The sequence below is a fragment of the Bombus impatiens genome, unplaced genomic scaffold (genome assembly GCF_000188095.3).
Source record: "Bombus impatiens unplaced genomic scaffold, BIMP_2.2 scf_0899, whole genome shotgun sequence".
In the NCBI taxonomy this organism is placed as follows: domain Eukaryota; kingdom Metazoa; phylum Arthropoda; class Insecta; order Hymenoptera; family Apidae; genus Bombus; species Bombus impatiens.
The window spans coordinates 1,494,997-1,567,085 of NT_177318.1; the positions used below are offsets into that span (position 1 = coordinate 1,494,997).

General features: G+C 37.1%; 3 long non-coding RNA genes and 1 other non-coding gene across 4 annotated transcripts in view; 2 read left to right on the forward strand and 2 right to left on the reverse strand.

Moving 5' to 3' along the window:
- Positions 1-25,556: 25,556 nt before the first annotated feature.
- On the forward strand, positions 25,557-30,890 carry LOC117152262. The gene is made up of 2 exons (XR_004462583.1): positions 25,557-26,750; positions 30,620-30,890. It is a non-coding gene; the product is annotated as an uncharacterized LOC117152262 (long non-coding RNA).
- A 1,156-nt stretch (positions 30,891-32,046) lies between these two features.
- On the forward strand, positions 32,047-38,723 carry LOC117152259. Its single transcript, XR_004462581.1, has 3 exons — positions 32,047-33,472; positions 33,548-34,257; positions 35,169-38,723. It is a non-coding gene; the product is annotated as an uncharacterized LOC117152259 (long non-coding RNA).
- Positions 38,724-52,063: 13,340 nt separating this feature from the next.
- On the reverse strand, positions 52,064-52,182 carry LOC112213659. The gene has a single exon (XR_002947545.1). It is a non-coding gene; the product is annotated as a 5S ribosomal RNA (ribosomal RNA).
- A 13,112-nt stretch (positions 52,183-65,294) lies between these two features.
- The window catches only part of LOC117152258, a 102,891-nt gene continuing 96,096 nt past the window's right edge, over positions 65,295-72,089 (reverse strand). The window contains exon 3 of the long non-coding RNA XR_004462579.1: positions 65,295-67,381. This is a non-coding gene — a long non-coding RNA (uncharacterized LOC117152258). The remainder of the gene's footprint in view (positions 67,382-72,089) is intronic.

The following is a 72,089-nucleotide window of genomic DNA, read 5'->3' on the forward strand; positions in this document are numbered from 1 at the left end:
CGCAGCGCGAAAGCGAAAGGGTGAACGTTCTTCCCTCAGTTCGTTCCCGATATTCTCGGTGATACCGTTGCTCTCGTTCAGACGTTCTATTGACGTGCCAATGGAATTGACGATTTTCTTTTCGATATTTTGTTTTGTTGTAAATAAAAATATTAAATATCGAAGGAATGTAGATAATCGATAGTGAATTCGAATATCGATATTCTGTGAATAAAGAGAATTAGCCATTTTCAATTGATATTATTGGATCATAAGTTTGGATTAGATTTGTGTTAAATTACGTAATTTTAGAGAGTTTCGGAGAGAGTTTTAATTTGTGTATTGCATATTTTATATGTGGTAAATACTATTTTGATGGACATATATTATCATAGCATTACGTATATTGATACACATGTATCAATATATTATCATTGTAGTACAAAATAAAAAAAATTGTGGATTATAAAATTTAGTACGGTATTCTAAAGTTTACTCTGAAATTCAGTAAATTAATCCCCGAACTATTGCGAGTGATATACGATTCAGTGATAACAACTGAAAATTAAGAAATGATTGAATTCGAATATTTCTATTTATAAAGCAAGAAGAAATTATATCTTCGTTGGCTAAATCTTTTTCGCATATGTTATAAGCTACTGTCGAAAGTCCTTCTAAAAAAATCCTGAAAAATCCTTGATATCTTCTCCCTGTGTTTTCTACTCATAAATAAGGATGGGTGGACTGCTTACAAGATATCCAAAATCCTGTCCAAAAATATTCTCCTGCGAGCAATGACTTTTTACGTCGAGAAAAGGAATATCTTGCAGCATCCGTAAGATTCTCCCACCCCAATGAATCAAATGTGCAAGCAATAATACCATCGAAACTGTTCCCAGAATTGTCCCCTAATACGTTCAAGCTCCTCGAACTTGAGTTGAACCGGTGCAATGGAATCGCGTGTTCGCGAGGACAGTAAGTATTAAGATCAACGAAAGAGAACAGGCTATCGCGAGGGGGGAGACAAAAATGACGGTGGCGTTCGAGGGGACCGCGAGACTCGAACTTCTTTCTCGAGTTCCCGCCGCTATTTACGATCAGGGCAACGAGGAGGTCGGCACTGGGAGGAACAACGAGCGAAAACGGCCAAGCTGGAAGGTAAAAAAGGGAAGGTATAGAAGGTGACGAGGCGCGGGTTCGGATATCGAGGAGAGACACAGCGGAGAAGCGCGAACATCGAACCTTAGACTTTGTGAAAAGAGACGAAAGCCGGAGGCACAGAAAGGGAGAGAAGGAAGAAACTCGATAGGGTGAGAGAAGAGGTGTCGTTAAGAGGCAGAGACCGATGAAAGAGGAGGAGTAGGAAGAGAAGAAGGTAGAGAAGGATGAAGAAGGAGGAGCAAGGAGAACATCGGAGAAGAAGAAAAGAACAAAAAGGTGAAGATGGACGCAAGATGAATCGACGATCGATCGAGAAGCAATCGATGAACGGGGTTGCCTCGCTTCACGAAAATCCTCGATCCTGACCGCGAGATCGAATTCCATCGGGGACAGCTTCGGTGAGATCCAGCGGCCGATCATCGACCACAGGCCCCGGTTGTTTCTTGTCAGTTGCGCTGCCTCTGATCGGATTTCGAGCTTCTTAGAAACTTCGCACGAGTATTTTCGCCCTCGCCATCGTCCCTTATACCGAACATCCAAAGGGGCGATGCAAACTTAACATTCTCCCTTGTATACCTTCGCTAATGCAACAATAATTACGCGGTTTTCATCGTGTAATTAATGGGCTTCCGCGTTGAATACCGGATTCTTCCCATTGTTAAGTCCATCGTGTCGGTAAGTTGAATCGACCCACGGCTGCCCGGCCGCTTTCATTAATTCGCTTTTGTCGACGACGCGCCGACTGGACGCGCTCCGTGAAATAGACGCTTTACTGACTCATTTAGTAGGCGAAATGGAAAGAATTCGCGTCGTGGAATGTTAGTTTTGCGATTGTAAGATGTGTTACACTGGTGTTGAAGTTTGGCGTTGCAGCACCATACGTGGTGTAAGTTTGTTTAGATATGTGGACCATGAGCCGTTTTGATCTTTCTCTTTTCTTTTTCAAATTCTTTGGTTAATGTATCTTGTACGTTATGCAAATTTCTGACGACTTGATGTTCGAGCTGACTCGTTTCTGGGTGAAGAGGAAGAAAGAGTTTACGTTATGGAATGTTAGATTTGCGATTGTAGGATGTGCGTAATGGAAATGGAAATTGGAGATCTATACGTGATGCAGATTTCGTTTGCTCGGATACTGAGGTGGATCCCGAGGTATTTGGTTTTTGATATTAATGAGCGTCTTAGTTACAAAATTCCTTGGATTCCGTATCTTGTGTATTATGCAGATTTTTCACGGAAGTCTTGCTGGATGATTCATCGTAAAACGTTTTAGAACTGTCATTTCTGTAAATTTTCTTATGCGATGCTTCTTAAACTTCGTTTTAAAAGTCTTGATAAATCTTGTTAGAGAATTTAATTTGTTTGTTACAAGGTTCTCATTATTTTTATTATAAAACTACTTCTTATGTTACTTTGTTTACAATTATGCAATTTTTTAGTATGAATTGGAATGTTAAATGTAAATAGTTCATGCGTACAAGAACACTAGAGATCAAAACAGAAAGGGTATTATTTTTTCTATATTTTTATCTCAAAAGCAGAAGAAGTTTTCATAACCATAAATAATTCTATAGCACTGTTTTATAGTTTTTCAATAGTTCAGTCATCGCTTCGAGGATTAAACGACCTTTATACCGTTCGCTATAAATACAGAACAGGAATTCTATTTTTGATAGAGCAGTGTTTAATTAATACCTTGCAAGAATTAATATCGTGCCCTTATACCACTTTTGCCACGCTCTATCGTTCGATGAGTCTATGTAGTTATCTCCGCTATAAATCATCTTCCTGTAAATGTCGTGCGATGCATAATTCATATACTCGTAACTTCTAGAAAATTATGGTCACCAGTATCCGATATTATCCGATGATTTCAAGCGTATCATGACGATTGTTTCCATCGATTGTAACTAAATTTTCCGAGAAGTCCATCCTTTAAATTTCTACGATTTCTCGCATTGATTTTACCTTAAGAAATCATAACAAGTATTATTACTTTAGCATGACAACATATCTCGATGAATATAGAACGAACATATATTATCAATACCAACACAGCGTATTGCCTCATCTGCAAAGTGCAGCACGATGGAGTATGTTACGCAAAATATGTCGTTTAATTTACTACTCTCACACTACTGTCATTTCTTATTAAATACTTTTTATCCTCTTTATTATCCGTTTGTCGCTATCAACTTACATAAATCTTAATATCACGAGTTCTTCTTGAATGAAACACCATTAGAATTAAAATTAAATGCGAAATATTAATAGGTGCCCTAATACCTATGGTTAACTGTGTATTTTCTATCCAAGAGAAGAGAAGTACGAGAAGTACAGGTTCGCGATCTGCGCTAGCGCTGTTTCGCCAAGATGTCACGTCTTTGCCGGTAATTCATTCGGATGCTTTTCTCGCGTCCCCCGCTTTCTTGTTCCGCTCGGTGTTCCGTCCCGAAGCTGTTCGTCGGCGGCGAGGACACGGCGGACAGGCACACGTGCAAGTTTTGCGCGATCCCACGGATGAACAAGAAAAGCACCGGCGTTATCTTCGAGGTGATCGAGGCGGACGTGCCGACACGTACGGACGACGACATTTTTCGTGGTCGCGCGTTCGCCTGGTCTACGATTGGTCGCGCGATTCGGTGTCATCGTTCGCTGAATCCTCTTCGCGTAATCGAGTTATCAGAAGTAAAAGCAATTATTCTATTTATTTAGTAAAATGTGAAACGAATGTGTGAGTTCTATGTGAGTTTTAAAACTTATTGTTTATGTTTGCACTTTATTTATGATGTTGATGAATTTTATTGTTTATTCTGTTTTTATTGTTTATTTTATTGTAATCGTCAACCAGAGTTACATTTAGATTTTTTATAATAACAACTGTAGTTATAAATAGACGAACGTGTGCTCTCTATAGCGGATCGTTATAGCGAGTCATACAGTCGAATAGCGAGCGTAGAGGTGAACGGTAGCATTGGGCGAGGGACGATTACGACCGACATACACTATCTCTGTACTTGTATGTAAAGTAATTTTAATATACACTGACTATTACAATTTTATCATTCGTCTGTTTAATAGACCAACACGTTTAATATCCACCTCATATATATTATTGTCTTTACAAAGAATAAATCTGAAACGTTCTTTAAATTGTGAAATAAATTAATGCATAAATAAGAACGAAATTTCTGGTGGATCATAAACGTATTAAGAAAGCATTGCTTCACAAAAATGGAAAATAGAAAGCAACTTAAATAAGGTAATTTAGTCAAGAAAGTACTTTAAGACTCTGACAACCCCAAAATTGCCCCGAATCGACTAAAATCGGCCATGAAACAGCCATTAAGAAGAATCTCGTCAAATTTGTACGGATTACCTCAAAATAATGCGAGGACAATTTTCGAAGCAACAACCTTCGATCGATGTATTTTTTACCAAAATTGCCTTGGTATTCCTATGATCGGCACCCGATCGATGAATTACGCTTAACGAAAGGCAATTTCAGAACGCTTAACAGGATGCAACGGCGTTAGTTTTTTTTTTAAACATCACTGGTACGCGAAACCGATGCCAATACGCCACCGGTAATTGACTTTTAATCGGTTCTAATAACTAGCCATCAAAATAAGTTCGCCGAAATGAAGCGGTAGAATGAACTGACGTTTATTTGCGATCGACATCTTCGTCACATCACCGACACCATCGACGTTATTACGATCACCATTGCCATCATCATCGTCATAAACATCATTATGATCGTGATCGTTATTCCTACGATATATATAAATATCGATTAAATATAGTGAAATTTTTAGACCTAAAAGTTTCCGAGAATTGTGTAACGAATAATCTTCCATTCTTTATAACCAAACAAAATCAAAAGAAAAATTAGATTTGAAAAAGATATACTATTGTTCAACGATCCACGAAGGAATCAATCATACGAAGATTAACGTCGACAAAGTAGATAATCCAAGGAAAGAAATCCTATCTACCTTTGCCATCACTATCTCGCTCCTTTGATGTACCAAAAATGATTGACACCTTTTATACGAACAACGAACCCAACATCTAAATGAATTTTAGTTTCCCTTTCGCAATCGAACGATCTCATAGACATCAATAGCGCCGCCAAGGTATCTATTCCAACGAAATCGAAACATAGATCGCTTCTCATCTCGCATCGCTTGATTAACAAGTTCATTAACAGAAAAAAAAAGAAAAGAAAAGAAAGAAAGACAGTAAGAAGAAATTTTTAATTAGGATCGAAACACGAAAAGTATGTCCCTTTTGGTTGTAATAATTTAACAGAAGCTACCAACATCCAACCAAAATCCCTTCCGTGTTTGCATCACCAATATTAATAACTTCATTAACAGGGGCGAGAAAAATAAAGGGAAACGACTTCAAACGAGAACTGAAACACGTATGTACATATATATAGAATATGTTCCGTTGGCTTTTAATAATCTAACGGAAGCCACCGACATCTCTTAAAGCGGAGAATCGATAAAATCGACAAGCTCTTCAAACACGAAGGCAGTTTCATCCTCACGGGTTGGCGATCGTTTTCATGCGGATTGTAAATCGATTGAACCGTAACACTTCGTCAAATCGACAAGGAACAACGAACAGAGACGAGCAGGTAAGTAGTAATACTCGAAGAGTAGCCAGCTCTTCGCGATCGTGTTCCGGGAGCGGAGAAACCGAGGATGCTGGCTTCTCTGAACAATCAGAAACCTGTTTCCAGAGTGGTACCTCCGGCTGGATCCTCTTTCTCTCCTCTATACCCTTTCGTTTCGTTACGTTCGTTCGTTCTTTTCAACCATCTCCCTTCCTCTCTCTTCCTCCGTTACTCTTCTGGGGAGGAGGTTAGATGAGGATCGCCGGGCGTTCATCAATCATCCATTGAAACGTAACCCATGGCGTTCCATAATTAACGACCCCGCCACGAACCACGAAGAGGTCCCACGCCCATACGAAACACACTATGTTCTGTCTGCGAGGCTACATTCTCTGGATAACGGCGCTGGGAAAAAGGTCACCGAATTTTCTTCCAACCGACTGGTAGCGTGAGACGTAGCAGAGGAATTTTCAGTGATAGCCACGAGAATCGAAGATTATGCTACTCGCTGTGGTTCAGTGTTGCTTAGGACGTGTTATCGGGTGTTTGGTTGGAAATTTGGAATCGAGCGGTGAGTGAGAATTTTGTGGTTCTGGTGATCGAACGTAACTTCAGATTTTTCATCTAAATCCTTCGTCCATGTTAATAATAAATTCGTCGAATAGTATCGTTTAGAAGGAATCAACGTTATGATTTACATAAAATTAAATGCCGATTCACCACCTTTCGTTTGATTTATCCTTCGTATTAGATAGCGTTGCAAGTTTTCTAGTATTTTCTTTATACGTAACAGTGTAATGGAATCACGTTCGACAATTTGAATCATGTCTGTGTGTGAGTCGAAATTCGCTGATTCTGTCACCAAAGTCGTATACAAAGAAGGCGATACTAATAGACGTATCATTTTTTTATTTTAAGTTTCCTGTTAGTGATACTTGTTTCCAAAATCAGAAGATAGACAATAAACAATGTTATGAAATTTACTATAAGAAGAATTTTGTTAATGTACGATTTATATTTTGAAACAGAAATAAAATTTATTTAGCAAGTTTTGATAACCGTTGTACGTGATAAGCCTCATTATGATAGTAATAAAACTGTACGATAAAACTATAAAACTATGTATATCAACGTTTAAATATATATTCTTAATATAAAACATCGGTTAAATAGTGTTTAATGCAAAATTGTGTTGAAAGATAAAACTTGCAACTTGAACGTTATACTAACGAAATAGTAGTATTAGTAATAGTAGTAATAGTAATAGTGTATTTTTAACTAAGCATTATTAAGCTGTCTTATCACACCTTATTTAGCGGAAAAGAAATACTCTGTCCGTATTCTATCAACATAAAATGGTGTCTAAAACGTAAAAGGAATTTTCAATTATTAAATATAAAAAATTAAATATAAACTCAAATGAAAATCTAAATTAACCGATCACACTGCAGCTAAAAAGTGTCGTGACAAGAACCGATAGTAAAAAACCAAACTTCTCCGCCTGTTAACTAAAACTTCGTGTTTTTGAATATACGTTTCGCAGGACAGTGGCACGAAAAATCGGACTTTCAATTTATCCGATGAAAAATCGAATGGTCGAAGTATAGTGTAATCGAAGTGAATCAGGCAAGAAGAACTAGAATGGCCGGTGGTTAAAAACAGCTAAATGGATTCGAGACGCAGTTTCCTCTTTCGAAGGAAATTGCTGTCACGCAAACAGAAACGTTACAAGAAATCTTTCCCTCTTAATCAGCCGTACGAGCTGTTTACAAGGCACCTTAAGCCGCTCCCATCGTGATTCCGTCGAAAATAAAGCACATCGATAATCCATGCGATTGCGCGCTCGCGCACGCGGTTATTTAAAGCGGAACACGTAGACAGGAAAACGGAGGTTGTGGAACGGGGGCATGTTGCATTTGCGTCGAAACTAGATTTACAACGATCAAGAAACCAGTTGGAACCCCTTTTGCCAGCTGCAATCACGGTCACGTGATCAATTTAATTATCACCGGGTTCCGATGCATAGCTTTCGGCTGATTGCAGCCGTGAACGACTCGATATCGACTTCCGGTTGCTGGGTGATCGGCGCGAGCCGATGAAACGAAAGCGGTCAAACGGCAGTTTGCAACTCTGTCTTGGTAATTGCGCCGATTGATAATCAGTACAATCCGCACGTTTATGCATATTTATTTTTTATAAACGCGATTGAATAACGCTTAGTAAATATTATAATGAGCTCTATACTTATTTTAATTAATTTTAATTAAATATTAAGTATTAATATCGAATATTCTTTATATTGAATATTAATAAATAATCTCAAATATTATATTCATAGTATATGTAATAGTATTAATGTCGGCATATTACAGTCGTCATAAACGCACAGTACAGTGATCAGATTGTACGTCTGGTTTAATCGTGACTGTGCTGAAATCTACTTATCATTATCCGCGGAAACTTTTAAGTAGTATATACATTTATGGTCAGACAAAAGAGTTAACGTTGATTGCATACAGATGTTATGTGACAAAACGATCAGCTATGGACCTAAATGCATGTAACCGTTGTTTGAGAATGCCTCTTCAATGTATTGAAAATTTCAAATAATATTGCAATATTCGAGTACAAATAATTTAATAGTACAAATTATAAGCACATTATATAAATCTGCCTCAAATGGGTTGTAGATTAGATCAAGATATACGTACATAGTAATTGAAAACGATGTGATGTTTCTCTGTTAGCCTTCCAAATATTTTCTCCAAATTTTTGCGATATGACTTTTCGAGATACACGATCGATCAATGATTCCTTGTCTTTGATTTATTATTACGTTTCGCATGACAGCGGCAGGTGATCTAACGCATACGTATTGTACTTCATTCGAGAAACGATAGTCTTCAATCGTTGAAAACAACGTTTACTATAGGTAGAAATTGTACGGTAAATTAATTGGTTTAACGAAATGGTAACAAGAAAGCCAGAAAACAAGGCGGAGTTTAGATATTAGAGGGCTGCAAACGATCTAAAGTTGGCTGAGAAACTAGCGTGCGAATGGGGGGACAACGTGAAGCGATAAAAGCCGGATAAATCGTGTTGTTGAATCGCGATGACGGTGAAATAACGAGGGCAATATCGTGCGCGATAAACGAACCGAAAGACGCAACCACGACGAAATTAAAGAGGCTCTTCCGTTTCGGTGCCCGATTCCGGTGGAATCTCTTAATTAAGCACGATTCGATCGGGACCGAGTAATTAGATCGGCCGATTCGACGTATAAAAAGAATTTTAATGGAATCCACCGGCCGTGTCTTTCGGCACTGGTACAATTAACGCGTGTGACTTGTTGCCTCAGTGATTAATCTTCCTCGGCTGGATGAATTAACAAGCCTCATCAGTGAGAGACGTGTTCGTTAAGTATTGGTACCATTGACGGGGGAATTATTAAGAGAGCTGAAATGACTGGTCTGTAATCATTCACATGAATTATCAAATGCAATCTTTTAATCACTTTGTATGTTTTCAATGTGCATACGTTGCTATTTTTTAAAACTCGCAATGTAAAAGTATATTATTGTAGAGAAGGATATATTTTTCAGTTACGTAAGAAAAATTATATAATGATATTAGTAATTAATTTATTTGCGTATTTGGTCGAGTTGAAATAATTAATTTGCGATGATTTTTCTCTCCTTCGACAAAATTAGAATCACATCATGTCACAGTAATTTAAATTTATGTTGCTATAGACAGAGATATATTTTGTTGTAGTATGAAACTAATTACATCACGTGATTAGTTATTAATTTATTCGCATATTTGATTGATTATTAAAAGAAATTGAATTTGATCAATCAATTAGAATGGATGCGATGATTGAGCAAATTGGTTTTTTAATATAATTGCGAAGGCACTATGATCAACAAGTAGAAACAGAATGATTTGAGAGTTCGAAGAGTAAGAATAGCTAGCTAAAATTGTGCGAAGATTAATATTTTAATAACGGTTTGTCATTTTCAGTGCTGTTTATGGCAAACTTCGACGCCATTTTTCTAGCCGATATTAAATTTTCCAAATGGTTGGCACTCATTTCAGTTATTAGGAGATAGAGTACTATAACATATAAGTAATAGATACCTTTTTAAAATTAATTTATTAACTAATATACAAAAGGGCACTCAGATAATACGAAATTCTAATCACTGAAAATTGTTACAGACAATTATGCTAAGGCGTGAGCATTAGCAATTATTAAATATTCTACCAAATAAGAATGCAGTAACAAAGGGTATAATTATCGATGTAAATGAAATTATTGCAAGTAGAAATGAAAGAAAATTAACTACGGAAGTCTGTGAGCAGACTTATGATAATAGATCTACTTTAAGTAAACCTGTTGATGAAAATGGGATTATAGAGATTAGAACGAGTGCACATAGAACAATTACATGTAGGATATATAATTTGTTCCTTTTATGGAACGTTCGCGGATAAGAAACCGAATCGAAAATGACATTATAAAAAAACGAATAATCTAAGAAGAAGTTATCGCAAATAAAGTGATTAGAAATCGCATAACAATTAATCGATGATCTGAAGTACAATAATTAGGGATAAGAATGAATTGGGATCGTCGTGACATGACTATTAACGTGTACCAGTAGAATTACTGTAAACGGAATGGCCGTAAGTAGAATGGCCGGATATAGAACGACCTGAAACGTAAATGGAACGACTCTATAAACGATTTAACTATAAACTAATCAACTGTAATTGAACTATTTTAAATGAATTGATCATAAGTGAAATGACCACAGTTAGCAATCTTAAAATAGTTTATTATCCATGAATTTCTGTAAGTTGTGTGACAAGTTCTATGTATTTGTCGAACAACTGTACTTATTTGTATATAAGCATTGTAATATTGTAATATAAATAAATCTATTATAATTCCAATAATTAAGAATATAGTTGCAGTCAGAATTACGTACAAATATCGTAATCCTTAACCCAGTGGCTACAAATGTGATTATATCGCGTGAAAGAATTCTAAATGCAATTATCACAAAAGAGTTGAAACTTTAAACGAAACTTTTGTAAACGACTTCGAATGACTGTGACTGATCAATCAAGTACGAGGAAACAACAGCCAGAGGATAGTCATCATCGTGAAGCAAAATTATTACAAAGAAAAGTACAGCGAGGAGAGAAATCTCAAATGGAATCTCAGCGAATGGAACTGTAAACGAACGATACTGTAGGAACGGAACCATCGCAAATGGAAATTTCGTTTCAAACGAAGGAAATCTCGAATGAAATATGACGTACTAAGAATAGTCACAGGATCGAAGGTACCGTATATTCAAATAGATCCCTCTAGTCAAAGTTATCAGTGAAGAGATCGAAGATAGTCCAACGACATCGTGTACTTTCTCCGATGTAAAATGCTCTCTGTCGGCTTTTCCTCTCTTACTCCATTTTTTTCTCTCTTCTGTTCTCTCCTTTCTCTTTTTTTTCTCCGTAGCCGTGATCTGTTAAACATTATCATCGTATACGGAACTCAGTGGGAAGGAGCGGCATATATTACGAAACCGGTAACAGACTAATGTCATGAAAACTGGCCAAACGGGTTAAAAACCGGCCGGCTGACCATCCCGGACTAAACCGGCGCCAAACTGGGCCCCGAACTCGTTGTTCTTGGAAAGCGAAGTCTCATCGGTATCGAATTAAAAATTCCTTTAACGCCGGTGAACGATGAACGCCTCTTGCCGATCTTTCTTCGTCTCTCTTCCGTGACCGAAAGAATTCTTCCCGAAGAAGGGTTGCAATAACTGTTTGAGATATTTTGCGCGATTTCAGCTAATTAAATAAAAATTAATTTGCAGTACATTTGAGTCTTGTGGATGATCAAGAATTTGAGACATTTTTGGAATTATGAAATCGACAGCTGGTTTGGCGCTGTATTTTTAGGTTAAGGTTCTCCGGTTGAGAGGCAATGATTAAGATTAAGATTAACTATTAATATTTGCTTTTCCACAGATTTTTGACAGTGGAATTATTAGTTTATAATTAAATGTTATTGCCTATTATCACTAATGCATAAACTGGAGAGCAAAAAAAAAAATTGCTTTAATCAAAAGAAACCGCTCTTTCATAATTTAAGTTGAAAAGCAATTCCGATATTAAAGAGGAACAATGAAATATAGATTAGAGATTACAAGTTCTGCTGAAATAGCTTATTAATTATGCTAAATGATAAATATGAATGTTGTTAAAATTCATATTTTCTCAGATACAATTAAAGAAATAGATAGAAATTTATTTTACCTCCAAAATATTATAATAAATACTTTATGCCTTATATATAGTATATTTTAGCACATTAAATCATCCCATAAACGATTTCTTAACTTACTCATAAATCCTCTCGACTTGAACCACAAAGTAACCACAACAAAACCTCTGAACCATCAAAAAATCACTCACTTCTCAAACTTCTTTATCCTACATAGAACGAAGAATTATCGCTACGTGGTAGGACATTGACGCGGATGATGCATCTCCAAAAGCTAATCCCTACTCGATTCCATCGACTTCTATCAGGAAACACGCGAGGAGGATCGTGTACCTATTAGAATCCTCAAAGCATCGCCACGTGAATGGGAACGCGCGTGGAAGTCGCAGTAAAAGGCACTTGTGTCTTGAAGAGGTTGGAAAAAATCGGTCGTTCGGATAAACGGCATCCATTGTGCACACTCCTGGCCCCCTGTGGAACTGACCGATATCTGGACCCTCTAATAGGGCGGATTAATGGAGCAGGATGTGGGGCAAAAGGCGAAGCTGGGCCGAAATGCAGCGCAGGTGGCCAAAGAGAAATGGATGGAACGAGGGAAAAGAAAAGACGGTTCCACTTGAAGAAAGGATCCTGGATAGCGAAAGGGGGGGGGGCGGATTGAAGAATGGAGAGGTCCTCGAAAGCTTCGTCCATTCCGACTGACAATGCCGTTGCGACTGATATCGAGAACGGTTTCTCTGTGGCTAGATGTGTCTACGCTAATATACTGGGTGTTCTGGTAGGATTTTTTAGTTTCCACAGGAAAATAATTAGATTTTGATTAGGAGCGTTTGCTTTCGTTATCTTCGTGTAAAGGAACGTGAGAGAAATTTACATGTTTTAGAGTTTCGATTCGATTTAAATGCGGAGATATTTTTTGGAAAGTATAGAATTGGCTCTTCATTTCTCTTGCGTTATATTAGGAAGATTTTATGTCTGCATTGAAATTAAAAATATTTCGTTTGTAACACGGATATGAGAATTATTCTGCTTATCAACTGAGGCACAGACTTAGGTATTCTAGCATTTACAAGGTATAGCAATGACATCGTAATAACGATTTTGTTCAGAGTTGATGAACACAGATGGACAGTGGCAATGTAGTAAATAAATTACGCAAGAGTTTCACTAATTTGGCAAATAAATAAATATATATATATACTATAAAAGAACAAGAAGTTCCAGTTTTGTGATATGATAATAGCGATGCATAATGTAACATATCTTTATTTTGACCAGTAGAATTGGAAGTTGTACGACAATGTTAAATATCTATTTTCCCTTATGTTCCATTTGTAACTAATTAAGCTTCATGCGCGTAACTACAAGAAGAAAAGCGTACATTGCAAGATATAAATAATTTCAAGGATAATTATTTAACTACGGTTGAAAAGTAAAGGAACGATTAAATGATAAGAGTTTCATAATCGAACACCCAGTATTGAATGGAGCGGATACAAGTATCAGAGAAGCCAAAGCCCGGCGGGTATTATTCCGCAAATCGGTTGTAAGATGTTTGAAGAAACGATTGTTTCGAATCGATCCTACGCCGGAGGTTCGAGTGTTGAAATGAAACTCTCGACGTCTGATCGAGACTCCATCGAGAAGCACCACCTCATCGGTACTTTCGAGCCCCTCCACAATAGTATAATAGAGCCCATTCAAGTTAAAAAGGTTCTTCACTATTCTTACGCGATTCCGCTTTAAGTCTTACCTGACTTCGGTTTGAATACTTATACTCGACGTGCCTTTTTTCCCTGTCAATTTCAACGAACGAAAAGAAAAGACACCATCCGCTTTTTGCTTTTCGCTTTCCATTACATCCGACGGTAAAACATTTTTGACGTTTATGCTGAATAAATAAATAAATAACAGAAAGGAAACTAAATTTTATATGACAGGAAATTTTACATTTTACAAGAGATCAAGAAATTGACGATTTTCAGAATGAGCTATAGAATTAATTTTAACTTTCGGAATTAAGTTGACGTATATGAAATATTATTCTGAAAAACAATGCTTCAACTAATCGTAGTTTTTTTATAAAACATTATATCTATTTAATTAAAGCAATTTCCATACGAATTAATGTATTTCTCCAATTAGTTTCTAATTAGTTTCATTATCATTTATAATAACAATCGACTCTGGGATTTTTTAGAATGGACCTGTTGCAATTCTAAAATTGACAAAAAGATAATTTATGCATCAAAAATTATCTGAACGGAGCGCATGGTATCATTAGCCTTCCTCTTAAATGCTTCTGTTTTCAGCCGCTTCCATGCCACTTTTTACAAATTTAAACCGTCACAAAATAATCAATATTTTGATTATTCATGATGCTCAAAATGAAGGTTCTGATATTTTCATTATGCATCCTTACGTGATACATAAGAAGTTTCTTCTTTTTTAGCGTCTTTGACCATTCCCATTAGAGCAAAGCTTAATGCGTGCTATCAAACTTCAAAGGAGCGACATATTATATGCATCACAGCTTAATTGAAATCCATTTTACATGATTTTTGAAAACATAATTGAAACAATAACTGTTCCTTTATTAATTCGGATAGCACATCGCGTACCTGTATCTTCAAGTAATACTACCAAGTATCGCAGTTCCAAGAAGGAAGTATAATATACAACAAACTATCAAGCGCGATATTATGTTAATTAGGAATCATTATTTCACTAACACGAGTCGAAGGGAGCCACTTAATCGTATGTAAAATGCAGCCGAATAACGGTTTGCAAGGCTATCAAATTGGCGGTATAAGCTCGTGTGCAAACTTGGAGAAGGAGAGACCGTCATTTTCTGAAGTTTATGTCTATAACTTTGCCGGTATGACAAAACGACCGTGATTCTGCTCGCGTTAAAGGCGGATGTGCATGTCAACCTGCCAGAATGTGTTACAAAATAGCAAACTAATTTCCCCCTTTCTTTCTCTCCGTCCCTGTTATCGTGCATTATATGTGACATCAATGTTAGCGTATCGACTGACGTAATTCACGGTTCGATAGAAAGCACCAGATACGCCTGGTCATTAAGATAATAATACAGAAAGAAAGAAAAAGGAAAGAGGAAAGAAAGGATGAATAAGTTAACGAAATGATATTTATTTTCAAACGGAGCAAAGCGTGTTTGCGATAAGGTTACGAGCACGGTACTCGCGATGAAGATAAAATGAAAAAGAAAAAGGAAGCTAGTTGAGACGTTCTCTTTTCTTTCTTCCTTTTTTTCCTTTCAAATAATTCCTAGCAGATTCTTGAAATGTATTCTATAAGACATTCGGCTGTTTGTTTTAGCTGTTAAAGGTAACGTTTAATTGACTGCTAATATCATTGGATCATATCTTCATTGAATGTTACAAAAATGTATTTATATTTGATCTTGCGTCGCTGAGTCCTGTGACTTCTTCTCTTTCAATTTTCTAACGGATACTATCGACGTATAATGAATAGGCTGGTGCGTTTGGATGGTTTATTGTTCTTGTTTTTTATCCATCGAATATTCGCTGGATCTTCTCACTTACAGCGGGGATTTGACAATTTTTACGTAGCTTTTCATTTCGTACGTATCAAGATGCGTCTACTGTGGTACGAAGTATGATTGGTGGCATAGCGTCTATTTTGACGATGTAACTTTTAGCCGCTATACTCCGCAATTAGATGCTAATACGTGATTATTGGTTTTATTATGACTTTATAGATTAATAGCCTGCTTTCTGTACCTGGTATATATCTTTCCTTTTGGTTCTTACTTATTGTACTGTTTTGTGTATGTGCTGTTTCGAAGTTAGTTTGGAATCTAACGTGGAGTCCCGGGTATTTGATCATTTTTATCTGCGGTATTTCGTTGTTGCGAAGTGTGATTTTTAGAGCGTCTCTTTTACGGAGGATGAAAAAAACAATTACGTTTGTTATAGTTGACCTTCTATTCTATGCTCTACCAACCATCTTCCCAGCGAACTTATGTGGCTTTGTAAGATCTTAACTGCTTCCTGTGGATCTTTATGTATTGCTATTATTCCGGTGTCATCTGCGAATGTGCATGTTGTAGTGTTTGGCGTTGCTGGGATGTCTGCTGTGGATAAAGTGCAAAGTACTGGACTCAGTATGCTTTCTTGCAGTATTCCAGCGTTTATTACTTGTATATCCGAGTACGAATCTTTTACTTTTACGTAGAATGTTCTGCTATTTAGGTAAGATTTCAGTAGTTGGCAAATTGCATCTGAGAAATGCTGTTTCATGGTTTTCAGTTAACCTTCGTGCTAAACTTTGTCGAACATGTTCTCTATGTCTAAAAACAGATGTATGTAGTATTTCTGACTTTCCAGAGTAATCATAATTTTGTCAATTAATCTGTGAGCCTGTTCTGTCGTGGACTACTTTTCTCTAAATTCAAACTGGCAATCTAATATTAATTTCACAAAGATAAAGATAATATTGGTAGGATAGAAACGAGTCTGTACGAGGAGAATTCGTAAATGTTTCTATTTGATTTCGACAGTATTGTTATTTTAGGGAGTTTCTATGTGCTTGGGAAGTAATATACTTTGAGTATGGCGTATAAACATTATTGTGATCATTCTGATAGCCTTGTCTGGAAGTTCTTTAATTATTTCCCCGCTGGTTAAGTCAGAGCCCGGGTTTTTATTAGTTTTGATTGTTGAAATTAGTCGTTTTATTTTTCTTTTCGTAGTGCTGCGTATTTTACTGCCCGCTCCCTTGTTGTCGATGATGTCACTTGTTGTTATTATTGCTCCTGTTGTCATAACGTTTGATTGAGAGATCTGATGTAGATATTCTGCAAATGTCGTGGCTTGTTCCAGAGAAGTCGTTGCTCAACAACTTGTCTCCTTTTCTTATTGATGGTGTCAGCACTATTGGCCTTTTTAATCTTTTCGATACTTCGCCTAATGAATAATTTGTGATCTTCCGTCTGGTGTCAAGTTGGAGACAGATCTGCTAAATTCTTTATTGCAATATTCTTGTATGGCTTTTTTCAACTTCTTTCGTAAGTGCATTCAGCTATATTTCATTCTCTCTTGTTCTATACCGTTGTCATTGTGATATTGCTTTTCTTTTTTGTTTTATTTTTTGTAAAATACAATCTGGGTATGATAGACCGGTTTGATTTTTAACGATGGCGGAGATGGATGACCAAGCTGATTCTTGGATTATTCGTGTTAGAGAGTCCGTTGCATTTCCAATGTGTTCAGGTTTTCTTTTTTCGATAGGATTTTACAATTTAGTTTTTTACTAATCAGTGATCTAAACCTGTCCCCGTCTGTTTTTCTGTGTTATATATATATATGTGTCTTTATTGATATTATTTGCTTCAATGGTAAACAGAGATAACGGTTGCTTGATGTCGCGTTTGACTATGTCATTTCTTGCCTTGTCAGAGTGATTGCACTGATTTCATTCTTCAGTGATTTTATTTCTCGGAGTATTATCTTGTAACTTCGATCTGTTTTAAATTGATACATGTGAAAATTTGCATTTCTGACGGGTTCGCTATTTTTCTGTAATATTCTCACGATTTTAGCTGTATTTTTACTTGGCTGTTTTTTAATTATCTTAGAATTTCACTAATTACTTGTTGCTCCATTAATCCTATCAGTGGTACAATAATTTGTGCCTGCACGGAGAGAAGAAATGGTTTTGCTATTTCGATAGTACTAGCGGTGACAGTTTGACTGTCGTCTGGTACTGACAAGACATTGTCTATGTTACTTATGGGTACATCTTTTGTTCCTGTTTCTGATTATATGTATGTGCATCTGTGATGGTATCTATTGCGTTTGCGTGTGAGTAAACGTTCCTTCTTTTCTTTATAGCTGGGTTTTGCGCAGAGTTCGTTGGCTTGTTTCTGATCATTTCGTCGTTGTGATCGTTTATAGTTTTATAGCGTTTGACAGATTCTGCCACGTGTAAGTTGTTCCCAGTTTTCAGACGTTTAGCTGTATCGGTGGAATTTCTGGTTCGGTTTCCATGCTGTTGTAGATACACAAACATGAGACTCGCATCACGACAACTCTAATGGTCGTTTTGTGTATACTTATGTTTGTATGTTTAACTTCTGTTTGAACTACACTGGCGATATCTGTATATACGTATATAACTGACTGGTGGTATTAAAGAACGTCTTATCTATTCGGCGACTTGACGAAGACTGGTTGAAACGCGGTTTTAAAATTTGCGTTGGCGGATCGGTTCACGGAGAGTCCATTTTCTTATCGTACCGAGTTTACCGCGGATGCCTTCACGTAATTGCAGATTAAACATAATTTGTGGAGATGCGCGTAGTAAAAAGTAGGAAGCAATTTTCTTTCACGCCGGTAAATTAGACGAAATTGGGCCCATATGCCAGACGATGAATCTTTATCTGTTTTTTTCGTAATTTTAAATGAATTGCGATTCGAGCCCAGCTGTGATAGGAAATTGTATACGTGTACCGTTTTTGTAGCTAAGAGGCTATTGTAGGTAGCGTAAGAAAGAATCGTGAATGTTGGTTAAAGAAGTATTGAGGCAAAGGAAAAAGTATTTTAGGTTCTTACTTGAGTAGTTCTTCAACGATTTCTCGGATTTAATTGGAAGACGAGCGTCTGTGAGAGCTTGATCGTAAAGAAGTGATTACAATTATATAATTCTTATCTAAAGGTGGAATTCGGAATACTAATGACGTATGCATTGAATCACACATTCGAGGTTGAAGTAACAAAACTAGGTGAAATAATTTGCAAATACTCAACGAAGATACTTATAAATGTTGATAATAATAATGAAACGTTAAAAATGTTTATAACTATTTAGAATAACCTTCATTATTAAATTTGTACATAATCGCTTTTGCTGAAACGATGACATACATAATATGACTATGCAATTACTTTAAGATCGACCAGTCTGAAATAGAGAATTATTAATTATACTACCACTTAGCAATCAACAAATTTTGCCTTTTTCGTGTATCGTGTATATTGTTTATTATTAACACGAAAAGGATTGAAATTTACTTTGGATTATGACATTGCTCTTATTAAATAGTATAATTCTATCTGATAATTTGTAAAAGCGAAGATTTTTTAAACATGTCGCTCTCTTAGTAAACTGACGACGTATGTTTCAAAGACACGACTGTCATTTCTGCAGACGTCATCATTATAAATAAAACACGATTTCAAGAACATGCGAGTATACGTATAAAATATATACTTAATATCGTTTATCTGAAATTAAAAGAAGTAACTTACATTAAAAAATATAAAGGTATGATGCTTAATACTTAATCCATTTGTTCCATGAAATATATAAACTAAGAGTCTCGGATTAATCTATTTCCATGAAGTTACTTACGCATCGAGCATTAATCATTCGCGGTACGTAGGAATTTAATATGCACGTAACGGAAATCTATTTTTAAATCTGGGTGCATTTAAGAATACATTACGCCGAAGGTAGCGTCGAACGTTTTAATGCCTCTGAAATGTATCAGGCTTCCATGTCCTTCAGCTTTTTATGCTTCTTTTATCGTACTTCATTCCGTAGAGTCTCGCTTAATAGTACATCCGCTCGAGAAGCTTTCGAGCTGACAATAAAGATATTGAACCCTTACGTTTCAAGCAGACGATTGCTACGGTATTAATTCACGATAAAAGCGCTCCTCCTTCGTTTCCCAAACGTTTCGATCGTTCCTATTATTATGACGAATGCGGTGTCCGTGAATCGCGTCGCTCTTCTGCGTTATCGCAAAATAATTCATTTAAGTATTAAGCTCAAGTATTAGTCCGTAAAATTACAAATTATACATTTATGAGCGAGCATGAGTTCGAATTAGAAAAATAATAAGGAGTAAGATTGAAATTAATTTAACGACTAGGATCAACATCGTATGTATATTCTTCAAATTTTATGCAACTTATTCTCATACAAAATTAATACGTAACGACATAATTGATGCACTGTCGATGATATTGTCGGTTCTGGTATCATTCCTTGATTCTCTTGAAAAATTTTCAATCCATGTTAACAAATCGATTGAATTGTAAGTTAGATGAAAAAGATCCTTCTAAATATTTGTCATTGTGATTACATGAAAGATCCTATCGTTTACGTGATTTACATGATATTAGAAAACATTAAAGATTTATCCTCGTTACTGTAAAAGTGAAACATTTTGATAAATCATTTAATAAAACGAAGTAAAAGTGTGTGGATTATTTGCGAACAGTGATATAGTATATATGTGCATGTAGCAGGTGGGACATCAGCAAAGTTCTAAAGTCAACTGGAATTTTGAAATATCTATGTTGTACCATTGATCATTCAAGTACAATATTTAATAAATTTACGTATTAAACATATAAAACTAAATTTCTCAAATTTAGTAAATTATATATGTACGTAAACGCACCCTATTGTATCAAACTTAAAATCCATCGATATCGAAATACATCGCTATTTTACAAATTAAATTACAAGCATCAATTACAACTTATGAATATTCCTGCCAGCGAAATTACATTTTACTACCCCTAATCACCCATCTTCATACTATTCCACTTTACCCTTATTCCAAACAGTTATCCTTCCAAAACCCAATCAAGGACACATCGACGCTTCCAACAATCTCCATCAACAACCACAGAGATCCCTATCGAGTAAGAAACTTAGGGTTGAGATTTATATTGCCACTTCGAACAAGAGGAAACACACCAAAAGGGTATGTCGCGTGTTTTCACAGAATAAAGAGGTGTATATTTTTCTGCGCGGGATAGCAAAGCCAATGTATCCCTTGGATATTCATTGACGTTTATTGCATTGATATTAATCGATTAGGAAGGGTCCCATGTATCGATACCACGTCTCTCTCCTCTCTATTCTTCCTCTCTCCTCGACCGAGATGCTACCTGCTCGTACAGCAGGGGATGTTTGCGGGCACTCGTAGTTGTTTGCGCGTGTTCGATGGCGGTATAAACGGGAACGAGCATTGTTTGATACAATGGACCAGCTTTAATGGATGTTTCTCGCAATGGGAAATCGCGCTGCGAGCAGGAAACGCATTTTTTAATGCGGCCAACGAGCGAGACACTTGTACAAGCAGCCGAGTCCGTTTGAAATGTAATCGCGCACAGGGATGAAATATTCATTCGCGCGTTTCGATGTTGGCAAGAGGGAAAGGGTTGATCGATTCTGACGACGCGCAACCGTTCGAAATGTTTTTATAAATTAAAGTAATTTGGGGGTGAGTCTGATAAAATTGTTAAAATTGAATGTTTTTGCGAATATCTCTGTATATCTTGAATGGAAACGGTACATAATGAAATTATGATTAAATTATTGATTATACGAGTGAATTCTGTTTTTAATAATTTCCTGAAACTGTAACATGACGCTGGCGAATAAGCAGAGAAAGAGAGAGAGGCTGTTACGAAAAATGTAACAAAATAATGTAAATTGAATAAAATCGTTAAAATAGATGAAGTATGAATTGTAAAAGAGAGTGGATGCTTAGGGCACAATTACGAAAGCAATAACGATTCATTAATGACAATAATTTTATTCAACTTCATTGTCAAATTGGTTCGTTAAAGTGGAATCACAGATCGTATATTTGAAAGACAAAGTTTTATCTTTGATCCATATACTTAAACTTCATATTGTTATAAAGAATAGTATATCAATTAGGAATTCGAATCATATTTAATTCCTGGACAAATAATTTACTACACTTTTTAAGTTTCCAAGTAATCTCGATTTAATGTTGTACATCTTTTGGTAGAATTTCTTATTGTAGAATTAAAATCGATCATGTAATAACATCTTCTTACCAAGCTACACAGTATATGCAGAAATTTACGTTGTAATTTACAAGTGATCTTTTTTATCGTGATTATCTAAAGATCACATTCATATCAATAGTACATCAATATTGTAGTATCGTGGGCGAGGGGCCTGGGGGGTGTCGGACGAGTTATAAACAAGCGCTTGCGGAACATGTGCGTGGTGGGGCTAAGACAAAAGACAAGGGGTTGTTAAGGGGCAAAAACGAATTAACAGTCATTGTGAGTTGAGAAGTGAGAGTGTTGCTAGCGTTGTCGAGAGAGTGTAGTTCGCGTGAGAAAGAGAGTTGGATCCGTGGTGACGAGAGTTGCAAATTAACTATCTAGTTGTCTTCATTATAATACGTTATCGTGATTAGTTCGTGTTAAATAACCATCGTTTTCTGTTTAACCAACATCTGTTTAATCCATTTATTGTAAATAAAGTAATTGTAGTAATGATCCTACAATATAGTATGTCACATACTAGTACAATAGATATATAATTTTCGATGTAACATTTGCAGGAAAAATATACGAAGATCAATCGCATTTGCCGATCTTTAACCTTCCTATCTGCATCCTCGAAGCCAACCTTCGTCTAAATTGATTTACCATACCACAAGTAAACACATTAATCGCCGAAATATCGCCATTTATACACCGTCCCCTAAAACCTAATACCAAAGGCATTGCTGCACGGTATATGAATAAGCGGTTAACAAGCATCGATGTCAGCCCGTTTCTATTTTCTCGCGGTGGCCCTTTGAGATGCAGACTATCGAGGCACGTAAACGATGCACGAGCACGGGAACGTGAATCGGCGTGCTCCACAGGTATCGATGGCGTATCAATGGGGTCCCATTGTGAATGCCTTTTCCTCTCCCCTCGACGACAATGAGGAGAACGGGCTCGCGTAGAGCAGGTAACACGTCGAGAAACGATTGTGCCACGACAGCGATTGATACGATTCCGAGCGAAATCTCGCGGCGCCATTGTTGCGTTTCGTCGATACGACTTACGCGTGTCTCTCGAGGGCTCGCGAACCAGCTAAAAAAGACCGATTCCCCTCGCAAAGAAGCTGACACAATGCCGCGGCAAAATGATAAAGGTAAGAGCGAGGGAAAACGGTGGAAAAGATACGCGACGAATGGGGAACGGGCAGAAACGTAGGTTCGTTCAGATGCTGAATTGGGGTTTATGCGTTTTGTGTAATCGGACGATGAAAAATATTAGGCTGATCGTGCGTTACAACAAACACGGAATTAATTGAAAAATTGCTTTAGAATGATCAATTATAGAAGAGTTGGTGATTTTAGTTTAATTTTTGGGGTGTGCTTTATGACGTTGTATGACGTTGTATGAGCATTAGAAATAGGATTAAAAAGAAGGGTTGAAACATTGTATTAGAATAATTAGATTTAGATAGTTTGTTGTATTTTTTGTAATTGGAATGTTCCAAATAGGGTTGATATGGTTGAGAAATGACACTTGGATTAGCTATAAAGGGATTAACGATGATAGTTTAGTGCTTTTTAGTGCTTTAAAGTTACTGTTTTATTTTCTTCGGGATATAAAATTCAAACTGTGAATTTCAATATCGTAGAAAACCTTTGGTCCATTGTAACATAATTGAACTCGATGAATTTTGAACAGACGAGAATGTTCGTCGTTAAAATGAACTATAGGTACTGGGCGGTACTGCGCGAGCAAATTGGAACCATGTTTCAACTTTTGTCGTGCTCGTCGATAATTTTATTTCACTCCCGGGAATACTCGCAGGATTTTTATTAACTGACCATCAATAGATGAGTTCGATCTTTTTAATCGACCGTATCAAATTACGTATTTCGCATATAAACCACCGATCTTGCCCTATCCCTAATCTTACTAGCTTTATTTTAATTGCTTTATAGAGTTATATTACAAATTCAAATTAATATCCTAAAATGAAGTGTCCTAACTTAGATTTAAAGTATTATATATTTCTGTACGAGCCAACGATACTTGTTGAAAACTAATAATATCAAGATGTAAAAAGTCGTTCGTCTTTCCAATCCTATATTTTTCTTGTATACAGTCAGTCGCGAAAGTCTACGCAAAAGTTTAAGTAAAAACGTTAGCTCTACGAATTTTGTTGACACACTGAGACCCGTATTGTTAAAATTTTAATACGATTTGTTCGCTTTTATCTTTATAAAAAAAAGGGGGGAAAAGACATAAAACACAATGTTATATTTACATGAAATCATAAAAATAGTAGACTGAATATTATATTCACATCCTGTAGGCTCCCCCCTGTCCGCTACGTAAGCATCGATAACGTCCTTCTACTTCGTCCTGATTTTTGGTGTCGAAACAATTAAAGATCTTACAATTTGTAACATAATTTTACCCCAAAATTGCTATAAATTGGATTTTCTTTAATTCTTCTTAGAGATACGTTAATAACAATTGCATCTATAATATGTAAATATAAATAATCTCTAGTTTTTAGTTTTCTTTGGTAAGTTAGATACATAAAATTCGACGAGTACTATACGTAGACCTTCGTGACTGACAGCAGTTAATCATCATACAGACAATGTTAGATCGTTTCGTATCGAACCGTACTTTCGACGCTGCGTTCGATTCCACCTACAACCTGCTAAACTAAACATTTCGGAAAATAAATTATTGCAACCTACGCAATACACTATTCGGATTTTACGGTCGGATCGTTATTTACGGCATAAATTTAGCGGTGGCCGGATCGGTCGTGGCCGTTCAATTAAGATGGGTACACGGGACTGACAGTTTACAGTCCGGCGTAATTGACAAAGTTTGTTAGGGAATTCGACGGAAGCGAACCGCGCCATGTATCGGTGACAGATCACGCCGAACCTTGCTCTCCCTCGTCCCAGTGATTGAAAAAGCTCTGTATTTGCCGGAGGAAATTTTATATTCGATCAAAGCCCGGCTGACCAGCGAGACAGGCATCCCAGGAATTCGATTAAAGGGTGATCGAATTAACGTGACAACGTCGATTACAAATCTATACAGTGCTTTAAAATTTTTCGGGGGCTTGCGAAACGAAAGTCGAGTGATTCCGGAAAAATTTTCTGTTTGAACACTGTGTGATTATATCGTGATGGTTTGGTTTCTTGTTTGCTCGGTTGGTTTCTGTTTATTCAAAGGTATAAAGTCGTGGAACGTGGTCATGTAATCGTTGAAAATGAGAAAAACGTATATGGGATTGCTTAACGTATTATTAAAACGTGATTACAATTATCTTTATATGAGCTCGTCAGAAACTGAATTGATCACTTTTATTAATTCCTTAATTTCATTAGATAAGTAAATTCTAAAGTAAGCTTACAAATCTCTGTATTCTGGATTAGTTATGAGAAGACACAACGTAAGAAGTCAAGAGCAATAACTAATTTATCTAAAAAGATTTACACACACACAAAAAAAATAGAAAAGAAACGATAAGTTCCCTTAAAGAAAATTATATCAAAGAATATTAAGCTTCTACAAAAGTTGTACTATATAAAATATATCTACGTGCGAAGAAATATTTAATACAAGATCAACAATTTCTCTCTTTCTACGATGCGCGTATTACGTACGAATTTATTGAAACAGCAATTAATATAACTGCTTTTAAATGAAATATCATTAGCCATAAGGCATAATCTGTTTGATCGTGCAGGATCTCAAAACAGGACGCAATATACCAAGACATCTATCTCATCACCTCTCGATGATTTAATTTATTACGCCACTCAACGCAACATCCAAACGATTTACTAGCCAAGATTCGCTATTAATTCCCCCGTATCCAATCTTCCGAGCCGTGTGACAGTTGTTTATCAATTAAAACTCGTTCGCTCGTGAAAATACGATGCTGTGACACGGCTACTTACACGAGCCACCGCTATCGAAGTTATCCCGAAATTTCAATCTCCAACGACGCCGTTCGATCGACGCAATTAATGCGACTGCCTTTAATTATCTTTCTCGTCTCCTTCAAAGGAGAAGAGGAACCACGCTCGGAACAAGGAAGGAAAATATCAAAGGAACACTGAAAGAAACACGAAGATAAATGGAAAGAGAGAGACCAATCTTGGCACAGGCGTGTAAATAAAGAGGTTTATTTATACGCGTGCAATTAACCAGTGAGCAGATCGGCAGTCGCAGATGCAACTCTGCTCGAAGTGCATCAAGTAGCTACTTATCCACAGCGGTAACTGCGCTGGTGATAGCGTTAATAGCGGTGCGTGTGCGCTCGACTAAAGGTCGTTAATGCGACGTTATCCAGGAAATAGGGCGTCCGTTTTATCGGTCCCGTCGTTTCGTCGCATTTTTCGGTGGCCACGCTGTTATCGTCTGGTCGATAAAACGTTGTCCGTGATGGAACATCGAGAAATAATGTCGTCGTTGCTCAGTCGATCGGTTTTGCGGCGAATATTTAAAAGAGGAAGCGTGTTTCGCCATATCGGGCCACTTTTAGTCGATAGATAAGTAACTCGATTTTTAGATCATCGAAGAATACGTGTTGACGTATTGCTGGGAAAATGTTGATGATAGAAAGAGATGGGATGACAGGGTTGGTGAAAATACCAGAGATTTGATAGTTTATTGCAATGGTATCGTCTCATCGGTTTATTTTAGGAGGATGTTTGAAGGGGAATGTCGAACCGGTGATTTTATGAGGATATTTTTGATTTGTGCAGGAGTGGATTGATAAGATCGATGTAAAGTAGCAGAAGTAACATTCCTAAGAGACATTCCTAAATGAAGATATTGTCGTGGTAAACATTAGATCGTGGATATTTAGGTAAATTCGGATTTATAACTATTGATACAAGTGATAAACATAATTATGTATAATGATAAACAGTCAAGATCCACCCAATTTCTTTCAAGCAATTTTTTAATCGTTCAGTCGTATTTACAGTTTTTAAAAATATTGATTGCACAAAATCAAACTTCGAATTACTTTTTTGGGTAGTAGATGATTGCGAAATTATGAATTAAACTACAGATCATACTTTTACAAATATAGTTAAAAAAGTTGAAAATAAGCAATAAGTTCTACTCAGTTGAATATGTTAACGAGTACTATAGAAGTATTAATTGGATATTTTGTATATTCCTGCGTGTTATATTTATTTCATATATTTTAGCACATTTATACTTATAATAAATGGATAAATATTCGATATCTGGTAATTAGATTAATAATTTAAATCGATATAAATAAATTTGTTTCTTTGCAGAATTCCTCGATCTAAAGTTTTCAACGTGTTGATTGTTGGAAATATATATATATATCTTCAACTTGAAGAGCTACTTAATTCAAAGAAAATGACGATATAAAGAATTAATAATTATTTTGTACAATTTACTTGCAATTGGATAGAAAATCTTGAAGAACGATCATTGCGAAAGGCAAGAAAAATACACGCGATTAACATAAAAAGATAGTGAATTTTATAAATACGTCCAAAAAATGTCGAGAACGAGGTCAAATAGCACGAGAATGCCCCGCTGTTGTGAATAATAATGATTAACACCTGTTCGTTAATTGAAACGTGGCAACAACGCCTGTAAAGCTTTCTGCTTCAATCACTGTAATTATGTATTTATAAACGCTATTTAGCATTCGTCGGAGAAGGTCTAAGGCTTTTCCTCGGCTAATGAGTCTTCGTTATACACGCGTTAAACCTGTCGTCTAATCGCATCTGAAATGTTTTCGAAAATGATCAACGCATCCTTGGCAAGTATATTATAAATACGTAGAGGTATTTACATTCATCGTGATTATACGGATGACATGAGAAATTGCTTCTTTGATTTCGAGACTATAGTTTAAAGATAAATTACTTAATTAAACATACTATGAAATAGATAATAATATTAAATTGCTGTACTGTGTTAAACAAAAATTATAAATAATACCAAATTACCATGGCAAGAATATTCCCGACGATAACGTAATTGACGTACCGTACAATTCCATGCAATTATATGCAAGTATGTGCGATTCCGCATACTTTAACAATATGTTGGTGAAAACATAAAATTTGCATAAACGTTTGAAGTGTACTCATTGAAAAGAAAAAAAAATTCAAAAGTGGCTAAAAGGGTGGAAAAATCGAGGAATCTTTAAACGGGCCGACTGGGACGGGTCCCGTAACATCGTACCTTCACGCTTTCATCGGACCGCTGGGTCCGGAGCTTTGATCCGCGAGACAGCTGGTAAAACGGCCGCGTAACAAGAGGAAAATAGTATCCGGTATCGATTAGAGGGGTGCGACGAGATTTTCCGTGGCAGCGAGCGACGCACGATTTCACGGGCGTTAACTCGAATCGAGGCGAACCGTCGATGGCCGGTCGATCGCGACAAGATAAATGACCGTGCGTCCGGCCGACCAGCAAACCGGCACTATTCTCCCAATTATGTGGCCTCTCCATCGACCCCGGTGTCCACCTGTCGCCGGGAACACGCCGTGATTGATGGACCACACGCGAGCAGTACGTGCCTCGCCACCGCCTCGATCTTTCCACCACTCTTCCTTCTCTCCTTTTCTTGCTCCACCTTCGACCGCTCGGCGTCGTTCAAGACTGAAATTTCGCGAACGCGTGACGCTTTAATTGTCCACTTTAATGCCTTTGCGTGGTCTTTGATCACGCGATTCCACGTATTTAAGCGAACCGTGAACCGATTCTTACGAATCGTCAGTTTCAGACGAATTCTTTAAGCTCCAGCCGCGAGCCACTCGGGGCATTCTTTTCACGCGGTATGTAATGACGGTTGTTGACGTTCTTCGCGGCTACTAGGAAGTCTGAGATGCGTCGCGGAACTTTTTAGACGTTACGTAATTTGAGATTTCTGGATATTAGTCGAGTTTAATAGGAATTATATAATTAGTGCTTCGGTGATAACTGGTTTAACAACATTACGATAAGAATAATACTGTATTCGATGTAAAAAAAAAAAAAAAAAAAAAAAAATAGGAGTAGATATAGAAATGGACGATATTTGTATTTAATATCTTCTCATGACATTACAAAAAACGGAAACGTTCAACGTGGATATAATTATAACCCCAGCTTGTGTCTTATAAAATAGGTGTTGTAATTTATTAAACAACAGTAATTCTGAAACGAAAATTCTTCAATCTAATAAATATCTAACAGGGAGTAAGAAATTATCGGAGGATAGAGAAAGTACGATCAATAATGGAAAATATAAACCGCTGCAAACAGTAATAAGAGATACAAAATATCTCTGCAAATTACCAAACTATCCTAATCGGCGCGTTAATTATAAACGCTCGATCCCGTCCCTGATTTCTCTCACAAAGAATCCCAATCCCTATAAAATAAATCCGGACAACCTAACTATATATGTGCAAATAGTAGTCCCAAAAATAAACCGTGGCTACCGTTCGATGATCAAATAATGGCCGTAAAAATATGAAGAAACCGGATCGGAGTAACGAGGACCGCGATAAATCAAAAGCAGCGGGATGAAACGTTATCGGTCCCAGATCAAAGAGCTTAACGATCGGATCGAACGCAGCGACGTAGGCTTGGCCAATTATCAGTGCCACGAAGAAACGGAACGGCGCGGCAGCAGCAACGATGGCGACCTCGGTTGGGGATGTTTAATTAATTAAGCCGGTCGTTAAATATAAGTCGCGTGGTGGTCAGGGTGTCTAATATTTCTTTGACTTTACGATTTTGCGCCGCGTGGACCAGAGGAGTCCTCATAGCCTATTGGACACTCAATGGGCGTCCCATAGGTACCAAAGTGAAAAAGAATATGTGATCGTAAGGTAGTGAATGGAATTAGCTTATTTTATATTTGATTAATATTTTTAATATTTAAAAATCTGGTAATAAGTTATATTTTTCATGTTTCACAAAAAAAACGGACTTAAAATTCGACATACGTTGTTAATGAATTTTACATTAGCAATTTCTCATTTTTTATTTGATTTTAGTTTTAAATATATATATACATCTTTGTATAATATTATGTCGCTGATTTGTCAAAATTTACAAAACATCGTAGATTTATTGGTTATTTTCAGAAGGCTTATATTTTTGGATTTTATAGTCTTCTTAATTAATAAGTATATTGAAATATTCCTTGTTAGTCATAAAGCGATTTTAGTAATAAAAATAAAGTGTTAGTTACTAGAATAAAAAAAAAGCAACAAAGATGTACCGATATTCTGTTCCTGTGATTTTCATTTGTCATGCTTCTTATATTTTTTCAAGCGAATAATAATACGAAACAAGTAGAACAACAAGAAAATAATATTTCAATTACACTATAAGATCGAACTATCAAATTCACTCATTTCTCAGACAACTTTCTAATAATCACAAAGATCGCGTTCTACGAATGTAAATAGACTGTAAATTTTGATTCGTTTACAGGAAATTCGAAAATGCAAAATTTCATAGAATGCAGAATGCACATAATATGAAAAAATATGTAAAACATTCAAAGTATAGTGCTTTCTATAACACTTGATAGGTAAATCAATTTTCTACCAAGGTTCTACTTGCTCTTTTACGTTCTCAAAAATATGAATTTGCATGAAAATCCGCAGTCTAAATATAAATAAGCAAACTGACTAATTAAACAGGTAAAGACGAGTCTGATAAAACGGGGACATTCCGTTGCAGCTAATGCACGTTCCGTGGGTACCAGAGTGAAAAAAATACGCGATCGCAAGGTAGCGGAAGGAAGCAACCTATTTTTGTGGCTGGAGAGCCCGTACGATGGGACTCAGCGTGGGGTTCGTTTCTTTTTGGTCGGTGATACTAGATGCCCCGTCTAGGGGAGGTCTTTGACGAAGACGAAGGCGAACACGACGATGGGTAAAGGAAGATCGAGAAGATGAATAAGAGAAAAGAAGGAAAAAGGATGGATCGAGCGACGAAATAAAGAGAAGGACGTCGTCTGGGTGTTGGATTACTCAAGGCCTACGGGCAGTGGTAAATGGACGATATTTGTATTTAATATCTTCTCATGACATTACAAAAAACGGAAACGTTCAACGTGGATATAATTATAACCCCAGCTTGTGTCTTATAAAATAGGTGTTGTAATTTATTAAACAACAGTAATTCTGAAACGAAAATTCTTCAATCTAATAAATATCTAACAGGGAGTAAGAAATTATCGGAGGATAGAGAAAGTACGATCAATAATGGAAAATATAAACCGCTGCAAACAGTAATAAGAGATACAAAATATCTCTGCAAATTACCAAACTATCCTAATCGGCGCGTTAATTATAAACGCTCGATCCCGTCCCTGATTTCTCTCACAAAGAATCCCAATCCCTATAAAATAAATCCGGACAACCTAACTATATATGTGCAAATAGTAGTCCCAAAAATAAACCGTGGCTACCGTTCGATGATCAAATAATGGCCGTAAAAATATGAAGAAACCGGATCGGAGTAACGAGGACCGCGATAAATCAAAAGCAGCGGGATGAAACGTTATCGGTCCCAGATCAAAGAGCTTAACGATCGGATCGAACGCAGCGACGTAGGCTTGGCCAATTATCAGTGCCACGAAGAAACGGAACGGCGCGGCAGCAGCAACGATGGCGACCTCGGTTGGGGATGTTTAATTAATTAAGCCGGTCGTTAAATATAAGTCGCGTGGTGGTCAGGGTGTCTAATATTTCTTTGACTTTACGATTTTGCGCCGCGTGGACCAGAGGAGTCCTCATAGCCTATTGGACACTCAATGGGCGTCCCATAGGTACCAAAGTGAAAAAGAATATGTGATCGTAAGGTAGTGAATGGAATTAGCTTATTTTATATTTGATTAATATTTTTAATATTTAAAAATCTGGTAATAAGTTATATTTTTCATGTTTCACAAAAAAAACGGACTTAAAATTCGACATACGTTGTTAATGAATTTTACATTAGCAATTTCTCATTTTTTATTTGATTTTAGTTTTAAATATATATATACATCTTTGTATAATATTATGTCGCTGATTTGTCAAAATTTACAAAACATCGTAGATTTATTGGTTATTTTCAGAAGGCTTATATTTTTGGATTTTATAGTCTTCTTAATTAATAAGTATATTGAAATATTCCTTGTTAGTCATAAAGCGATTTTAGTAATAAAAATAAAGTGTTAGTTACTAGAATAAAAAAAAAGCAACAAAGATGTACCGATATTCTGTTCCTGTGATTTTCATTTGTCATGCTTCTTATATTTTTTCAAGCGAATAATAATACGAAACAAGTAGAACAACAAGAAAATAATATTTCAATTACACTATAAGATCGAACTATCAAATTCACTCATTTCTCAGACAACTTTCTAATAATCACAAAGATCGCGTTCTACGAATGTAAATAGACTGTAAATTTTGATTCGTTTACAGGAAATTCGAAAATGCAAAATTTCATAGAATGCAGAATGCACATAATATGAAAAAATATGTAAAACATTCAAAGTATAGTGCTTTCTATAACACTTGATAGGTAAATCAATTTTCTACCAAGGTTCTACTTGCTCTTTTACGTTCTCAAAAATATGAATTTGCATGAAAATCCGCAGTCTAAATATAAATAAGCAAACTGACTAATTAAACAGGTAAAGACGAGTCTGATAAAACGGGGACATTCCGTTGCAGCTAATGCACGTTCCGTGGGTACCAGAGTGAAAAAAATACGCGATCGCAAGGTAGCGGAAGGAAGCAACCTATTTTTGTGGCTGGAGAGCCCGTACGATGGGACTCAGCGTGGGGTTCGTTTCTTTTTGGTCGGTGATACTAGATGCCCCGTCTAGGGGAGGTCTTTGACGAAGACGAAGGCGAACACGACGATGGGTAAAGGAAGATCGAGAAGATGAATAAGAGAAAAGAAGGAAAAAGGATGGATCGAGCGACGAAATAAAGAGAAGGACGTCGTCTGGGTGTTGGATTACTCAAGGCCTACGGGCAGTGGTTCCTTGAAACGTGCAATCGAGGCCCGCGGGTTTCGACAGTCTTCTTCCTGGGAATTTGGTTGCCAATTGCACGACGATGAGTCTTTTTTTAGGATAAGGACTTGGAGAGCTACGAGGAAGGATACTGGTGTGAGTAGATGTTTATACGGTCGATGGCTCGAATTCGTTGTTTTCGTTGTCACGTTATTTCTTATTGCATATATCCATCGCTAAATTATTCTCATCGAATGGCACAACAACTAAAATGCAACAATTACGACAGCAGAATTGCTTAACCTTACTGTGGCTCGATATAACTCAATTTAACCCGAAAACGTAGATATATAATTGAATAAGCATCATTGGAATATAGTTAACGATACCAAAGATAGTGTTTCGATATTTCATTCCGGTATGAAATATATTTATCTGTGTTTTAGTAGCTTTTATGTATTTTACGCTTTTCATAGATAGAATATTTTAAAATTTGCGAAGAGGATATCCGGAAGGTATGCAAACGTCGATAAGAAACGTAAAATAAGAGCAGAATTAAATAATTAAATCTACACAACGTACGTACCACTAACAATGAATGGAATCGTGAACACTAGTCTTTCATGAGTTTAAAATATGAATGATATTCGTAGGTCTCACGACTTGTCTATTCGAAACACTCTGAGAAGACTTACGAGTAAACGGCGTTAAGAGCCTCTGTAACCGCTCGATACCGGTACCGTTTCGAGTCACGAATCGAGAAACGGAGATCGATAGCCGGGATACTCGCCAATATTCCTGGTGCCGATAATCTTCGCGCAATTTCGCGGAGCCGTGAAGCCCGGGGCGATCGGTTCGCGGCGGCGAAAACAGAAAGAGCGAGCGGATCCGCGGTGCAGGATCACGGAATGGTTAAGAAGCGTTCTCGTAGTCTTGGCTCTGAGATCCAGCCACCCTGTCATTTACATATTCATACCCTATCGGTTGATCTCGATCAACGATGCCTGATAAAACAGTTTAAGCGCTAATGCAGCCGCCGCGGTGCCCAGTTCCAGGCTTTTTCTCGTCGCGATAATCTCCGTTTCGTCGGGATTTTCAATCGACTGCCATCGCTTTCCTCTGGCCTGGAACCACGGGAAATTACCAATGAATAGTGGCAGCTTTGGAGAATGGTGAAAGGAAACGCGGCCAAGTGTCGCAGTGTGTTCTTCGATGCTTCGAGGGATAGGATGTTTACCCACGTGCGCCAACGACTACACCGGGCTGGGAGTTAAGATAATGTTTGCTCGAACCAGGAATCGACTATAGGTTACCATCGACTACCGTGCAGACGCTTTTTTTTTAGCTGACGTTACCGTGCAAGGTAAGGAATTGTTTTTTCTAGCGAATTATTTTTATTAGACTTTCCTTTGGTACGCGGAGCAATTTGTTGGAGATTTTAGAAGTTAAGTTAAGGAGCTTTTAATTGAGACCGAGGAGCGAGATTTAGATTTAGGACCGAGGGCGCAATTAGTTACGCATGTGTGTGTTAAGTTAATTTTAGAGACATTTTTCTTCGTGCTTTTGTTCAATATTTACGTAGAATCGAGCGAAGGGAATATTTGGAACGTGTCTTTTGAGTTTATATCTGTCTGTAGTAATTTGTCGTGGCGTGAAACAGATATCGATACATAGAAATAATAGAATTCAGGATTTATCTTCACTTCAACGAATTTTTCTATCTACGTGTATTCGAAAATTTTCTGACAAAAGAGTTAGCAGATTTAGAATATCGCAAGCTAGTTATGGCAGGTGAATTTTGCGAAGCGAAGAAATAACGTGGTTGTATGTTTCAAATTAATTGAAACATCGATAATACCTCGAAAAATTAATACCAAATTAATAAACAACTATCGATGGAACCCAACAAATCCATCGCAAAGGAAACTCAAATCTATTTAAATCTCCTGAAAATATCTTAAATAAACCAATCAACGATATTTGATAGGAAAGTTCCTAAACAAATTAAGAAGCTACGGTAAATCTAACAATCCAAAGCACGATATCAAAATCAATCAATCAATTCAAACAATTTCATACACACACAGCCTCCGATGAAAACAACGAAACAGGCCTAAAATTCCTGAATAAAATTAACAATCAACCATCGATAAAATCCATCAAAGTCGCATCGCGTATCAAAATGAAACACTTCCGTGTAATCATTAATCTGAAATCTGGAAAACGCTGAAACACTCGTCCAATCCGGAACTCATCGTAATTCCTTTCATACAGAATCGTTCGAAGCTGTTCGCTGTAGTTCCGCAAAACTCCATCTACCCGTCCATCGATCTGAATATTTCCATCGGCCAGGATTTTACGCAGGATCGTTTCATCGATCGACGATTCCCTTCCCATTTATACACGTGCTTCCCCGTTTATCGTCCCGATAAGAGTATCCCGAGGAGAGATAGTGTCTACCAGAACAAGAAGCATTCCGTTGGTTCGAGGAGAAGCCTGGAATTCCTGGTCCGTATCCATTTCAAAGGACAATGATCCGGCAGTGCCTTTGTGCGATCCGCAATGGAGTGGTTGGACTGTCGTTGATTACTGGCGAAGGAGCAGCGCTATGGGTGAAAAGCTATGACAAGGGTTGCACGAGTGAAAAGAGAGAAACGAGAGGGGCTGGATGAAAGTTTGGAAGAGAGGAGAGTAGAGGAGGAGGGATGGTTGCTATCAATCACACAGGCTGGATGAAAGCCACGCGGTCGGCTCTGTGTCACGCCATTGTGAAATACCAGCCGAAATTCGAGCGCGAATCGTCCGAAATTTTGGAATTTTAATTCAACGGCTAGAAAATCGCTGGCTATTCGACGGATCGACCGGTATTGTCTGCTGTCCGCGACACGTACGGATGCCTGGAAATGATTATTTGCTGGCTGTATGGTGTTTCGATGAGATATGGCTGAATGGAAATTTCGGGGGCGAGCCATAGGTACGGATTGATTGGTGGTAAATATTCGCGGAAAGATTTGTGGTACTATTCGTATTAAAATCTTGTAAGTTGAACATGGGAATTGTTTCGTTATGTTTTTACGATGCTTGATAGCCGCGTTAAAGGTTTTTCGTTTTTTTTTTTATCGGTAATGTACCAGTATATTTAACAACGTGAACATAGTAAGATTTTGTTCTTACTATGATTTGGTCAAATTCTTATGTCTCTTCTTTTAGAAACATCGAATCCCGTAGTTGGTTTTATTCGTTCAATTGGGGTTTTCCTTTATTAGCGAGATTAGCGTTTGATCAACATTGTTAACATTTTTTGATATTCTTCTATCTCTTTTAATATATTTTACGCTCGTTAAAGTTTATTATATCTTCTATATCTCTTCACGTTTGTTGCGCTTCTTCAATTTTTCAAACCAATGATAAGACGGGACAGATGCAGAAGAAGTAAACAAAATATTTCAATCGCGCAATAAAGTTTGCTTCGATGTTCTTTTGAAAGATCCAGTTCGCTCGTTTGTCAGACAATTTTTCGGCAACTAGAAAACCACATTCCACAGGTACAAATAGAAGAACTGACTAATTAAATCGGGAAAAAGTATAAAACGAAGGCGCTTCGTGGTACCCGGCGTTTAATTTGCGTTACAATCCGGGATTACTGTCAACAGCTTTTATTATACGTTCTGGTCGTAGCATTTCGCGAATCGCCTGGTATTTTCTGCCCTAAACGACAACACGTTTCCTCCTCGAACGACATTCCGTCTTTTTATCGTTCCCTTTATCGCATTCCCTTTATATCGAATTCATGACCAAGAGATGCATCGGATAGGATGTTCCATGGCGTGTCCAGCTTGATGCCTCCAACGGGCATCATCCGTATTTTTATCAGTGTCTCCCGCAGGATGATGACACGACGTCGCCTCGTGAAATGACAGCAATTAAAATTCCATCGTTCGCGGACCTCGAAAATCGTCTTGTAAACGAGTATCGTTCGATCGATGCTTGTCGTCGATGTAATCTTTTCATTAATGTACATTTTTAAGCAAATTGGTCCAATAACGAAGAGACGGAACTCGATGATCTATACTCTGTACCTGTTAAGTAGACGACGCTCGAACTAGTAATAGGATCGTTAAAGAACGATCTAGTAATAAGATCTACGGTAGTTTGGTCCTTTGCAAGACGACCATACACTCTACACCTCCTTCTTTATCCTTTCGTTCACGCTGCATATTTCTTCCTTCTTTTGTTAAGTAATTCTTCCTTTTTCGCGGCTCGTTATAACTTTTTTGAAATTTCATCAGCACCTAGTCACGAAGGAATCTAATACCAGGTCCTAGATTTTCATGAAGGCGTCGTGTTCACGTAACACGTGCAGCCGAATATTATTTTACCTGGACGTAGGAGGGGGGAAACGAATTAGATGTCCTGGGGCGAGCAGCGGTCGGTTTCTGGTTACACATGGACCTCCTAAGGCTGTCCGGGTTAATAAAACATTGGTACCAACGACAGTAGTCCCTTTATTACGAGCGTGTCGCATGATTTTCGACGGTTTCGCCAGTCTGCCAAGAAATACGCTCCGATCAGTATCGTGCTGTGTCAACGGGATATTTTGACTGGTAAAAAAGCAACGTGCTTTCAAAGGGTTAAAAGATTCTTGTTTAACCACCTGGACTAGCCAGGATTCTATTTTCAGATCGGGAGTCTTTGATTATTGTATTTAATTTAGTTGACGAAGTGAATTTTTGAGAGATCGTGGAATTTTGTGTGAATACTGCGCGTATTCTCTTTTATGTAAAATATCAGCGACGACTAAGAGCTCGTAGAATTATATCGTTAAAAACAGAAATATATGAATTGCTGTTAATTTAGAATGTTACAATTTACATTCATGCGTTAAAAAATATATTTTTCGATCTTGTAGTTACGAGAGAATTCTTCCTAACTTTAGATATTTTCGATTAATTTTGTCAATAGAATTAACTTTTTGTAGTATCAGAAGGACTAAATAAAAACTGAGTGTAAAAAAGTTTATTACCGATCGGGACACCACCAAACTACGATCGCTAATAACAGGGTATAAAAGATCCAAGATAAATGGCCCAATCACACCGATTATTTTGGCAAAAAATTTTATCAACAACATCAATTTTGCGCACATCTATGCTACTGCCTCAAAATTGAGTATAAAAGTAATTTATTACAGATTGGAACTTCGCCTTTAATTACATTGTGACCACAGTGTACAGGAAACACAAATGACTTTATAAAACCAATTATTTTTGTAAAAAAATTTCTGAAAACAATATATTTCTCCTCCATTTATATTCATTAATAGCAACAAAATTGATAGGATCGTGATAAAGAAAATCGGGTAACGTTGATCGTGGCCACTGTGATATAATACGATGTTATAAATTTAATACACATTTTTGACCTACCTGCTCATTTACATACGAATAGATCGCGATCAAAGATCATTAAGACGAAACAACCGCTCGATGTTGCTCAGAGCGAAAGATAAGGGAGGCAAGATGGTGCGAAGGTTTCGAGCAAAAATCGAGAACGATTTATACCGACTCACGGTAGTCGATCGATCGATAATCCAGCATCGATCGAACCCTTTTCACGAGCCAGACTTGGAATAATTGAGCTGTATGCCCGAATAACCGAATTAACGATATACCTGTCCCTTTATCTGAAATGAATCAACGAAGAGAAGAAAGAGTATTCTCGTCGCGTCATCGAACGCGTCATCAATTATATCGTCAGCAACGCCCTTCGTGATGAGAATGTGCAAACACATATATGAATATTTTCATATATCCTTTAGAATTTCCATTAACTCCTTTATTCTTCTCTGATCTCGATTCTACTAAAACACTATTTGTCATTTAGCAATTTCCAATGTTTATTGAAACATTATTCCTCGTAAAAAAAAAGATGAAATTTACTTCTCAAGTAGAGAACAAAGAAAACAAAAGAAGAAGAGAAAACAAAAGAACAAGAAGATAATTTACCAAGGAGAAGAAGGAAGACAAGACTTTCGAATCAAACTATTCGCACAAATCCGTCGTTAACGAACATGCACCATTTAATTTCGATCAAATAAGCAGGTATTTCAGAGAAATAAAAATAAACTGATCTCGACAAGGGAATACGTAATTAATCTCACAGCTTTCAAGAAAAATACTTGCCTCGCAGTTCATTTGGAATGTGTAAACTGAATATAATAATACATCGGGCGATATAAAATTGATACCTGTGGAAGATAGTAGCTTTTCTGTCGAAATAAAAGAACACATAAATACATGTAATCATCGAAACTTGAAAGAAAGATCAATGAAACTGCGATATTTTGCAAGAAATTGCCCGATAAGGAGCGTCGTACAAAACGCCCTTGCCGCATTTAAATGGGGACCAGTATCGACTAACGGAGCCGCAAAGTCCACTTAGTTGTTCCGCACGAACGGACCCCGAAATGAGAGGCCCACGAAAGTGTCCACCTCCTTTCTCAAGGATCCATTTACTCTCGTTGCTCGTGGTACAACTTCCACGCATCGTCTCCTTCCCACAATGAGCCACCCTTCGTTCTTTTGCTTTCTTTCGTAAAGGATACTGTCCATTCAGCGCGAATGGTACACCTTTCAGCGTATAATGTTAAAAATCGTTCGAGAAAGGCGCTAAGAATAGGATGAAGGATGTTGTAAATAGTATTGTTCTGTATAAGAAAGAAAGTGATATTTGAATGAGTATCACGGTAAATAACAATGAGATCTCAGGTGTAATAATGTCCGCAATTTTTTTTTCTTTTCGGATTCGTGTTTTCCTTTTTGCGTTGACGGATAATGGCAATTATTATTACTTGTCTTCCGTATATTATAAAGACCATGATCTTCGTATTTGTCTTCCGTATGATCTTCGTATATCAAAGAGCGTATTGCAAATTTAAAAAAGAATTACAGATATTTACAGAATTACAGATAATTACAAATGGCACAGAACGAAAAAGCTAACTATTTCACATGGAACTAAATCTTCTCGGTCGAACTTTTCTACAAGAGAGAGACTTCCGCAACAGTTTTCCCGCCAATAAATAAATAAATGGACACGATGTCGTACAACGTATAGCTGAATATATCAGCTTCTTATCGTGCAAGTACATGTACTCTATCAGGCGTGAAGAACTTCGATCGACGCCGATAAAATCTATACGTGTTCGAGCCTTTCTCTTTGTTCTTTTTCAAACGTAGTTGCGAAGTTAGGTTTTTAAGCCGTACGAATCGGTTCCACGCTTAACAGATATCCGTGACGATCCCTCGACCGCTTTACACGACGCACCTATCCCAAGGTACATAGACGCCTCCAGTAAAATCCATGACGTGCGCGATATTCAACGATGATCTTTAACTCTCCCTCTGTAGCTCTTCCGACATTACCGCGCACCTCTGTCAATTCAAATCCAAGGCTATCGCGTGCTTATTTCGTTCGATGACGCGTACGATTCTTCAACGCGAAATTCATCGCAGCTGGAACGCGCTCTATCGAAGAATCTTAAAGAATCGTTGGTAAAAGTGACCCGCTATTGCCAGAAATTTGTCACGCTTTTAGGTAGTTAGGAATCTTTCGATCGTCCTTTCGCGTTAATTTTCTGTTATTTTCTAACGAATTGTTTGATAGACCGTAGAATAGAATCGACGAGGGATAGGAAATTGTAATAAATTATTTCTTTCGGTATTTAGGACAGGCAGTACGGATTAGAATATAACGAAATGTTTATCCAAATAAAGAATATGGAAGTCAGAAATTCGGTAGAATCTTTGTTATTTTCGTCAGATTTTTTCTGTTTGAATTTAATTTTTTTAGTGGAATAGCTACTTTTTTAAAACACGCGATAATTCTGTTATTATATGATTCTGATGCGTTATTCCGTTATTAGATTGTGTATATAAACCAGATAAACCGTAAGGTTCAACCAAGACACTTGCATCTAGCAAGCTTCTCGTCAGCAGCGATCCCATGATAACGTCAGCAGCAATTGAAAAACAGAATAATTCCCTTCAGGTGGAACACCAACATTAGACCAAGTCGTAAAACCCTCCCTGGACAATTTACGAGGCAGCAACTCTTGCAGCTGGAGTTGTTTACCGCGCCTTTTTCGCGTATACATCGCGGTACAGTTATTTCCATTGGCAGTACCGCGCTGCAACTTCATCTTCAAAGACGAAGACCGTTCGAAGAGGTCGGGGAGAAGTTGTGTAGTTTAATTGTTTACAGACACACGAGAGGCCCACGGTGCCCGCAACGACTACACAGCCTCGTACGATTCCGCGAGGATGCATTTTGGCTGCCCTAGAATTAACCTGGCGTGGGGCCCGCAGAAAAATTGCAGGGTAGCAAAAGCTGGGGAACGCGGCGACCGTAGGAGATGAAGAGAAGAGAAACGAGGATATTAAGTGTGGGAAAGGCGAAGCTGGCCCACATGACGCGAGGAAAGTAGTCCTCGCGATCCTTTCTAAAGTGGGAATCACGTTTCTTTTTATTTCTTTATAATGCACATTGCTTTAGATATTTTGTATACACACGATCCGGTCGAATGTGCAGACGGCATTCGGTTGATTTCTTGCGAAAAAATGAGGAGAAAGTATAGAAAATGATTTTTTTCGTCCGAGCCTCGGTTTTCAAAAACATCGAATTTAACAATATTTGGAATGAAAACATTTTGTCCCATATTTTCTTTTCATTTTTTTCAAAAGGAATTACCTCATTGTTATTCGGCCAGATTGCGTATTATGTGCGTTCTTATGTGCATTCGCCTGATCTTCACCAGCAAATATCCCATAAATATATAAATATTCACAGTCTATGATTCGATGAATTCATAAGTTTTATTAGGGAAATTTTTAATACTTTATATCCTGTAACTCGTGGTTTTATAATATCGGATCGAATATCCTACTGAATTAATATTCGTGATGCGGATTATGGATCAAATTCAACGAAAGAAAATTGTAACTGTACCTACTCTGAATTTAATTCTAAACTACAAGGTTATCGGATATCAATTATGGATATCAAACTACTGCGTATCAATTGCATATAAAATTTCAATGTTTCGTTGCACACATAGAGGCAAAGATTTAAAATACTTCGGATATGGGAAATTTCGTTCCTCGTTTTTTAAAAGATTTCATAGACGCACGAACAATGAAACAATATTGTTTGCAGTGATTTAGATCTTTTATTTTTACAAGAGTACATTTTTAAATTTTTTAGGTAACATGGTAAAATGCTGAAGATCTACAGTGTTTCAGATTTCTCAGGTGTATTTGGCCGATGTTTGAGTATTTTCCTACAATAAATCCTTCAATACATAGGAAATCATAAAGCATTACTAGAATCGTTTTCAATTATTTCGGACGATTCCAGATTTCCCTTACGTACAACATATATTTTATTCTAGTAATAAACGAAGCCAAGGTATTACGATTTTACGATATTTAAAATCTTAGGAAATAAAATTCGAAAACGTTTTTTTTTTAAACATATTAATTTCGTTAAACGTACGAAACACACCAAACTACCAATATCTCCTCATACTTTCGATCTTCGGGAGAAATCGATTCAATCTTCGATTTCCTTAAGAAAAAACATCCCTAAATATAAATTAAAACTTTCGTACACGCTTTCAACGATAAAAAAAAGAAAACAATCTCATTGCGGAAGTAAAATGAAATATGCAAAGATTCGAGTCGCGTCATTTTTAACGGTTCGCAGAGAGCAAAACGTATTCGTGACCGAGTTACGACGTTTCGATTCGCATAAATCTACACTTGAGTATCGTTCTGGCTTTGTAGCGTGATATACACGCAGCGGTTGGCTCTCTTCCTCTCCCCCCCCCCTCCTCTTCCTCTCTGTCGTTTGCATAACGCGAAATTGCCACTGAAAATGGCCACGCACGGTTATTATTGAAATTTCTCGCGGTCACACGGACATGACCCTATTCCGAAGCGCAGTTACGCGCGAGAACGGGAACAGCTTCGGACGGAACACGTTCATCAATGGATCGTCATCTTCCTTCGAATCGGCGATTTCACCTCGATCGGACCATTACCACGGGTTATCGAGAGGCTGCGGTGGATTTCGCATGACGACTGCCGTTTGTCGACGTCGTGGTTTCTACGGTTTGATTAATGAAACGCGTGGAGAATCTTTCAATCGTCCGAACCAGCTACCTTTTTTGCCTGCGAAATCATAACCAGTAGCCGATTCGGCGTACATTTGGAAAGCGCGTAGTGAAAGATAACGTTCTAGCGACAAATTAATGACAAATTATTTTTGAATCTTTAGCAGGTTTGTTAATCACTTGGCTTGGGATTTAATCGACGTCTGTTATCTGCGTTTATTTAATTTCGCAATATTTAACTGAGAATAATCTTTGACGATATAATACAATAAATGTATATCGCAGTTGTAATAGAATAATATTAAATTTGCATTTATTAATCATTCACTTCAAATTTAATCGATGGTCGTAATTTCGACGACTATTTAATTTTATAATATTTAGTTGAGAACAATCTTTGATAAATGTATATTTCGGTTACAGTGAAGTAATATTATATTGCACTGATTAAAAGGAATTAAAATAAATCGTATTCATTTGTTCCATAGGAATCGAAACATTGTTATGTAGTAAAAAAAAAAGTATTTTATTGCTACCAGGGGATTAAGAAGAAATAACAAATTCATCAAGTTCTTTATTGCAAAATAAATTTTGCGTAGAAGACAATTAATATAGTAACAGTACAGGTGATATATTTCGAAACTTGAGAATTTAATAACATACGACAGACGTTGTACCAAAACTTAATATAATATGCTTAATATTTTTGTTATATTGGAATAATTTAGAATACCAGAAATTGATAGTTGAGGAAACATAAAAGTAGCATTAATGGTAAATTTAATGGTCGGTACGTTGATCCTTAATTGAAGAATGTTAGAGATTAAAGTTCGATATGGAAGGTAGAATGACTAATAGTCAGACAGTACGAGATAGTTTACGACAAAGTGACAAATGATATTTTCAAAGAACATTAATGATCCGTGAAGAATCTGATCTAAAATGTTGAAAGACTCCTGAGACGATAAAAAATAAACATTCAAGGAAAAAGAATATATAATATTCGTGATAAGTTCATAGTAATTTGTCTTGCAACATTACAACTAATCTAATGCAATCTATCCAAAACGTTCTTAGATACAAAATTTATACTCATGTTTATAAATATATTATAAATACGAATAAATATATTTATATACGTGTAAAGAATCACAACCTCGAGATATATTTTGTTTTACTTTCTATTTGCTGGCAAGCAAAAAAACAGATAGGTATTTTCAAAGGAACGAAATTACCCATAAAATTCCATTCCACCAGCGACGATTGCCTCGGATGCAATCTAATTTCTAAAGTTCCCGATGAAACCTTCTAGTTTACGAGCGGCCATTCTTTAACTTTTACGTAACGCACACGCATCGTAAGAGAAACATATCTACGTAACTAATGACCGCAACAGTTTTATGATGAATGCACAGAGACGTCGGAGCGCGCGGAGAAAGGAAAACGGTTGCTTCGATGAGACAAATCGCATTTTCTCAACGACGCGTTGCCATTAATTGACTCTTCCATCTCATCTATTGCATCCATCGTAATTCGAGCGCTCATAAGTATCGTAGCTCCCGCACAGTAATCGCGAAATTGACGTTTCAATTAATTCAACGATTACGAAATCATGAGTATACAGTTCGAAGGAGGTTTGCTAGATGTATAACTTTCGTTTTGCTTCGTTTCTAATTATGAACGCGTCTCTCCGCGTCGATCCTGCACGCTCGATGAGAATTCCGGTAGGATATTTATAATTTAACGTTTGATGACCCTACGTCATGCGTTTCACAGGGATTTTGATCGATGATTATTGACAAACGAGCGAAGGATAAGCGTTGCGGAAACTAATGTTACTTTCTCTGTGCAGATCTTTACGGGCACCGATCGCAAATGGAGACGTAGATGAGGAAATATAATTGATACGAGCGTAATGAAACACGAAGTCGGTTTTAGTCATTAATTCGTACGCTCATTCGTCTTGTTGCATTCTAATTGCGTGTACGATGGTAATTTTTTACTATTATTTTTTCCTCCTCGTGGTTTTTACACCTCGCGAGATAACGTCGATACACGTAATTTCTTCGAACATGTGTCTTTTTCGTGATACATATTAATATAGATCTTTCTTTTCAGCTGCGAAGCAATCATAGATAACACAACGTTCTCTTCCACACAGTGACAAATATTCGTACAATTTCATCGCTATATTATACTCTTCACGATCATAACACTCTTCACAAAATCTATAAGGTTCTATTTCACATCACCAAAATCCTCAACTGTATCCTCAACTACTGCCCAATTATAGAGAAAGGAAGAATTTCTTAAACAGCCAATTTGTGGAAAATTGACCTGAACTTTTAGTACCTATTACATTCATTACTAAAGGTTGTATATTACCAAGTATATTATTGGCTTTCCTAGCAAGATAATATATTATTTTACTGCTTTTTTCCATTGAATCAAGAAACGAAATGTTCACAACTACTCAGAAATGTTTGCTTTAAAGAAACTCAGTTTACACTTCGTTATTCCTTCCCCATCAATTTATATTAATTATATATATTGCGAGATTATTCAAACCCACAATTAGTCAAAAATTTCATTCTCTGAGAACCAACCATACAACTTGCACTCAATTCACTTTACGCGATACTTTCCAAACGATCGACATCGATGGTCATACACGTACCAGTACCGTATGGTTGCGTCACTCGAAGTCTAACAATTCCAAAGCCCGACAATCAAAATCATCGATAGCAAGCAACAATCGCAGGCTGAAAAGCCCGATAGGCGAAGAATCATTTCCATGCACGTTACCCGGTAATAGTCGATCTACAACGCGATCGTCGATCGCAGTTTTGCGGCCGGCCAAATCGAGCTAGGTCACGGTGACAAATGGCCGCGCGATCAGGATCGCGTGTGATAAATTCCTAGCTCACGGTATCGTTGTACAGCTCCGACGAGTCCAGGAGCAACCGGTTCCAGATCACGATGATATAGGTTTACCCGGTCGCGGAGGATCGATCGATATCGGCCGATAAATCCCATTATTAATGCGGTCTATCGCAAGAAGTTGATAAATTGCCGACGAAGGGTGAACACGCCGTGGCCGCGTCGGTCTCACGTTACAAAACGATCCCCCAAGGCCGCACGGGGAGATTTATCCGGCAACTTCCTCATGATTTTCGCGATCCTATGCATCGCGAGGTCCGCCTAATGACTCGAGCTTTTTTTTTTTTCCTCGTCGTGTGGACGCCGAGACCGGTGTCGCTGGTTCGACGGAAAATTATCGTGCTTGAGAACCTGCACGATTTTTAACCGAGGAGTTTTCTGTTGGCAGGATGAATAGGAAATTGATGGCGAACGATGGACGTACAAGAAGAGGAAGGGCTGGAAATGTGAGACCCAGAGGCGGATGGCTCGTTGAGATTTATGGCGGTTCGGTGGAAAATAAGAATTTAGAATTTTTCTTCCTGGAGTACGGGTGGTGGTCTCGAGTATGATGTAGAGTTGCAGTTTCCTACGTGGTGATTGATTCTTGTATATTTGTTACGATATTTTTGAAACTGCACCTGCAAAATTTCGTTTGGTTCGTTTGTTAAGTTCTAGATCGACGACAAACAAATTTTAATCGATATTTTTCTTCGTGAATTTTAATAAATTAGGATGTCTTTTTATACGCATAGGTATGTATGCTTGTACATTATCTGTCTACGCATGTACCCATGGATATGAACATTCGATATAAATTGAACCTATTTATTTTCTAGGAATACAACTTCTTCTTGTAAATAATAAATAAAATATCATATCAGAACATAGATATCAAAATCACGCGACATCGTTATTTCAATATTCCTCTCCTCCCCTCAGAATCTTAAACCCTGAGAACCAGTCAGCTCGTTGAAAACCTGCTGCAACCGGAAAGGGTTGATCACATCCTTCCATCTGCGGCGATGTAACTCAATGAGCTCATGCTGGAAACAGACTGTCACCAGAACAGTATCACCGTTTCACCGTTATTACTGTTCGTCGAGACCTGTTCCCCTCTGCCTCTCAAAACACCTTTCTCCGTTCTTTCGAAACAGAAACTGACCTGAATCGCGGTGCATCTATCACGAGGAAGAATCGCGACGAGACACGTACCTATACGTCGTTCGATGCACACGCCGCGCCGGTGGTAACGTTGGTGTACACGGCTGCCACATTCTGTGTGTATTCTCTCTCTCTCTCTCTCTCTCTCTCTCTTTCTCTCTCTACCTCCGTTGTTAATATTATTGCATGGCGCAAGCCGAGTTCTGCAGCCGGCTGCAGGTGCGTCGCTTCTCCACGCTCGATCCACCAAGGAGACGTTTCGGTGTACATTGTGATCGAATGATATAATAAAGGCTGAAGTCCGTGGGAAACGGAGAACAGAACCACCTGACGCATCGTCGGCTACGACGTAGAGAAAGCCGCGCCGCAGGATAGGCCACGTGACCGGGACCGATGCTACGACGCCGTAAATACCGATCCCGTCGGAAACTGTCGAGAAAACGGGAACGAAACGTTCCCTTTTAAGAGACGTCGCCTGACTGGGCGTTTCAATGGATTTAGGATGGCGTGGTTTCTGAGGTGTTCCGATCCTCTTCCACTTCGTCGTGGGACAGTGTCGGTGGTTTGACTCGATGCATATTACATCTTTCGTTGTATAATTTCTGATATAGGTTGTTTTGTACGACGAATGAGTTTGTGTTGAAAGGTAGTGGATCTTTCTCAAGGATAACGATTTTTGATATCGTAAAACTTTGATCGAAGATCATGCGCCAAAGATACAATAGGAATCGACCTTTGTCTTAGTCGGTAGCTAAAAAGATGTATTTTGATATGAAATAGTTGGAGATCGTAGAATCGAAAATATAAGCTTCTTGAAAATATGTGATAAATGTTTTGTAAGAAACGAATAATATTAGTTTAATTGTTATGTTACTTTAGTTTAATTAACCTTAGTCTATATAACTAACGTTATTAATATTTCTTAAATGTCCAAGGAAATGATAAAAACATATATTTAATCTTAAGAACAAAGGGAACAATAATATTGATGTAAAATTGATTGACAACACGTGGAATTGTAAAATTGCTTTTCTATGAAACATGAGCAATATTATGTATCACGGTTTCCTTTCGTGACCTCCAATTGGGATTATTCAGTCTCTCCAATTTTGGAAATCTTCAATTAAAGAGTGATTATAATATAATGTTCAATGCGTCAATTGTATGTATATATCACCTATAATAATGAATTATTTGGTATTGAATATTCGATACTTTAGGGGTCAGCAGGTGTGTACCGTTCTAATAATAAATTGCAAGATAAGAATAGTATATACATGCAATTGACGCATATAAAATGTCGAATATTCAATAGTCAATAATTATATAAAATGAAATGCATCAAACTAATGCCCGCATTAATTTATATCAAATTACGATAAATGATAGCACTTATAATAAATCAATAAACATCTGAAAATCTAGATTGTGCTTTTAAGAACATCCCGTATAATATAATGACTGGCAGATTAGTAAAATGGTGACGCAGGTCAACGCCAAACGTGAAAGGACTAGCGCCAAGGAGGAGCAGTCAAGTCAGCAGATCCCATGTCCACGAATTGTTCGAGCACGGTGTCATGAGTTTACGATACGTCTATCGCTGTTAAGTGTGCAGATGCCAGGTCCTAACAGTTCACATGGCCATCAAAGATGCAGACCCTTCTCGCCCATAAAATAATTTTTAGGCTCCTGACTTGAATGGTCGACTACAGCATAAAAATATTAATTAATGCGTTATCAAAAATAACCTTCTTCGAGGTCTGAATCATAAACCCGATCATCTTAACGTTTTTTATGTCGTTGAAAATTAGAAATTATTTGACAAGTATAAGTATCTAACGCGATTGGCGATTTCGTGGGCTAATTTATTTGTGTGGATTAAATAAATTTAGAAGTTTTAATTGAACAGTATATTTGCAATTAGTAAGTCTCACTGAGATTGTCTCAGCGAAGATTAAATATTTCACTTTATAAAAATATTTTTTTAATGTTATTCATTACCCATTCTTAACGCTGGTTTTTAACTTAATTTTTATGCGAAGAATAACGACACGTATAATTTTTCTTATATTTGTAGGAAAAACCAATAACTCCGAATATTTGAAGAGTAAAAAGGTAGTAAATAATTAAAACAAAGCGCAAATAGATAAATAGCTAAACACGCATGTATATTATACATTAACAATCAACACTCGCATAGCGTTAGTATAACGTTGTCCCACGGTGTAATATTACATGAAAGAATATTAAGGGCGTATTGTAACTAACATAAATTTTTCCATGTTTTAGATTCGCTATTTTTTATGATTTTATAACTTATAACAGACGGTCAGAGAAAATTGCGGAGAAATTTCTAATCCATTTCTCTTTAATTCGATCATTGTACCAACGATTGTATCACATTTGTATATTTATGCAAAACGGTTTTATTTTCCTTCAAACCACATAATCGAACTCTAATAATTACTAAGGAGTATCTACTTAGCCATCTAACGTCATATTCAAATCTCGTTGAAGTCCATCCTAATAGAAAGGCGAATACCTCGCATATATCTAACGTTGAATTAACTACTACAAAACGAAGAGTGCAAAGCGTAAGCCTAGCATCAACGCGGAATCATTACGTCGTTGAATCGAACAAAAATCTCTGTAGCATAAATTGCAGACTTGACTGGTTCGTCCATCGAGCCTGTTGCACCAACCGTTCGGAGACTGTCGAAGTATCTTTTATGAAAATATAATTATTTCAATAACTTCCTTGATAACGTTTTCATCATCATCATCATCATCATCATCATCATCATCGCCGACGTCATCGTGCACGCACGTATTACTGTAATTACGCTGTCAAACAGCGACAAAAGAAAACAGTTCGAAATGGAGAAAAAAGAAAGATCGAAATAAAGAAAGAAAGGAAAAATACACGACAGATGATGGAACGATATTAACAAACAGATGACAGCGGTACCTCGCTGCATCGGCAATTAGGGATATCATTAACGAAGGAAAGCTGATACAAGTGCAGGGAGAGGAATGTGTTACGAGAATGCAAAAGGTGATAGGGGAAAATTACGGTGCGCGATCAAAAATTAAAGTCGCTCTCCTTGTTATTACTCGTGTTCGGTGAGCGCGTTCACGGAGTAATTGAACTCGTGGCTGAATGTTACCGCAAGCGTAATAATATGAAAATAGATTGTGAATTGGAAAAGAGTACTTACGCACGTCAAGGAACGTTTATATTTCCTTCGATAATTGCTCCATACTGTATTTCTGAATAAAAATGCAGTTGGCTATTTGATGTCATACGTGGACAATGAAAGAGGGAAAAATAAATTAAAATTTAATATTGTACACAATTCTGTAATAATTTAAAATGTAACAGAAATAATTTGCGTTAAACTCCTGGAAATTAATAATTGCGATACATATATATATAGATAAATTCATAAGAATGATTTGTTTGAAATACTTAGGAATTAATCGAGAAACTGCAAAATATTAATAACTGCAATAAATAGATCAATAAGATACGTGAAGAATTAATGATCTTGTATAAGCAAATATGTTGTATAAGTACGTGTCACGTGTACGTGCCATGAATAGATTTTACGAAAATCTTATTAACAAGCTGTTACGATACGTGCAATTATAGGCGATAAAATATTTTCTGGTATTTTGATATACGTGTACAATCACCATATTCGCGAATATCTTTCATATAATAAAATAAAATGATATACATGTATACATATGAAATGAAGAAAAAATGAAAAGAATAAAAACTGAAGAAAATAACGTCGCAACTTTATCAAGCATAAGAAAAAATAAACTGAAACAAAACAAATTTAATATAACATAGCATAATATGATATGAAAATATAATCTAACAAAAGAACTTACGCTTCCTAACAATATCATCCATTAACTAATCATTCGTTACATTAAAATAATTTTAAAAAACCTATCTCAAAACATTTTTAATCGGCAAAGCGATCACTCGAAATTCACTATAATAAAAAAAATTCACCACTATTTCCTTGTGCAGAACATATTCTTTACACAGCCATATAAGAAAACACAGTTAATCATGACAATAATCGTTAGGAACACACACCAATAAAACGATCTCGCGAAACATGTTTCGCAGGAGTATCCATTTTTATACGAATAGGCAAAGGAAAAAGGAGAAACGCCGAACGTTAGTGTATTTTGGAGCGACTCCCACGAGCTGGGAAGGATCGACCTAAGCAAAAGAAAGGTGCCAGTACGCCCCCGCTCGAGAACAAGAGTCGAAAAAGCCTACGAATTATTCCAACCGTTTGCTCGCAACGGGATATCGAGGTGATATCCTGCGGGGCACGGCGTGGTGCCGTGCCGCTATCATCCGAAGCTTTCACCATCGTCATCATCATCGTCATCTGGCAGCTCCCTATTCCGATGGCCGCTGCCCTTAATGGATCGATTCGTCATAACTCGTTTCAACACCTTTACCAACTTCGACTATCGATCCCGATGATCTTCTGCGAGCACCATTTTCGTCGAACTGACGCGATCGAGATGTTAGATTGTTGAAGGTTGTCTTTAATTGCGTGGCGAATTATTGTGAAGTTTGAGAAGTGTGAGACGATCTCATTTGTGTCTCATTGTTCAATGAATTCGATAAATTCGAAGAATTCAAGTTTGAATTCTAAGGAAATGTCTTTTTGACACGTCGAGATGGATTCTAGTTCTCGAGATTGGCAACTGATAGGTAGATTGGGTTATGCATTTATAGGAAATTTAAAGATGAGAAATGCGCGGAGTGGAAAATGTGAAAAATTATCGAGAATTAATATTAAAAATTCGTAGTTATTAAGATCTAATGGAAGAATCATCTTGAAATAATATAGAAAATATAAGAAAGACTTAAAAAAAAAGCCAACAGCACATGGAATTCCCAAGCGGTCACCCATCCAAGTACTATCCATGCCCAACACAACTTAACTTTGGTGATCAGACGAGAACCAGTGTACCTTGTGTGGTATGGCCGTTGGCTGTAATACTAAGAGTATTACCTCTATTTCTGGATAATTATTTACGTATTTTTTAATAAGAGATATAGAAAATCATAATAAACCTTTCACAATCTTTATTATAAATAAAAAGTGAAGAATAAAATATTTCTCACCTACTATGTACCTAAAATCAATATTCAAACACTAAAAATATACTTTTTGCTTATACCAATTCCTCCAATCTTGAAACAAATAGCTTCTCCCAATTCGAATAACATTCACCCTCTTTTCAGCCATCTTATATATCAAAGAAAGAAGGATAATTTCAGTGCAAGTTTATTTCAACAATTGTATGATTCCTTTCACAATCCATCTATTTCTTTCCTCATGAACTCCGAGACAGTCGAATAAACATTTTCTTAAATTAAACGTCGCGAAACTCAGATTAAGATCAGCAGTTAGAGTCGATACGTGAATACACCTCTCCTTTTGCTGATTCTAAACAGTGGAAATTAATTCGCATCGCTTAAAAACGTACTTGTAGATCCATCTTCCTTTATGCAATCACGAAGATAGAATATACAAATTGTTATTATTGGTCGAAAATCTCACATTTACGAATTGGACCATATCACCGAATGACGAAAAGAAACAACGAAATATGTATCCAGAATTGATCGATCCATATGAGGGATACCAAAGAACAATCATTCACAATCATAACAATCGTAGATAATAATCATTGTTATAACTGAACGTTAACAGTTATAGCTTTCGATAAGACGCCCGAGTCGCAACTGAGCGCACGTCGAAGAGAAAACAGTCAGGGCCTACTTGAGGATACGTGATCCTGTCAGGGTGGCCTAATTGGACACGCTACATATTTACACTCTGATCTTGTGAAAGGTTACCACTGGACTTTAAATTATCTTTAAACACCAATTCAGACGCGCCCAGTAATTTAGTCGAGTAATTTAATAACCGATCGTGTGTCAACACGAAAATTTAGTCGAATAGTTGAGTAAAACGATCTAGCGAAGAAGATCCAAGAAAAAGCCAATTGAATAGATCATAAATTAATAATCCAGGTATACAAATTTGATCGTTGTGGCCATAGTTAAAATTCCGTTTCTCCTGAAACAAATCCTTACAGTTTCCACGTAAGCTCGATCAGGAGAAACATAACACGCGTGCGTGTGAAACGCGGGCTTCCTAACCTAAAAAAATATCCACGCGCGCCTCGGCTGACACCTGGCACAATCGTCGGCAATTTCTACGAGTAAACCGCGTTTACATATGCATACAAAGCGGCGGTTCCAGCTCGACAATGTGCGACACAGGCGGCCACTGCATCAATTCGAGAAAAATAAAAACTCCAGTGGCAAAGACGACTATGACGCGGTATGGTTTACCGCACGTCCATAGAAACGTCGTTGGATAGAACGTCGGCCATTTATGTAGCCGCCTGGAGGATCGGATTAATAGCCTTGTACCTAGCCTGCGGGAGCGGATATCATTCCTTGCACCTTGTTTCCCGTTCCTACGCGAACGCTGACAATTTGCAAGGCCAAATAGGGCGGCTCATTTAACCGGTAGATTTATTCGCCGATTTCTTGCGAACCTGACGATCGAATACTATACGATAGCGGGACAAGAAAGGAATTATTGGGATTTTCGTCGAGCGTACGTGTTAATGGTGTTAAATCTGTGTGCGTTTAGAGAAATAGCGGTTTGACCGATGATTTCTGTAAGGATAATGCGAAATTGGTGAATATATATAATATATATTGGTGAAATATAAATTGGTGTAATTTTCGAGCGACGATAATAACTTTTTTTTTATTTAGGAACGAATATAGTTCAGTAGTAGAGTATTCAGAGTATTCAGAAATGGAGAGTGACAGCATTGGACGTAGATGAGTACACAACGATTAGAAACAGTAATACAAATAGAAATCAAAATAGAATTTATCTTTTCAATGGAATACCTATATCTAATGCATATTTTTAATATCACACCCTGATAGCAACTACGAGACTATACTTTCAAATGTCATTGTATATATCTAGAAAACTAGACATCCCGTTGTACTTTATCCAATATTTAACCTTCTTATCAAATATCAACTTTGATAAAAACGAATCAGTTACGCTATACGATACGTATAGCGAAAAATATATTTTAGGATCGTATGTACCAAGCTGTACATCGTGAACACGCCATCAACCCTATCCTTCCATCACTCTAATTCAGCTTCAACTAAATCTTCGTACACGTTCGAAAGTCACGGAAAGCAGCTCACAATCGCGGATTTAAGCACGCCAATCGTGGATCCCTTTCGGAGTCCGGGAACGTTCGTTATTCCTAGTATGCGCGAGGCGGTGTAACCTTACGTAGCGTTCCTAACTTGGCAGCAACAATTCGCTACGCCAAATAGGGCCGGTTATTTAATGCTCGTTGGACTTGTTTATTCGATCCGTGCCGCACAATTGAATTGCGCCCATTAAATGCTGTCGGAGAGACAGCGAGGAGAGCTTTCCGCGGCGTGCACACGCGGATCGTCGCTTATTCGCGCGTATATTCCACGTGAAAATTCAATATTTTACAGAAGCAGATAATCTAGACGGTTACGCGGGGCTCTGTATTTTCTTCGAAGCGGAATGCTGTTCGTTCTCCGCGTGTACCATTACCCCATTACCCGGGCTATGAAGACGTATGGCTCTATTTTCCAGGCTGAAACTGAAGGTACAATTTGCCCTGTCAAAGAAAGTTATTATACCGACGGTGCAGAAGAACGCGTTGCTGCGCCGTGATTTACTGGAAGCAAGGATTATATTATTGGAAGCGTGTAACAATTTGCCAAAATAAATGGTCATTGGTAACAAATAGGTGATGTCTAGGTTAAACAAATTTTTGGGGTCAGTATGGTTTTATAGATAAATAGAAACTCTTCTATTAACATATAACTGAAATATGGTCAGATTGTTATTAATGGTTATACTAATATATTATGCGATATACGGAGTATCTGAAGCTCCTCATAAATTCGTATAAATTTTACCGGAGTCAGTGTCACAGGTAATAACAAGAGTAAAATGTTATTTAAGGAAAAGTGTACAAGTATTTTATTAAAACGTTGATTAATTAAACGTTTATTCAACGTTTTATTAGATAACGTTAAAGATATGAGGAATTATACGATAACACTGTCTTTCGTACTGTATCACAACGAATTAATTATAGAAATCAACATTGCATGGAATTTTAAAATAGTATTGTCTTCAATTTATATACGTTTCTTATTATAAATTATGATAATCAAGCCCCATTGCAATTTATAAGATGTTAATATTACTGGTTAATTTTATTTGTCAAAGTGTAATAAAAGAGGATTATATGTATGGGTATATATGTACAAATTTATTTTTCGAATATACAAACAATAAATACTAGTCAAAATGCATATTTAATATGGATTAAATTTTCAGCATTTTATGTGAAAACAAAGAGGAAATAATTTTTGACAAAAATAGGATGAATATTGATGGAAAGAAGAACGCATAAACGTTTCCCGTCTTATGGGATATCAATTACATCCTGCTATCGCCCTTGGCGCGAAAATATCATTAGAATCAATAACACCGACTAACCTTCCCCCAGGGTCATCCCTCTTAGCTTGTGTATTCGCGATTCTGCACCCTAATATTTCCCTTCGTGGAATTTCCACCATGGTACTGTCACTCAATAGCATTGTGTCTTGTATTTGGCCATGCTACAAAATTTTTCTTTATCCTCTTTCGATCATTCATTTCTTTACAGCAACGTGACAAAGATATGCGGGAAGATTAACAACACTTCAATGATTTAAAAATTTTTTCCAAAATAGAATTGATTAAGAAATAAATCATATTTAGTGGAGTCCTCCTACTATTTATTCCTATTTTAGAATTAAATATTTTGAATTAAATATTTCTAAATATTTTAATATTGCGATTAAATATGTTTCGATTCTTCGTATCAGCAAATTTTCTTAAAAAACTTTAAACATACAAAAATATTATGAAATAATTGAATAAATGTTGATATTAAAATGAGTGTGCTAAAAACGAAACAAAAGACAAGAATTATTCTAGAACGAGCATTAATCGAAATACATTTTCCATTAGCAGAATACAAAACTCATAGCGAAAGATTATACCGTTTTCATCTCTTAAAATACTCCATTGTTCTTGTTTCTCCAAAGCATCAGAAACCAGGAGCTCGCTCTCTCCATATCTTTCGTCGGTTTAGTGGTAATATTTTTTCGGTATGACCCTCAGGAGCTGGCGGTCTTGTCAAGTTGTTGGAAGGACACGCGAAATCCGGCGTCGTCGCAACAAGGAAGGGTGGAACGAGAAATTGGAGACGCGTACACGGGGAAAAATATATACGTGGCCCGAAGGTCCAAGGGGCCGCGACATTGTCTTCTGCAAGGAGGATTTGCCTTCGAGGAGGTTGCGGTCGCTACGAGGGAAGAAACCACCCCGCTAAGCCACCATGATTCCACGAGATAAACCCCCATATTATGTCGCCTGGGATAATACGAAAAACCCACCGCGAGATGCGGTCCACTCGTGTGTATAGAAGTATCTGTGTACACAGGGTGGCGCCAAACGAAAGAACACTGGATGTAGTTTATGGAGTCTTTATTCGACTGAAAACACGATTCTTCGTGGAAGGATTGTAATTGAAAATATGTGTTGTTCATTGGGAATTATTATATGACAAATGTAATTTTCGAAATACAAATGACACATCGTATTGTATGTTCTTGTTTTCTTGTTAATTTTATAATTGCACGCTACGAACAGGTAATGTTATTTAGAAAAATAATTTCAACGAAGCTACTGATATAAACATTCCATGAAATAAAATAAAATAACATATTCTAAAGTAAATACGAATTCATTGTACTAACTGGTAGTGGTTTATATTGTAGTATAATTAATACTGTTATATCGTAATATATAAGACAAAATAAAAAGGGATGATAGCTAACTCTTGTCTCATTTACAATTTAAAAGTCGCTCATTTTTATTGAAAAAGTTATAGCAGAATTATAGGAATATTTAGACAACACTTCGCATCTTGTAAAACACATCGTTCGATGTAATCAGGAATAACATATATGTATGACTATCAATAATTCAGACAAGTAACTTTAACATTAAAAGAGATAAGGTATATTTACTATATTTAGCCGATCACATAAAACTTCATATCCAAACATGGGTACTGTTTCAGCACGCAGTGAAATCGCTTTAGTAAACAAGCCTCCAATTACCTGAAGAATGTATTCGAATCTCATTTCACCAAAAGTCCGGTATTTTAGTGTCTGAAATCAACTGCTTTCTTTCGTGACACCCTATGTGCACACATATCCATGCATAAAGATTTTACGGGCGGCGTGGTCAGGACGAGGCTTACTGGAAAGAAAAGAGCCTTCTGCAGTATCCCAAGGAACGAAAGTAACGAACGAGCGTAATCGTACACCGCGCGTGTTTCCTTAAATTGATTTTAAAAAACGAGCAAAGGAAGGACGGAGTAGCATACGGAGCTGAAGTAGCAGAATAAAAAAATCAGGACGAGAACGAAAATAAAGAGGAGGAAAGAATAATACGAGAAAAAAAGGACGGAAATCCCATATTCCCGGATTCGGAGACAAAAACGTGATCGTACGGGCCAGGGATAGAATTTATGGCGCGACATTAATCAGCCAGAGGTACGAACGATTCGCGCGAGCTGCGTTAATCGGAGAATAATTTCGCGAGCAATTTCGCCGAATTAGTAATTTATTTTACAGCCGTTCGGGGAGATACGCAGAGGCCTCGTAAAGCGGCTGCAATAAAAATCGAACGCGAGCCCGCACGAAAACAAGCACAGCCCCGCGAAAGAAGCCCAACAGAGATGCCCACCTAATCGTTGTTTCCTCGTAACGTTCGATCGTTTAAACAACCAATCGTTGCACCTTCAACGATCCACGTTCAACGTTCGTCAATATTTCGACTAGATCATTTCAAATTTACAATAATTTCTTTTTTAATGTCTACTGTTTTTAAGTGTCGTTGAAATTTTAAAAGATTCTTCTTTGTTATCTGTCGCCACTTTTATGTGCTGACGCGATTTAAGGAAATTAAAGTAAAGCTAAGGCATTTGGGTAAACATTGTTTTCTTTTTTAATTTTATCGTGTTCTTGGTCCTTATATTTTTATGTTTTTGATGTAAAGTAGAAAACAACATAATAATAAAATAATAAAGTAGAAATGCAAGCTGATGAAATGCTTATTGGCTGTGTACATCTTCACCAATAGTACGAATGGATTGCGAAAGATAGCTTTTGCTCAAAATGTTCTCTGAAGTAATTCGCCATTGTTCCTGACGCTTACCGTAAAACTCTCTGTACTTTAGAAGTCAAACTGACTCCTGAAGATTCCATTTTCTACAAATTTCCAAACTTTAGCATTATCATATTATTTCAAAAATCAAATATAATTTATTCCGATGTATGTAATCAGCCGTGCCTCTATATGATTCAATTAGCAACGGAATCAATATTTTACACTATCATTTAACATTTCAATATGACTCGAAATATCCAAATCCGCCTAATAAAACCTGAAATAAATCCATTAGAAAGAAACAAAAAAAAAAACGACAGATAAAACAACGATAAAATACGGTATGGAAACAAACGAGAAAAATTTCTTCCGCGATCTAAAGCGGACTCAAACCGAAAGGGCAGTTTATCGGCGGTGAAGAATAGAAAAAGAAAGCGACGAATAACCGCGCGGCCATAAACGCGTCCGTGGTCTGGCAACGGGTGGCTCGTATTTAAGGAACTTTAAGGAAGCAGCAACGTTTCGACGATTTTTCGTTGCTGTCTCGGGGACTTGGTGCGTTTAATTAAGCCGTAAATCGATGCGGCCCAGGTCCCACGTTTATTGCGGCCCTAAACTATATCAGCTACGCTGAAAAAGATAAAAAGCACGGCCTGAAATTTCGAAGCCTCTCTCCACAGCTCGATTCCGTTCCCATTCGCGAACTCGTTCCTCGTTACGATTTTTGCTTTACTCCCCACTAGTCCATCCATCTCTCTCTATCGTCCTCCGTTTCGGCCTTCTTTATCCCTTTCTTTTCCCTTCCTTTCCTTTCCAGTGAAACGACCCGTTTTTATCTCGACAGCCACCCTCGCGATCCTCCTTCAGCCCTCTTCTCCCTCCTCTGTAACGTCGCCACGCTTGTTAATGACCGAAGAAGCTCGTAAACAGGGTCGTGATCACGGTGGTCCTCAGAGATCACTCGTTCGTGGTCCTTCTTTCCGCTTGGCCCGGTGTCAGCCGTGTTTAAACTTTAACGTCCCCCGTTTCATTGGCCTTTATCCTCACGTGAGGCCGTCGTTAATGTGACGATCAAAAGCGCGCTTTGTATCGCGGACCTTCGCCTTGTTTTTCGGCTTATCGAAGGAACATACGCGCAAATAGTAGCTTTTAGCTGGTAGAGTTTATCGCTTCGAAGCTCCGTGTTAATTACGTGTCGTACGTGCGCCGTGAGATTTAACGTTTCTCAACTTTTAGCATTTTTGAGATTAAAAGAATTCTTGGTAGACAGATAGAGATTGTTTTTACGAATATGGAAGAAAATAAGTGGTATTTTGTACGATTATTTAAAAGCTAACGTTGTTGTTCATCTATTGCTATGCATATCTGCCAGATAATAAGAAACTGTAAATTAATGTAGAGAATGTCCGTGCACGATTTTACAGTTGGCCAGCGATTGTTCCTGTTTGATTGTTGTAGCTATATTCGAATGAGTCTTCCATAATGAAGAGATTTAGTTCCTGCGTTAGTGTAAAATGAACGAGAAAATAGGTGTATTTAGTAAAACTGGGACAAACTTGAAAAGAACTAGAAATACGTCATGATTCCAGCAAAGAATGTTTCTAGTATCTCACTTTTCATACATTAATAATTTAAAAATCTCGGTAACAATGCTTGCTCTATCCAAATAAACGACAATCATTAAACGAACGTCTATTCTGAACTAAACTAAAATCAATTATTCGGTAATTCGGAAGATCTGCAGCATTTTTAATAATTGATAAGTTCTATCAAAAACCTTTGGAACGTATTAGCTTCTTAAGAATATGTATTAACGAATTCTCAACCTTCAAGTTAAGTTTGAGTAAATTCTGTATCCACTGAAAAGAAACGATACGTATTTCACTTTAAAAGATATAAATTTTACAGAAATATGCTTTCTTCAACACCTACTGAAATTTCTCTATAAACCTTGCAAACGTAATATTTCCATGCAACGCCTAATCAACGTCCGTAAAAAACTCCACATTCGATTTCTCTCCGCAAGCAGAAGCACTTCTTCCACTTTGAAAACGCTTTTCCCATCTCTCCGGCACGAGGAAGAGGAAGGCGAACAGAAGCGACTGAAAACAGAGAAAAGATAGTAGGTGGGGATAGAAGCAGAAAAAGCGAGTCGGAGATGCAGGTCGCATCCGGCGCAGCTCGTCGCCTTCCACTCCCATTTGAATAAAAGCAACGATAAGCACATCCTTAGAGTCACTCGCAGTTCTGAATTGTTTCCGCTTCTTAAATCCCCGACAAATTTATTATAATAACTACCCTTAGCCGGCGGATCCCGTTTTTCCGTCTCTGTCCTCTCCGCCGCCTTCGTCCCTCGTTTCGTTCCTCTTTGTTCCGTTTCCACGCCAGAGATACGCTTCCCTCCTCGTTCAACCAATAGCATCGCCTACATCACCGTAATCCTCTCTTGGCCGTTTTTCCTCGCGTCGCGTCTTCTTCTAGCTGGTTTTTCGCCGCGAGAGAACTCGGCCCTTTTCTTCGTGGCCGCGAGGCGAAAGGAAGGATCGTTTCCGCGAATAATGCGTTCGTTCTCCGCCACGCGGTAGAGAAACTCGGGATAAGGTACGGATACGGGGGTGGCCGGGGGCATCGGCTGCAATATTCCCGATGAAAACATTACGGCAACGAGTTTCAGACTTCTTACACGCAGCCATTTTTACGCACGCCTTGATCCTTCTTCTTTATGGATTACGTAAGATTACGTATGAAATTGCATTTTATCGTGGTTGTATGCACGTTGATGATTGGACAGGTTTGTATAATAATAGAAACTGGAGTTTCACATTTAAAAAGAACGATAGAATTGTAGTATCATTTTTGAAAGTATTTCGAGATTTTCAGTAGCGCTATTCGTACTCGACATTATTCTTCCATTTAGACAATAAATAAATAAAATAAAAATACAATTCCAAAATTTAATTAACCTATCTATTCGCGTTAAATCTTAAACAGAAGATGAATAATTTGGATGTTAATTTCAATGATCACGCGGAGACATCGGTGGCAGTTCTTGAAAATTACTTGTATTTCTGTATTATTTGATTTTTGTTAAAACTTGTTCTTCTTAATATTCCATTTTGTAATTCTCTTTTCGTCTGAAAATTTTCATTTTTTAAATCTTAAACAGAGGATGAAATTTGGATGTTAATTTCAATGATCACGCGGAGACATCGGTAACAGTTCTTGAAAATTACTTGTATTTCTGTATTATTTGATTTTTGTTAAAACTTGTTCTTCTTAATATTCCATTTTGTAATTCTCTTTTCGTCTGAAAATTTTGATCGGACAATTGACGGCTGGTGTATTACCTCTTACACATTTATCGCGATCGTTTTATTTCGTGTAAATACTATACTGCGGAAATAATTCAGTTATATCTATGCGAAGAATCGAAGAATCGAATTTTTGTAAAGGTCCAAGAATAGATGAAAGTAATTGATCTGAGTAAGTATGCAGCTGCGTTTATGGGCAGATAGAAAACAAAGCGTAAATCTCAAAGCAATCAAGGTCTTGGTGAATGAAATATGCTTCGTGGAAACGTTAACTGTTATTACGAATAGCTTATGCAGTTGTTTAGATTGCAATTGTTCACAGTTTACCGTAGAGTAATAGCTTCTCCTGGTACTACTTGCAGTGGCATGATGCAACACACATATGGTACGCATTTACAGAAATAAACGTTTCTCCTAGAAATTCTGACATCGTTGCACGATTTGGAAAAATAACCCTAATAATACTTTTATATACAATTGTAAAATCACAACTAAGGAAAAAATGATACATCTAATAAATTGTTTAAATCATATCATTAAGTCATATCATTAAAATACGACTTGAAATTTCACGCTATTTACATATTACCGAGGCTTAAGAAAGATATGAGAAAACTATTCCCGCGAAAAAATTTCTTCCAAGCTTTAGAAACTCTCTAACCTTGTTTTCTTATCCATAAATAAATATTAACAAATCGTTGTAAAAATTTCTCTACATAGTTTACAAATATTTCTGATAGGATAACAAAAATCTATCTATATTCCAAGTCTGTATTCTATATTAAAAATTATTCTCAAGTTTATGTTTTAACATTTTCGTTAAACGTACGATATAGTAACTTTTTTCTTACTTCGACTACAGTGTATCATCTCATTAATTGCTTTGGCAACACACTTTCGCAAAATCATTTTACGTCACGCGAGCGTTAAGAGTTTTTGTAAAAGCGACGCGAGAGACAGCAGGGAAATGATAAAAAGCGTTAAAACGGTCATAACGATGAGCAACTACGAGAAACTGGCGCAACGAAAGGGTTCTTTATTGTTTGTTTCTCCAGCCGGATCCTCGTTTTAAACGACACGGCGGCAAAACACGAGAACACAACATCTCAGCTGTTAAAATACCTTTCTTCTTCGGCCATGCAACACGCAGCGTCGTTAAATGATATTGGACTTTTTTGCTAAAGAGCAGAATTTTCCAAGTTTTACGTCGGTTTTTAACCAGAGAGACTTTTACAGGATAATCAACCTTGGTAATGTACAGATTTCACAGTACTTTTAGCTGACGAGCGATATCTTTTTTCAATTATGTTTACGAATCGCTTTAATGAAAGAGCAAAATTTAACTATGTATATTTCTGATGTAAAACATTTTTTTACGATTAGGCGGCTGTCTATTAAAAGAATATTGTTGATCTTTAAAATTTGCAGCTATAGAATTTTTAATTTACAAGAAATTATAAAAACTTTTTCCTGTTTGATTATAATTTGAAAAATCACATAATATATCAAAATGCTTCTACGTTAAAATTATGTTAGGTTTATTAGAAATAAGAAATTCTTCATACAATTCTTATATTCCTTCCTAAATAAACGCAACTTTGATATGGATACCCATAGCAACAAATAAATTTTTCCAATATCCAAACTTCGGTCTAACTTCCATATTCGTAACCTATCTTTTTTGGAAAAGGAATTTTAAAGTTCGATTCGTAGAAATTGAAAAATTCTACGCTTTTAAAGTAAATAGAATTGAAATTACGTGAAATTATACTCTGAAATATTGTTCTGCAAAAATGTTAATTTGATTAAAAAAATGTTATGTTTGAAGATTTAAAAATTGAATCGATGAAAGTCAAATTTTACGAATAGTTAAATTAAATCTAAATTAAATCAAATTGGAATTACAAGGAATTATACTCTCAAAAATTAGTACTTGAGAACATCTTTCACTAAAATGGCTTCCATGGACAAAACGCCGAGCGAAACCACATTCTTTTTATTTGTACACGATATCTCGAATATACACAAAACCTCGAGACCGCAAGTAAAATTATTCGGTGGTCGAGTTTCGAAACGTTTAATTCACTTTCCCCGGACTGTTAAAAAGATAACATCCTCTCACTTGGGCGCGGTTCGACGACGTTACGACAAACAAGGGATCTCAATTTTTTCCACGGTATATGTCCGTGTGCATGCCGTTTCCGTAAACGAAACCGGAAACAGTCTGTATACTCATTTCAGCCAAATAATGGGCGTTTCAACTTGGCCGCCTTTGCTCTTTTGAAACGGCCCCTTTCACTCGGCTAAATGCATGCACGTAGGAATCTCTTTCGCTTCCTTTTTACAGGAATTTTTGGAGAACCTTGAGAAAAAAACGGGGGTTGCGAAACATTGCCAAGAATACTCGAATAACGACCACATACAAAATTCTTAGAGACGATGCTTTCAACAACTGAGTGCTCTTCTTCTTATCTTTCCTCTAACGATGATTCTAACGAAAATGAAATTACTAATGAGAGTTGCAATGCTTTTTCTAAGCATAATAAATTGTCACGATTTTTTGAAATTATTAAATTTGTCTATTACTCTTATTGACGCTTTATTCTAATATTGCTGCAAATATTATTTATCTAATTTTGTCAATTTTCTGCAAAAGTAACAGTTTCACGATTTGTATTCCTTCTATAGAAGTCATTAATTAATTATACATAGAGGAATAATTGTTAAACAATAAAGTTAAATAATAAGTTTATATAATATTCCTCTTTATATAAAGAAACAGAACAAAGTACAGAAACAAATCTAATAATTTCTAAAGTAAAGAGTTTTAAAACGCAAAACTAAATCTAATAATTATAAGTTTCTGCAGATTCATAAAATCATACTTCAACCGCAATCGTTCCCTTATGTCAAATTTTTCCGTTGGAACCACCTGCAACACCTGTCACATACACTCCTATTTCTACCTCAATCATACCAGAGGAACCTGTCAATTTTACGCAACACTCGTAGCAATTATCCTGACATGAAATCATACTTCGGTACTTCAGTACTTCGTGCATACTTCACGTACTATACAGTTCGCACGAGATGTTGTAATTCTACCCTGTTGGTTTCGTTCTACCCACTTCCATCAAAAAACGCGTTTTATACGGTGAAAATGTTTTCTGAAACGCAGTTACGAAAGGCGGGCCTGTTTCAGTTGGATATGACGACGTTTTCGTGACAAATAAGGAAGCCAGCCCTTTCTCGTTTAGTCGCACAGTTTGAAAAATCGGACGAAACGGAAACAAAAAGCTAAATAGAAACGAGAAATAGTCAAAGATGGAACAAGATAAAGAGAAAGGAAAGTTATTCGATGTAGCGCAGGACGTCGCGCAGTTTATTTTTAATATTTACGTAATATTATTATATCTGTCGTCTTCTTCCTTCCCTTTTGTCTTTTCGAATGTATAACAACACGTGAGAAGCTTTAGAAAAACCGATATTTGGAAAGTGGTAAAAGATCGATTGCCTGATCAGTGTACAAGATATTATTCCGAAACAAATCGAGCAATTCGATGTCAGAAGCTTTTATAACATTGCACCAAGTCAAACTTACAAAAATCTCTTTATCGTTAAAACTCTCTTTTCCATCTATTACTTCGAAACTCCTCGCGATAAACATCGAAACCACCAAATCCCTAATTCCGGTAGCCGAAAAAAATGAAGCGTCAAACAGGCGAAACGCGTTCAGTTGGTTAGTCCGAGTAAAAAATATGCTTAGAAAGAAGTAACGTATCGAATCAATTGTAGAGCGGATCGCGTAAGGAGGAAGGAAGGTTAGACTGAGGCGCGAAGAAAACAAAAGGGGAATGGGATTACGCGAGAAGAAGCGCAAGAAGGTGGCGCCTGGTAGAAGGGGAGGTCGGCGAGTAGAGGCCAGAGGGTTCGGGGACCTCCGACGTGGTATTTACGACGTCATTTCCTCGCTGACTGTCAATAATTTCCCTGGGGGATGTGGAAGATACCGTGGCGGTTCTCGTGTGCGGTTTGCCTTCTTTCTTGCCCGCCTTCTCTCTTGGTCCATCTCCTTTCCAACCGGAGGACGCTTCCTTGTTCGCGTTTCGCGGCCTCCTTTTTTCTCCACAGGAGCAAATTGAAAAGCCAGCGACGCGACGCCGAGACGTCCTCGAGATACTGTTTCGCGGCGACCGAAAAGTAATATCGCGCAGATAGAATGAGATTGCGTCGGACCCGGCCGCGCCGAGTATACATTTTTGATAATTTGCTCGTATCGTTTTGGCGGAGGAATGCAAATACCACGGAGAGGATTGAACAACTGTGGTCTCGGTAATTAGCGACAAGTGTATGGAAATATGTGTGTGACGTGTTCTTGGCAATGTTACTGCGTTATCTTCTGCAATACCAAGATAAATGTAAAAATGCACCTGTCAACGTGTTAGTCTGAGAAGACGAATTAAATCGTTACTGGTTAACTTCCAGCGATGCTTATAATTAGACGAAAGCCTAATCTACCGCTTCTTTCAATTTAATTTTCCCAACATTACCTATTTTTTAATTTCATTTAGAATCTTTATGATCTGTTAATCGGAGAAAATCAATTAGCTGGTCATTGTCAAACTTAATTATTACTCTTGTCCGATACGTAAAGTAGTAAAAAAATGAGTCTAAAGTATTAAGAAGAATGACAGAGTAAATCTGAAAATGTCACAAACTTTTCTATATGAACCTTTTCCATTTAATAATCATCGGTCTAAAATACCGAGACTGCATTTAAACTAACCGACTAAGGGTGACTCGAAGAATCTCGTAAAAAAAGGAAGATGCGTAAGAATTAAAAACGGTATATATACAGTCTCGTTAATCTTCAGCAAAACCTCAGAAGGAAATAAATCGTACGAAACCAAGTACGTAATTCTCGATCAATCCATCATCCCCTTGATACTTCCAGAATATTCCATTCTGTTGTCGGTTAAAATCTAAGAATCAGCTGATTCTAATGAAGCATCTCCTTTAACTAATTTACAATCAGCGCCCTCGTGGCGGTTCTCGCGAGGGGCGAAGCAATAGAGAAAGCCAGGACCAGAGTGGAGGAGGGGCGTGAGTACCTAAGTTTCCGCACTTTCTCTCTGTCCCGGGGGTTGTCGCCTTCATGACCCAGAACTCTTTAATTCCTCCAACCCCGATACCATGGTATCCCCTTTAACTCATTAGACTCAATCAATTATACGGGCGTACGGTTACAGTCTCTTTTCCCTTTCTCTTGGCTACTACCCTGCCTTTATCTCGCTTTCACTCTCAGTCTCTCGCGTTCTAGCCTGTTCGCGCCGATTCCACCGGCCCTCTGTCGTCTCGCCGAACAACCCTGTCTTAATCCCTCGACCGAGACCCCGAGTGGTATGCCGAGATATCAGGGTTTACCAAGGTAAACCTCTTAGCTGGCAAGCCAAGGTCACAAGGCTGACAAGGATCAGACGAGCCAAGGGAACTTCGTGAGATCGGCGAACTCAATGGATGGCCTGGTTCTGGTCAATCGAAGAGTCTTACCTGGAACAGAAAAAATTCAAGCTTTCCTTTAGTAGGAGAATTTAATATATTTGACGTTCTAAGATTTGATAGGTACGTGTCGAGTTGATAATAAAAAGAGTGACTATTTGACATGGTGTGATGGGCGAGGTAGAATGAATAGAATGACGATAGGGAAGATCTCTCGTGATATACGTGTTTGTTCGATTATTTCATAGCTTGGAACGATATAGATAAGCTGATAGTGATTATTTGGGAATAAAGTATGTGTATCTTTTGTAGAATTTAAATTTGTGAATTTGTGAAATATAGAAAATATCTTAATTTTGTTAGCAAAATTCGTTCGATCAATCTCTCTATTAATAAATGTTCCTATTATTTTGTGATTCTGTTAATCGTCATCAAATTAAAATCTGATACGGTATCACGATAACTTCATTATACGATAAATCGAAGAAATCAATCTTACATGGACTGTCCAGAAGCCATATTAATCAGTTCCATGAAAAGTGATTCGTGTGATCCATTTGCCTTAAATAATCCTACAGAAACAAATCAATTATTTTTTTAAGAAATCAGTTTTTCAAGCAACAAACTCGACCCGAAACGAAACTCTATTCTCTAATATCACCAGTCCATCCAACTAAATCACAAGGTGACTAAAACACACAAAGAACGAACTACGCTATTTGGGGGGGTTGAAGAACCTGTGACGACCTGCTGGAACCTCGCAACGTTGCCTTCGTTATCCTAATCTACAACAGGTACTCACACAGATACACACGTGTACGTACATCCACACAACCTGAAAGGAACGCATTATGGCAGGGTGGGCCATTCGTTTTCTCCACGTCCAGGTCCGTAATGTCGACCGATAAGGCCCCGATAATCCACGGTCGCGTAGTGTGTTAGTCGGCAGTTAAAACGTTATCGTCCCGAATCTCTTGTTATTCGTCAGGCCGTGACGAGTGGGTGGAATTTTACGCCCGGACGTCTCCTCGTCCGCTACGTCCCCCATCTACCGCGTCCACGTTGGAAATAAGCTCGATAATACGAGCATAATGTTGGATATCCGTCTGTCGTCGATCACCATTACGATCGACTTAATGAATCGAACGCGAGTCCCGCTTTCGCGGCCATCTAATTATACGTCCGACGCGGACAAATTAATTTGCCCAGCTTGCTGATTATGATTCGCGATAGTGGAGAACGCGATACCACGGTATAAGAGTATCACTGTTATGTAGGCTTGTGTTTGCGATGAAAAATGTACGGATGCATAAACGGAATGTGTTTATTCAGTCTGAGCAGCGGAGTTCATCGAATTTGACCGTTTTACGGATGGTTGTAAAAAGATATCGTATGGTATGAAAGTTAAAGATTATAAAGGCCTTTTTGTATGAAATATCTCCTCTTTGAAATCTTGTTTAGTATTCGTGTCGTTCACCGTGTTTTATTAAGTTTTATGTTGCAAAATACGTACGCAAACTAGGAATCTGTTAATCGCGGTGGTAATAAGATGGTAAAGAAGTTTTTACTGCAGAAATATTGTAATTATCTGGGAAACTATTTAAGAAATTGAAAATCGAAAACTTCGTGATTGGCAAAAATTGTGTATTCGGTTGTTGAATAGTTGAATAATTGGAGATAAGCGAGTTATCCAGGTCATTGCTTTCGTTTGTTATTTTAGAATACTCTTCCGATACAACTTGTTCCATTATTATTTAATAAATTTCATACGAAGTGCGTGGCGTACGTAACTGTTCTGATACTATTTTTATCGGTTAATATATGAAGATAATGTATCTGTACCAGATATAGCACTCTCCATGATATATTGTACATATGATTCCAATACTTCTTCAACGTCTTTTCGACACAAACATATATTCCCCTATAGGGGAAGAACACGATAAATCACATTTTCCATTTTGCAGCAGATTTAAAGTTCTGTATCTTGTTGTTAATTAATTGCCAATTAATCCTACGTTACTGAAATTATCTTTCTATTTGATTAAAAAGACATTGCTCGCTATAACAATAAAATATGGAAGATATTAAAATATATTAATCGCATTAACGATTTATATCTGTAGTTAACTTTAACAAGAGTTTCCATTTTTAGCTATTTAATATAAAAATATTTAGTTTCAGTTAGAAAGCTTCGTTAGAAGCAAATAATCCGTGAAATTGTAATTATTTTCTTTCCAATGATCTTATTTCGTCGTAAAATTTCTAGTATTTCTCTCAACATCATTTCACCGATATAAAGTAATTAGCTTGTCACCATCTTATCCAACGTGTAATATTATCTTGTTATTAAGTTATATCCTTTAACCAGCTATTACTTTTCAAACAGAACGTACACACGAAATAGTAAGTTCCCTCCCGAAATAAGAGCGACGGTATTCAAACGGCTAGAAACTATTCAATTTCACCGCGGAATATCTTAATCTCGGAACGCGGCGACTGCACGAAATCGTATTTCTTTCCCGTAGTAAAAAATTACGGGGCCGCGTTATCGGCTTGTTAATTCCGATAAGCGTTTCTCTTCTTTATCGTCCGCCATTATGGCGAACGATAGCGTAGCGGGGAGGGTTCGGTGGCGGGAAACGGAGCGCCGGGGGTGAGAGATTAACGAAATAAATATGACATCGTCTTGAGTCGGCCGTGCAGCACGCGGCAGTGCCCGCGTTGTTTCACGCTCGACGCGATAACAAAGCGTTTGCCATTAATTACCGCGCTCTGAAATTATTTAACGACCTTCCTTCAGCCAACGTCGGCACGCAAACCACCGACACCACCGCCAACTGATCGAGTTAATTCCCCGACGATGTATCAGTTTATGAAATTTCCGTGTGTTTTAACAGTCTCAAATAAATATTCCTCTGGATGTTTCCCTTTGCACGAAAATTCCAACAGTTTGACGCATGTCGAAATATTTTTGTTCAACTGTGATAGCTAGCAGACGTATAACTCACTGAAATGTAATTGTAAACATGTTCCAATAATCTTGCATCTTCAATCTTATTTAGAGAAGAAAGTTGGTCGTCATTAAGCGTAGATTTTCAAGCGTAAGATAATTATTTCGTTAACCATTCTGTCAGCTAACTCATTCTTTTTCAATACCGATATGGGCGGAATATTTTGTTTATAAATTTTAGCCGAAAGTAGTAATTCACAATTAGTTTTGGATGATTGTAAATATTTCGTTGTCGTAGAAAACAATGTGTTTGAAAAACTGTTACAGTATTATCTATTAGTTTCTTAGAAAAATATAGACACTTCTTTTGATATTTACATTACCACGAGCGTATAATATGATTATTTTGTTATCGTACGATAGCTCAAAAATATAATATTGACTCGTTAAGATATCAGTGATTAAAACTCGTCTAACTACATCTATTATCGTATTATACACACAAATAATAATATATTGCGATATACTAATCTTATGTAAGCTCTATAATGTCATAATCTATTAACAATCTTGTTACTATTCTAACGTAATTTTGGTGCACAATTTCGTTATTCTGCTCGAAAGAATGTTCCTGTGCAGAAAGTATTTTCCACAAAACAACCCTAAAATAAGCTTCCATAAACTACAGAAATTAAAATATTTATATTTCCATTTCATACTGTTAAAAATAAAGAATACGTGCATTTACAAGAACCAGGATTCCGAAACAGTAATTTGTGTGGAAGAAAGCGTAAGAAGGAAGTCTGGAGAAGAAGTCAGAGGGACTGTCAAGACTGCAGGGACGCAGCTGGTGATATTATGCAGGATACGAAGGCAGGAAACGGTGTAACGTTGCCTGTAGAGCCTGTATACGAGGGTGGAATATGCTTAACGTTAATTTGTACGATAAAGGAATTATTGATTTTTACTTAGGCGGCTCAGTGAAGGGTGAGAGAGGTCGGAGGGGTGATGAAACGTCGCTTTAAAGTGGAGGTACTAATGAGATGCCCTCAACACGACGTTCAGTTCCTTCATTTATCCACCTTGCTCCCAGTAATTCTTTAAAGCGTCAGGGTCATTTACGCTAAACGTTCGATTTCATGACTATCGCAACGAGCAAATATTTTATTTCGCCAAAGTAATAATTGACATTTTTTACATTGTTTTAGAATTATTAATTTTAGAGATGATATCTTTTTATACACGTAAATTGAACTTATAAATTCTTGAATAAAGTTGTAGGATATCCAGCGATTAGTAAAGAATAATGAAAACTATATCGGTTTAGTGGAATCTAGAAATCTAGAAATCGATTTTAGACAGTAAATTTAATGAAGTTTTTTAATTGATACTCTTGTTTGTAGTTATAAATTGATTTGCAAGTTCTTAAATAGAGGTGTAAGGCACTAAAATTTGCACGATATAGTTTTTGAGAAATCTAAAAAAAAAACCTTAATTTTAGCTGTTTTAAGTTTTGCATGAGTGAAACTCGTACAGGTTAAACAAGAGACTGACTGCGCACAAAGGTTTCTTCAACCTGGTAATATGTTTCAGGAAGTTTTTACCTAACTCTTTGGAAGTTTAAATTGATTCCAGTTTGATAAGCCTCGCTGGCATTTCTTTTAATAAAGAATTCTGCATGAAATGTACCAATGAATAGTTTCAATCCAAAGCTATATAACTTTCCTCGTGCTAGAAACAATAAGCTTCAACGTTTTCTCGAACAAAAATTTGTATCTGCCATTTCAGAATCAAATACAATTTCGT